Raw genomic sequence first — 72,089 nt, forward strand, 5'->3', positions numbered from 1 at the left:
AATCCATTTGAAAAAAATAATGACCAAAACCTTACCTAACCTGGTGAAAGAAAAAGACACACAAATCCAGAAAGTGCAGAGGGTCCCAAACAAGATGGACTCAAAGAGGCCCACAACAAGACACATAATTAAACTGGCAAAGGTTAAAGACAATGAGAGAATCTTAAAAGCCACAAGGGGAAAAGCAGTTAGTTACCTACAAGGGAGCTCCCAGTAGACTGTCATCTGATTTCTAAAGAGACATTTCAGGCCAGAAGAGATTGGCATGAAATATTCAAGGTGATGAAAAGCCCTGACTTACAACCAAGATTACTTTATCTGGCAAAAATTGAAGGAGAAATAAAGAGCTTCCCAGACAAGAAAAAGCTAAAGGAATTCGTTACCACCAAAACAGTATTGCAACAAATGTTAAAGGGCTTGCTTTAAGAAGAAGAAAAAGAAAAAGAGGAAAATAGTTAAAAAAGTAAAATGGCAATAAATACATATGTATCAATAATTACTTTAAGTGTAAATAGCTTGAATGCTCCAAGCAAAAGACATAGGGTAGCTGAATGTATAAGAACACAAGACCCATATATATGCTGCATCTGAGAGACCCATCTCAGACTGAAAGATACACACAGACTAAAAGTGAAGGGATGGAAACAGATATTTCATGCAAATGGAAAGGAAAAACAGTTGGGGAAGCAATATTTGTATCTGACAAAATAGACTTTAAAACCAAGGCTATAGTAAGAGGCAAAGAAGGACACTACATAATGATAAAGGGAACAATCCAACAAGAGGATATAATCCTAGAAAACATTTACACACCCAACATAGGAGCACCTAAATATGTAAAGCAAATCTTGATTGACATAAAGAAGAGATCAACAGAAATACAGTTATAGTAGGGGATTTTAACACCCCATTGACTTTAATGAGTAGATTTTCCAGACAGAAAACAAACAAGGAGACAATGGCCTTAAATGGCACAACAGATCAAATGGACTTAATTAACATCTACAGAGCATTTCATCCTAAAGCAGCAGAATATATGTTCTTTTCAAGTGCACATGAAATGCTTTCTAGGATAGACTAAATATTAGGACACAAAACAAGTCTCAATACATTTAAGAAGATTTAAATCATATCAAGCATCTTCTCTGAACATAATGCTATGAAACTAGAAATCAATCATAAGGACACTGAAAAATATGCAAAGACACAGAAACTTAGTAACATGTTATTAAACAATGAATGGATCAACAATGCAATCAAGGAAGAATTCAAAAGATACCTCAAAACAAATGAATGTGAGTAAACAAGAACCCAAAATCTGTGGGATACAGAGAAAGCAATACTAAGAGGGAAATTCATTTCAAGAAATAAGAAAAAACTCAATCTAGGCATACTTTTGATAGAAACAAGTTTACCCACACTGAGATTAGGAGAAAGTTGGAACAAAACCCAAATAAAAGTAAGTTTAAAAAAAGACAAAAAAAAAAAAAAGAAAGATGGAAGGAAGGAAGGAAGGAAGGAAGGGAAGAAAGGAAAGAAGAAAGAAAGAGAGAATGAAGGGATAGAGGGAGAGAGGAACAAGAGAAGGAAACCATTCATCTACTTATGGTTCCCTGTAAAAATATCTTTGAAAATCCAACATCATGGTTGGTAATAGATTTGTGAATGGTTTTTCTAATGTCTTATCACCTTTGAAGATCAACAACATTTAACTAAAATAGAATAAAACAAAACAAAAACTTTAAAAGGTCTGGTCATATGCAGGACAAAGATTACTTTTTTTTTTTACCACTACAGTAAGTTTTTGTTTTATTATTTTTTGAAATTATAACATTAATTTAGTGTTAGTGACTCCTTAGTGTTCACTTGTAAAATTTTAATTAAAACTTTTAAATTAAAAATTCTCTAAATATAGGGAGTTCTAGCAAATATGGGTCCAAGTTCTTATAGGGCACAATTATCTGGGGAGCCTAAGAAGCTGAACTTGCAATGCAGTGCATTCTCTGCTGTGCACCAATCCTTACCATCCTTTAGTGTTATAGCCTAATGTTGCCCTCACTTCACTTACTTGCCCAGTCACTGTATGCATTTGAATATAAACAATGTTTTTTAAATGTTTCCCGGGCCAACATGGGAATATATTTTCTTCAGTCAGAAAAGTTTTATAATAAAGTTCTAGAATAAAAATCATTATCTACCCTATGATAAAAGCCTTCACTTTTATGAAGACCTTATTCCACAGAGAAGCTGTTTCTTTTCTGGGCAAACTAAGAGTATTTCTCTTTAATAATTATTTTCTCAGGTTTTAATCACTTTCACTATTTTTCAGTGAAACTTCAGTGAATTTCAAAATCTACAGAGAACTGAATTTATAAAGTTTAAAAATCACATAAATAAAACTGGTCTCAGTTTATGTTAAGAAAAGGATTGGGAGAAGAGTATCTGTTAGTGACTCCTTAGTGTTCAATGGCTCTAGCACGTCTCTGAGTGGTGTTAAGTTTTTTATATAAGATGTTTTGGCATTTTTGTATTTGACTAAAATTCATAGTTGCTTTCAGTTCTCTTTGGAGTCTACCTGCACCCATCCATTTACCCACTGCATCTATCTGTCTATGAATGTATGAATGCATGCATGTATGTATGTATGAATGTATGTATGTATGAATGTATGTATATATGTATGAATGTATGTATGTATGTATGTATGTGCATACCTACTTAACTACCTGTATATGGCCACAGGGAGCAATTAAGATAGTTAATTTCAATAGATGGGGAAGCAGGTTCCTTTTCCTCCTCCTTCTCATAATTAGGTTCATTCTTTCACTTACCCATTTAACAAATATTTGCTTATGGAGTCTCTACTGTATTTTGCCATGGATAATGCATTATGTGTATAATATACACCCATGTTTTTGGTCCATACTTTCAGGAAAAAAATCTTTTGTTTTAACTTTTAATTCAATTTTTAATTCACTTATATATAGATATTTGTTTTTGTATTATAAAGGAATTTTAGCATTTATTTTTGAACATATTATGGTGCAAAAATATTGTAGAACAAATAATTACATAACACGAGAACAGATACAAGGCATTTCGCGTACTACCCATGTATAATGCACATCCTTATTTTTCCCTCAAAAGTTTGGGCAAAAAATGCACATTATACATGGCAAAATATGGCATTTTATACATACACTATACTAAAAGTACTAAAGAAATAATTAAGCATGAGTTGTAATTTCAGATTTCATGATTCAGCATTTTACAGAAAAGTAAAAGCTGAAGCTAACTAGTTTGTCTAAAGTTGTATATTGAATTAAGGTAGAAAAAGGGTTTGAGTGTTAGTCTATTGGATCTGGAAGTCCTTGTTTTTTCCGTTATGCTGCATCACTTTCTGTGCATCAGGAAATCTCAGGTAATTAGCCATCAATCAGCATGACTTATAAGGTGTAATTGGAACATTATTTTTGACTTCTCTCACAGTCTCAGGTCTTGGATATGAACTATGACAGATTCTGTGACTTTTTGGTCACTTGTTTTATTGGAGGATATGTTTATTGATTTTAGAAAGAGGAAGCAAGAGGGAGGGGGAGAGAGGTTGGGGGGGGAGAGAGATGTGAGATACATTGATTGGTTGCCTCTAGTATGTGTCCCAACTGGGGATCCAGCCCACAACCTAAGTATGTGCCCCAACCAGGAATTGAACATTCAACATTTTGGCATGCAGGACAATGCTCCAACCAACTGAGCCACCTGACCAGGGATTTTTGGTCACTCTTAAATAAAAGTAAGTACAATGGTCACTTTAATGCACAAGCACAATCTAACTCAGAAATCAGAATTCCAGATGGATATACCCAGTAAGCATTTCTGTTCCCCCAGGGACATAATATTAAAAAGCAAATAAAAAACACCTTGACAAATTGAAAGAAGGAGACCATAGGAAAAATAACAAAATTATATTTTTGTATCTCCGATGGTACTCTTTTCAGCTTTAAACAAGGGGCTCTACATTTCTATTTTTCACTGGTTCTTACAGAGGAAGAAGTTTGCCTTGTGTGGAGACAAGACAGAGGGGCCAGGGTAGATGCTGTGAGACTGTTAGCAGGCACGGTATTAAGTCAGGCCCTGGATGGGAGTGCCTTGGACCCAGGTGAAAGCAGCAGAATTATTGACAATAGGATATGATTATTTCTGAAAAAAATTCATATGCACGCACACAAATGCAAACACACACAGTAAGTCCTCCCTCATCATCACCTGTAGGTTCTATGATGAAATAAAACAAAATATAAAAGAACCAATTTTATCACAGGTTAATTGACATAAACAAGAGTTAAGTTCCCACAGGATCTTATTACCAACACTATAACAACATGGCGGTTGAATGAAACAATATCATTCAAAATGGGTGTGTATATTTATACATATTTATTTATTCTGAAAAAATAAATCTATATAGGGTGTATTGGCAACAATTTCTTGCCTCCTCACATCTACACATATGGCAATTTAGATAATTCCTAATTTGTAGAAGATTTTAAAAAACGTTTCGGATAAATTCGATAGAACAGTCATAGCCAGTTTACATGTAAAAATATTCCCTAAAAACAATTTTCTAAATCAAAGTAAAAATTACAGTGAGTGGATGCCCCTTATTGAGCAAATTATTAATGTCATACTTTGTTATGCTTGGTGGTGGCATCTCTTTATCACGAATGGGAGAGTCATATAAATATGTAAATGAATTGGACACACATGTGAATAACTCTCCCAAGCACAACACAAACGGTCACAAACCAAATGTTAGGTGTACATTTTTCTCGTTACTTTAGTTGCATCATAAAGAAGATCCGAAATATTTACAATCTTTAGAGAAGCTGATTATTCGACTGGAAAGGAACCAAATTGCCACCATTTTATGTCCACTGCTGTGATTCTAAACGCCATTAACTCTTAAAAAGCTAGAAAGAAACACTTTGGGTTTCTTTCTCTTATTCCTGATAAGTCACCACCAGCCCGGACTGGGTTAGCTCATGGGCTCAGGAGCTCCTCACCTGGGTGTTCCCACGGGATTCCTTCCCTGGGGCAGCAGGTCAGTTTTAAGCATTAGGAGATAACTGTTGTTGAAGGGGAGGGAACGTGCTGAAGAGGTAGAGAAATACAGCAGGGGTTAAGCAGGGACTGCCCTGGAATACAGTAACTGTGTACCTGCATTTTGGCTGGACCAAGAATTACAGCTGCGGCAATTAGCAGTGCATTTTTGTATCGTGACATGCCAGGCCCATGATTTTCTTTTTTCTTTTTCATTTTCTTTTCTTTTTTTTTTTCTTCTCTGAGACTTGTCCCAAGGAGAAAGCCACGGGGTGAAAATGATGTGAGCATTAGATTAAAGCTGCCTTGCACTGCCGAACGCTGAGCCTACATGAGCTGCTGGATCAAGGGCCAGCCCTGGAGAAGCTTTACTACAGTTGCTAAAAGTAAGCACAGCATCAGAATTTTGTCCTTTTCCAATGCGTTTAGTAAGGGTCAGTGGTGGTGGTGGGGCCTCCTTGAAAAATCAGGGATAAAGAATAAATAACTGTAAGCTTTAGTGGCTCAAACAAATTAGTTTCCGGTTGGCAGACAGAGTGCTAAGCGAGAGGCAGGGGGCTTGTACGTGAGAGTCTAGGTGGCGACCAGTGCCTGCCCCTCTCTGTGTCTGAAAGCTTCCAACTAAAAGACACGTGACCAAGTTTGGTGACACTCCTTGAGCACACTGAAAGGCACACAGGAAAGATGTTTAAGCACCAAAGGGTGGGGGAGAACAAAACATTTTGTTGTCCAATTTTCTTTGTGTTCTTTGTGTGGGACTTAAATGATGCATCTTGGGTGACTTTGTTGCTTTATATTCTGAAGGAATATTTTATACAACTCAGATATTAAATCAAGAGTTTCTTCTCATTAGTGGTGTAGGATTTGATATGTCTTTTATTTACCACACATTTTTTAAAGTTGGCAAGTTTTAGACAGTCAACCTCAGAAAACATTTCTTTCTTTTTTTGCTGGAATTTCTTTTATTACACTTGTCATGCAAATATTTGAACCATTTTATTGAAATGCTGCATGTTCTACCAAGGGCTTGATATATTCAAAGTGGCTACTATCCTTAAACAAATGAAATTCAAGGACAAGAAAGAACAGCCCTCCAGCTGAATTTCCGTTTGCTGGATGGCAACTCGTGTAAACAGAATGTCTGTTCCTGGGGCTGCTGGCAGCCACAGCCAGCCCATCAAGCAGGCACTTGGACTATTTCTGGTTTTCTAGTGGGAGTGCTGAAAACTTGCAGTCTCTTCGGGAATCTTCCCTTTTCTTCATGAAGATGTAAGGGAAGACATTTTATGTGTAAGTTATTTTGAATGTTGAAAGTCCTTTCCAGAACATAAAATTAGAGGAGACTCTGAAAAAATCTCTAGCTGCTCTAAACGATGGTGAGTAATTACACTGGAATTTTATTTGCTAAAAATGGCAAGTGAAAACTGAGCTACTTAAAATGTTGTAGTAACAGCATCAATAATACTAATATCACTTACTTATTGAATGTTTAAATTAGGGTCATATTCTGTACTGTATGTGTATTAAAATTACATTTAACTTTCTCTCTACCACCCCATGAGAAAAATAATACTGTCATCCTCAATCTGAAGCATAGACAGTTTAAGAAATTGGACCAAGGTCATATTGCTGGTGTCTTAGTGTGCTCAGACTTCTATAACAAAATACATAAACTTCATAGCATATAAACAGCAGAAATTTATTTTTCTTGGTACCAGAGCCAGAGAGTCCAAGTTCAAGGTACAGGTGGATTCTATGTCTGAGGAAGGCCAACTTCCTGCTTCATACACAGTTATCTTACTATAACCTCCCATAGAATAAGGGGCCAGGAGCCCTCTAAGATCTCTTTTGTAAGGGCACTAATAAAGCACATCCCAAAGACCTTCCCCCAAACTTCATTTCCTAATACTATTTCACTGGGCACTAGCTTTTAGTCTATGAATTTTGGAGGAACACAACATTCATTCTACAGCAGCTAGTATGTGACAAAACAGACACATGAAACCTAGATCCGCATACTGCCACATTAGGCAATACGTTATTATATACTTCATTACAAATGATTAATTTTCTTCCTGAAACTTAACAAATCTGAAAAACAGTAGAATAATAAGTGCTACATTTGCAAAAAGTAAAGACACTTCACTTCCTCTACAACTCTATGGAGAATGTTATAATTTATCAAGACTAATTTAGATTCTGAATTCAACATTGCCTTTAAAAATAATAATGAATGAGAACATTAATAAGCCATAAATGGGGCATCATATATTCAAGGTGATAAAAGTCTAAAAATTAAGACAATGCCTATAAACTGAGAAATGGTTGAAAAACAGTGCCACACTAATACTGTGAAATATTATGCAAGCATTAAAATGAGTTGATTTGGAGGAATCTCCAAACTACATTAACTTTGAAAGCAAAATTCATAGAAACACTCATAATATGATCTCACTTTGTAAACCTAACAGTCTTAAAATCTCTAATATATATACAGGTGTGGTTGGGTGAGTGAGTGGGCGCATGCACACAGTCATTGGTTTTTATATCAGCATGGTGAAATTTGTGGAAAGATACACTGTTATATATGATTAAAATTATGTAAAGAGATTAATGGTAATGGAAAACACAATAAAAATTTTTAAAAATTATTTCACCAGAAATAGTGAGTGGGTATAAAATTGTGCTTATGTGTATGCAGGTGTGTGTATGTGAACAGGATGAGAAGAAAGCAAAGAAAAAAGAAAAAAGAAAAAATTATATGCATATAGCATACATACATAAATAGTAATTGTATTAATAATAGTAATAACAAAGGCATAGTCCTAACTATTAAAAGCCATGAGTCCTTGCAGACAACTGTACTTGAACAACAATAAAATAATTTTTTTTAAAAAAGCAACCATGAGTCTTGATGCTTATTTTGACCATGGCTCATTGTGACATTATAAATACTCTTTATATGGCTCAGTTTTAAACATGAGTTTTCTCATATATAAAATAGAGGTAGCTCTTTGACCTATTTTACAGGGTTATTATGATGATAAATGATATGTATCAGGGTGTTTTGAAAAATCTAAAGGGCTATGCATATATATATATTTCTAACACTGAGTGCTTTATAGATATAGCATTGATATCTATGTTTATGGTATCAAAAATAGACAAAACATGTTTTCATTACCTAATATTTCCAACTATTGCCTTTTTACAATGAATCCACTTTAAAAAATAAATTTTATGCTTGCATCCAAATAATGAAATAAAGGAGAAAGTTTTAGGATATTTTCAAGCACCAGTCAGAAAAAAAAAAGTGAAGTTTGGTCATCTTAATTCCCAATAAACGGAGGTCAATCTGATATAATCCTCACAAGATTTTCTGTTTTAGAAACACCAGAGCCATCTTGATCAGATGAATGCAACATATGGATCTGGTGGAAGTCATCCTGATGCAAATTTGAAATAGTATCTCTTTCTCTCTGGTCAGTTTGTTTCTGATTAACTTACATTTCAACATCAATATTTCTTATGCTGCTTATATTTAACTAATGGTCCATTATAGATATACATTAAAATATAGATGACAAAGAATAAGTATAATTTAAGACTTTATAATGTTCAAAATCAGCACAGTGGCTGGCAGGGTTCTGCTGAGTGATAAACTGAGTGAGTAAACCTTTAACAAATTCATCTGGTCTTCCAGTGTCTGCACTTGCATAGTCTCTCAATGCTTTCCATTTTGAAGGCATAAAATACTTAAGTGACTATTTAATTTATTTAGGAAAAAATAGAAATTAAATAGATATCATACTTTCCCGTAATGGTGTGAATCCTATGGAAACATACCTGTCAACTGCTCGGGTTGTTTTATCACTGTAACTGCACCATGGTCTAGGTCCTTTAACCTGATATTCCTAGTCTTGGAAATTTTTCAAGGATAGAATCTAAAACAGAGAGACATTAAATTGAAGACTTTCTTCCAAATTTTAAAAAAATGGGTAGAAAGTGAAAACTCATCTAAGTCTAATTATGGTACAATAGTCTAATTATACCAATCAACATTTGGACATCCTTACATATAAAAGTTATAGTAATAATGTAGCAACTTTTGATACTGGGGTATAAACATTCATGGTTGATTGTAAGTATATGAGTGAATGTATAAGAAAGTAAAGAAAAACAGATATGGAAATAGTTGATTCCTAATATGGTGAGATTCTGTGTGATTTCTATTATAGAAAAGGGGAAGAGGGAGAATGGGGGAAAAGGTACAGGGAATAAGAAGCATAAATTGTAGGTACAAAATAGACAGGGGTAGGTTAAGAATAGTATGGGAAATGGAGAAGCCAAGGAACTTATATGTATGACACATGGACATGAACTAAGGTAGGGGGAGAATGCTGGTGGGAGGGGGGTGCAGGATGGAGGGGATTAAAGGGGGGGAAATGGGACAACTATAATAGCATAGTCAATAAAATATATTTTAAAATAAATAAAAGGTATGTCAACAAAAAATTAAGTGTGTTGGTTTGGAAAAAAAAGAAAAGGCTATTTGATTTGGAAATTACAAGAAATTATTAAAATTTGAGACTATTGTTTTACACATTATGGAAAAGACAGCAAAGCTTAAAGGACTATGCTGTGAATGGATGGAGAAAAAAAGAAACTTTAGTAAAATGCCATTTGTTGTAGAAACATGGCTTGAAAGAAGTGTTCTTCTTACAAGTGGTACCTGGTAATAAAGGCAAGAGTCAGACTATAATAAAGGACTGGTAAAGTGGAGGACACTACATGCTGGAAAGCTGAGAAGGAAAGTCCAGTGCAGAAAGATTGAAGATGAAAGAGAGAGAGAAAGAGAGAGAGAGAGAGAGAAGGAGGGAGAGAGAGCGAGCACTCACACTTACAGAAAAAAGATGTGGTCAAGACAAGGCATTCATTCATTGAGTTATTCAACACATGTATTCAGTATGCTAAGTACTAAAAATGTAGGGGCAAAGAAAGCAGATAGATATATTTCCTGCTTTCACTAACATATAGTGTAGTGTAGAAGACTGGGGTTGTCCAAATGAACACAAAATCACAAATTAGATGAAGGGATATGTAGGAAATGTATAGGTAATAAAAAAGTAGGGAAGTGATGGTCAAGGAAGACCTCTCTAAGTCAGGATATATAAGCTGAGACATAAAGGATATGTAGAAGTTAACTCAGTCAGTAGAAGGGGAAGAGGGTAAAAAGCATGCCCTAGGAAGAAGCAGCAGCAGGTTCAAAGGCCCTGGGGAAGGGAAGAATTTGATGTCTCATGGAGCTGAAAAAACAGAATGTGGCATGTTGGAATTAGGGGAAAGGAATATCAATGAGGTATTACTCTGAGATAGAACCAAATCATATGAAATTTACAGGTTATAGTAAAAAGTGGATGTTTTTTCTAACAGCAACAACAAGGCACTGATGTGTTCAAGCAGAGTATGATGTGATAACGTTTGCAATTTTAACATCTCATTCTTACAGCTAGCAGTGTTGAATATGAAATGGATGGGATAAGAGCAGAAATCAGTACATCTATTTTCAAGTTATTGAAATGGTTCAGTTGAGAGTTGACTTGGGCTAGGCCTGGAGATGATGTTTAAGACAGTGTTGCTTTTCATTAGTCAGGGTTTGAGACTGGAGTTCCTAGCTCTAAGAGGTCTGCTGCTATGTTGCATTTTTTTCCCCATCAGGACCTTTGCTTTATGAAAACATTGCACTTGAGGACATATCTAATTTATTGTTTTAATTGCTATTGACAGCTTACCAAATACTAGCCTGTAATAAATGTATCACAATGTAGAAAATTATCTTTTAGGTTATTCTTCAGAATAACAATCATTTAAATATTCCAATGGTTAGATTTTTTTTCCCTCCTCAAACATTCTTATGTAATGGGAAGAAGATTCCATTGCTTTAATGTGAATATTGGAGTAGTTCATTGCTCTTGAGATTTCCAACACGTTAAGGTCTAGAGTTGAGTATTCCAATATGGTAACCTCTAATTACATGTGACTATTTAGTCACAAATTAGTGACTAAACTAGTTTAAATTGAATAAAAATTAAAAATTAGTTCCTTTGTTGCACTAGCCAAATTTCAAGTGCTCACTAGCTACGAGTGGTTATGGTGTGGGCAGTAGAGGTGTAGACCATTTCCTGTATCCATAACATCCTATCAGACAGAGCTGAGCTGGAGAATGTTCATTGTTTCTTTACACACATAAGCTTGCTATCATCTGATTAACTATAGTGATTAGTCTCCATTATTGAATAATATTTTTGCAAGTTCTTCTTATATTCATAATAAAGGTTCTATATATTTATGACAATGTCCCATTATGTTGTTAAAAATAGTTTACCTAAGCCATCAAATATTTTAATAATATAATGACCAGTGTGTTTTCAATCACATATTTGAAAGCAAAGAAAACCCTACAACTAACAATGATAATTAAACAACAATTGACATCTATTGCCAGGCATTGTTCTGAATATTTTACATGAATTAACTTATTAGATCCCCAAACCAACTCTACATCTAACTTTAAGAGATAAGAATTCCTTTCTTTTTTAGATGAGAAAACCAAGGCACAGATATTCTTTCTTAAAAGGATTTTCACTTGTTAACTCTGAACTTCAATTTTTTTCAAGAAATTGCTTAACCATTAATTTTATACAGTGTGTATATAAGTCAGCTCTTGTTAGGCTATACTGCATAACAAAGAATCCCTAAGTCTCAATGACTTGCAATAGAGGTTCATTTGTCATTGTCTTTGCCTGTTGACTCTCATATTTTCTCATTCTGGAGTCTAGGTGAAAGGAGCTGCCCCTATCTGGGATGTCTTCATTGCAGAGGAAAAGAGAGCTGGCATAAACATACAATGTTCCCGAAAGCTTTTTAGAACTGATGCATTATCACACTGTTCATATGTTACTGGCCATACCAAGCCACATGGCCAATCTTGATGTCACTGTGACAAGACAGTGTATGACATCTTGCAAGAAAACACCTGAAGTGGCGTGGCAATAGACTGGGTGAAGAATCCTCTTATGGGAAAGAGGGAGCTATGCTTGGGACCAACATTACAATCTACCACAACATGGACTAAATACAGTAATATAGAAAAATTTTAATTTAGCGTTTGGTACGTAGTTCACCACAATTAATGGTTATGGCTTTCTTTTTTCTTTCCTTTAATGCCTTTATATAAATCTTAGAGCTTTGAGATAAAGTGCTGATCATAAACAGACTACTGATATTTATTCTTTCCTTTTGCCCCAGAAAATGTTTAGTCATCACTTTGCATCATTAGCATATATTAAAAAATGTTAGGACTTACATAAGGAAGACTGAGAAAAAAAATCAGATTTCAGATTATTTTTACAATTGTTTTCATTGACCTGATGTTATGTATTTTAGAAGATTATCTCACAGAAAGTTATATTCTAAATAGATGGTGACCAAGAGTTAAGTTGATTAGATATTGATGCATAAAGGGAGACATTACCTAGTTACCTAGGAAAACAAGACAATTTTTCCTTCTTTTTTCTTACCAAGGGAAGGAAGGAAGAAAGGAAGGGAGGAAGGAAAGAAAGAAAAAAAAGAAAGAAATAAAGAAAGAGAGAAAGAAAGAAAGAAAGAAAGAAAGAAAGAAAGAAAGAAAGAAAGAAAGAAAGAAAGAAAGAAAGAAAAGAGAGTTTTAGGATCAGTTAAATATCATTTCTAAATTGAACAACAATAAAATAATTTAAAAATTGAAAAAAATAAATATCATTTCTAAAAATTTAACATGCATTTATGTATGTGTTTGAAATTATGAAATACATTTAAAAAAACTGAGTAGCAAGAAACTATCTCGCTGAGTTTCATGCCCTGTAAAAGGGTTTGTTTAAAAATGCTCTCTATTATGGTTGCTTTAAATTACATTTTGTTGTTGGGACTTCAAAGAATGGTTTCATATGCAGGGACTCTAGTTTTTATTTTGCATATTTCACAATAATGTGGTTCATATCAATATAAACATCATGTGGTTCTCAAAGTCAATAGTTAATTTATTCATACCAATTTGTAACTTCAGAAAAAAATACATACATGAAATTTAATGTATACACAAGACTTTAGTCCTAAAATATATGCATAATGCTTCATATAAAAAGACTATTTCCCCCAATATCAGTAAGGAAAGAGTTCAATGGAAAAAACAGAACTGTTTAAAAAATGAGCACAGTATTCATTTACTAGAAATAATATGTCTTTTGTTACATAAATTCAAATATTTGTGTTTGATAATTTTAACTACATTGATTCCATAGACACTATATGAGGATCACCAAGGTAGTAATTCATCAACCTCTAGGTAATTACTTCTTTATACTTTGTTTTAACATGTTTGCCTTATTTCAAGACAATCTTATATTTCTGAAATTATTGATGGATGTTATTATTACTGTCATTAAATGGACTGCAGATATTTCTTGGTTAAGAAATATAGTGACAGGTTTTTGTAGTGTAGCCTGTTCTTTAAAAAATAAAGATGTTTATGTGTTATTTTCTGCCAACACCACCTTTTCTATACTGTGCCGTGTTGTATCCCTTTACAAGTTCATTCAAAAGGAAGAGAAGCCCGGCAAACCTGCCTGTAAGAGTATTTGTTGGCTATAGGAATTTTTTGCACCAAAATGAAATTGAGGCTTTAATTGATCTTCTTCAATAAAGAATACTTTGATGAGAAGAAAAATCTGTACTTCAGAACAGAAAAAAGGAAACAAACATTTATATACAAGACACTTAGTTTTTTCTGAAGATAATTAAGATGATTATAAGGGCTGCTTTGTTGCAAGCAAGAAGAAAATGGTCATACGCAGGAAACAAGGACATTTCTTGAAGTTTGACAGTGTTTTGGAAAAAATTTTAAATGACTTGAGGATTCTGTCTCATCAATTTCTTTGTTTAAGTGTTCAAGTTAGTAGGAGACATTTGATGGTGCTGTAGATTTTATGATTATTGTTTAAAAACATTCCTCACTGCAATGAAAAATTACAGTTAAAATTAATTTTTATGACTATAAGTGTATGACAAATATGTTCCCTTGGGATATTACTGCTAAATTGATTATTTTATATTTTAGTTAAGTAATTGAATAAGAACATATAAACAAATGAAATGTATACAAAGTGAAAATTGGCCAAATGATTTATTATTATCAGATTATTATTTGTGAAGAAAATAAACTTTTCATTATTTCATTTCTTATCTTTATACTTATTTGCCATTTAAAAATGATAGGGTATAATATTTGGAATAATATTATTACCACAGGGCATTTGGAAGATTATACATAATAATCCAGGTAAATCCAGACGCTTGACACAGTGTCTGGCGTATTGTTAGCGCTCAGTTAGTGTTAGCAACAATTTATTTGTAGTAAAACACCTTTTCTGTCACCAATTCATTGAGTTTTCTTGGGTCCATCATTTATCATTTAGGCCCTTGTTTTCTTCACCTGGTGAATATTAGGAAGGTTCGAAGTAGGTGATCTCTTTGCTTCTTTAAGCTATAATAATTAAATAATTCTATTTTGTGGTGTCCCAAGGGTGGATGACTTCCAGGGTCTTGGAGCATGGTTTAAATGGTATAGCACTTGTTATGTAAATATATAGGCTATTCTTCACATAGTTACAATTAAAAAAATATCTAGAAATATAATTGACTTCCATTAACTAATTTTTCTACAGAGCTTCAAAGATGAAAGCTGGTACATGTGGTGATTCATCAAGCATGAGGAGTGCAAACTCAACACTGTCGTAATATACATTTAAACTTTGAAAATAAGATTAAATTGTGATTTTTATGACACCCAAGAAAAGCACAAATTTCTTTCCTGAAGGAAAACATTGCATAAAATTACACATATGCAATAAATCCTTAAACATTACATTAAATATTTTATAATAGTAAAAATTCTATATATGAGACCATTTTTAATTCAAAGATTTTGGAATCAATATCAAGTATAACTTACTGAAACATAGGGAACATGGTACTTGAAAGTTTTTTTTAAATAAATTGTTACTTATAATGTGCATATTGGTAATTATAAGTAAAATCTTTTGGCTAACTAAGGATGTCACGGTTTCTATGTAGCTTCATTTCAAGGGCTAATTTGGTTTATAGTGTCACTCTATTTGTGGAACAATGCACCATGCAAAGATGTAATGCAATCATGCTATGTGACATAGAAGTGTTAAGATATTTAAGCACACACTAAAGTTCGACTCTATAATTTATTAATTAAGCATATATCAAATGTGCTTTCATTTTAGCTTTTATTTATTTGGTATATTATCAACTTTTAGAAGTTTATTGCTATAACATACTTCTAATACAAAAGTTACTTATACAATTTCTAAGTCCTAAAATACTTACTCGGGAGAATAGAGAAGCAAGGGAAAGAATACCCACAACTCTAAGCTATATATATTGTATTTAATATAGTCTCATATATTGAGAGACTGGATAATATAATTAAAATATTCTATAGTGTTTGCTCATCTTTGTCCTAAGAATAACTGATACTTATGTTAGTGTGCCATGATTTAAATATGTGTACATATAATATGTAATCTAGAATAAATTTTAATTGAATTATTAGATCTAAATTATTTCATATATTCATTTTATCTAAAGCAACAGATATTTAGTGGCATTTTATGTCTCTAATCCTCCATTTTGGTAGATAAAGGAAAAGCAATTTAGTTTTACCTTGTAGGTGATACATATTTTCTGATATAAAGTTGGTACTAATTTTAACCATTTTTCATGGCTCTATTTAGAAAAATATTCATCATCAATTCCAAGTGTTTCTTATTCTTGAATGTTTAAAAATATTGGCAAAAGGACATATCTCCTAGGGCAAGGGAAAAAGAAGAAACAATAAACACACGGGACTACATCAAACTAAAAAGCTTCTGCACAGCTAAAGAAACCCTCACCAACATGAACAGGGAGCCGACCGTATTGGCCAATGATACATCAGACAACGGTTTGATCTCCAAAATCTATAAAGAACTCACACAGCTCCACAGCAGGAAGACAAACAATCCAATTTAAAAATGGGCAAAGGACCTGAACAGACACTTCTCCAAGGAGGACATGCAGAGGGACCAGGTATATGAAAGGAAGCTCAGCATCACTAGCCATCAGAGAGATGCAAATTAAAACCACGATGACATACCACTTCACACCAGTCAGAATGACCATCATTAATAAATCAACAAACCACAAGCACTGGTGAAGTTGTGGAGGAAAGGAAACCTTACCACACTGTTGGTGGGAATGCAGACTGGTGTAGCCATTGTGGAATTTTCCTCAAAAAACTAAAAATGGAACTGTCTTTCGACCCAGAGATTCCACTGCTGGCAATATACCCTAAGAATCCCAAAACACCAATCCAAAAGAATTCATGTATCCCCATGTTCACAGCAGCACTGTTTACAATAGCCAAGTGCTGGAAACAGCTTAAGTGACCATCAATAAATGAGTGGATCAAAAACCTGACACATTTATACAATGGAATACTAGGCAGCAGAAAGAAAAAAGGAGCTCCTATTTTGTGACAGCATGGATGGATTTGGGGAGCATTATGATAAGTGAAACAGGCCAGTTGGTTAAAAACAAATACCATATGATCTCACTGATAAGAGGAACCTAATGAACAAAAATAAACTAATCAGTAAAATAGAACCAGAGGTATGGAAACAGGCTGACAGTGACCAGAGGGGAGGGGAAGGGGGATAATAGTAGAAAGGGGAAGGGACTAGTCAAAGAACATATATGAATGACCCATGGACTTGGACAACAGTGTGGGAATGATTGTGGGAGTGGGGGTGGGCTGGGCAGAGGAGGGCAAAAGGAGAAAAACAGGACAACTGTAATAGAATAACAATAAAAAATTTAAAAAAATAAAAATATTGGCAAAAGAACCATCATCATTTTACAGTAAAAACATACAAAATGAATATATGATTTATGTAAATATTTCACCATTTCGTATGGCCAGTCTTACTTTCTCATAGTACATGTTTTCCCTCCACAAGAATCCAGTGTTTTTACATTTAACAAAATAAAGCTGAGATATTTTGAGTCTCATAAACTTTTTAGCAGAATCCTTTGGCATCATAATTTGTCTGTTAACTTGTAATTGGTTCACTTATTTGAAGATGACAAAACAAAAATGTTATAATTTGCTAATATTTTGCCTTTAATTATTATTGTTCTTTCTTAAACATTAAATATAGTGTTCAAGAATATTTTTTGCAAGCCTGTCTCTGAAGTTATTTCCCCATGGCAATATTCAGTTTTAAATTACAGTGATGATTTTTATGAAGAAAACCCTGATATTATAAGATTGTCAGTCAATGGGTCATTCTGTGAATAGCATTTGTTTCTCTCTGCCTTAGTAGTTCTGTGATAAAAGTAAATGGAAAAAAGGATAGGTAAGCTAGAGGCAACATTATTAGTGTACCAATTTGTAGTATATTTTAAGTTTTTTTCCATATAATTTGATATTTGAGATAAAAAAGAATAGTTTCTGTAACTGAGTAAATTTCTGAATGCTTTATAAAGATCCATTTCCATAAAACATTTATAATCTTAAGTACAGTAATATTATTCTTGAGAATTGAGATGTGTGAAGGAAGAGTTTGGTGAGAGGATCCCACAATAACTAGTTAAAAAGTAAAAATTCTGTGGATCCACTATTTGTGTTAGATGTAGCCTTAGTCATGGCTCAAATCTCCCTGAGACCTCTTACCAAAAACTAGGAACCTCTTCCTTTGGTTTTGAGTGTTAGCAGTCCATTATTTCAGATGCCCAGCTGTAGGCTCCATCCAGTTTCCTCTCTTCACCTTATCAGCAAAACTCTTGGAGAGCTGGAATGATGAGGAGACCAACGGAAGAGAAAGAAAATGAAGGCCATTGAAGACAAGAACACAATGACTTGACATATTACAGAACTCTGAACATATTTTTCATATCTGTCATCTATCATCTAGCTATCTAATCATTTATGTGTCAATCATTCTTCAAAAGCTTATCTTTTAATTCTGCTTCGTTTGGAACGATTTTGCCTCCAGTTGCTAGATGGAAGTGGTTCACGGCTTGTAGTCATAACCACGCCCAGTCACAGTGAATATTGTGATTTCTTCTATTTGGTACTGATTGGGTTCACTAACTCTCTCTCTCCTACTACATCATTTTCTGAAAAGATTTTTTAAAAAGACTCTAAGTTAACACATGGAATTGCAATAATTTTAAAGCACTTAAGTTATTTATACCTTTCCATTCTAGCCATTATTTTAAATCTAAAATAATTTTGCTAACACCTCTTTAAATATTGAAACAGTGGACATCAATGTATCCTTAATGTTCATTGAGGGCCAATTTTCTCAGATACTGAATAGTCCTTTAAATTGCCTAGTAGATGTTTGCCTAAGAAGAACACAAGGTTCAATATTCAAAATATCCATGAAGGAAGGTATTTTCATTAAAATATTGGATATATTGAATAAAAACAGGTAATATTATTAGGAATGAATTAAATCATAATGATGTTAGATAAATTTCTTAGCTAATCAAATATATCCTTTACATCTTATAAAAATTATATTATCATCTGGGTTAAAAACTAGTGGTTTAATTAGTTAAGATTTAGAGTTATTCATTTTAATCATTTTTTGATCCACTGAAATTTTGACTTTAAATCAAGACTAGCATCCCTCTGAAAGTTTTTCTACATCTAAATTTCTTAAATCAGTTGAAGTAATCATCTACTAATTTTGTTTCTTTCAAAATAAATATCAATATTTACCTGAAACTTGACATATTGATTAAAAAACAAATAATGCTATCTTTTTTTCTTCTTCTGTAAAGTGTGTTTTTCCTCCCTTTGCTTGTACCGAATAGGCAAGAAAACAGGCATATTTTAAAGATAAAATGTAAAGTAGTCTTTAGAAAAACCTGGTATAGTTGCTCATTTAATTGTCACTGAATTGTTGCCCAATTTCTCACTGCCAGTGTTCACTGTACAGAGACATGCAAATTTTACCATATCTTTAACAGCCTACGTCACTTTTAACGAGTGGTTCAGAACAACACTTAACAGTTTTGATATGGCGTAGAATGAAACTTGCACTAAAATGACAGTTTCCTCTGTTGATAAAGGATGTATTATCACTTTTTAAAGTTATGAAAAACATGGAAAGTATACTTAATAACATGGTTTATTTTGTACAATTTAATGAAGCTGGTTCAAATAAGGGTGTTTGAAATAAATTTTCTGAGAAATAAGTTTTTATGAATTTTATGTTTATTTTTTTAAATTTTGAAAGCTATTTGAAAATGTTTTATTTTGACACCCTTCAATGAGTCCTATTTCAGACATGTGCATTGTATAATTACAAACTATTTGAAATGGCTTTGTTTTGTAAACAGCAAATGCATCTTTTCAAAATAACAATTTTTAAATACTTTTAAATAGGGTGCTATGTATTTGAGACCAGTGGTTTTTTTAATCATAAAATTAATAAAGTCTTTATATCTTTAGAGCTGCTTTTTAAAAAATTTTCTTTGCTACTATGCCAAGGAATAAATAACTTCTTCACCAAATTATTATAGTGTTTTTGAACACTATATCTGGCATACTCAATCTTTGCAGGTTCTGACAGGAAGGCAGGAACGCAAGGAGATACCTGCTTGCAAGTTCTAGAAATTTTATTTTTCCCATAGGTGCATGTATGCGTGTCTTGAAATTCAGAGCATTCTCAGGAACAAAGCTCTTTGGAGAACCTGGGACCTTCAGAATTAATTTTGAGCATTCTAGAATGCTGTATTGTGTAAAGCAGTCATAGCAAATATATACTGAAACAAAGAGCAAAGTTAAAATACACCAAAATTGGTTGTGTCCTAATGTATTATTTGTTTTTATATTTTTATTTTAATTTCTGGGTATTTTATTTTATTATTTTTCTTTTTTTTATTGTTGTTCAAGTACAGTTGTCTCCATTTTATATTGTTTATTTTTTTAAATGAACACTAAAGTCTTCAGTTTTCTTTCACATGCAATGTAATCAGACTTTTTAAGACCTATGTCTTAAAAAGGAAATTCCTTGTATGGTGATTAATGCACTGGCCAAATTTGTTTTATGACACTTATCATATCACTTTAAGCATTTTCCTAATATTTAATATGTTTCTAAATATTCAAATATTGAAGATAGTCTGCATGTGTATGCCTAAATATTAGGATGAGAAATAAATGTATTTAGAGGCTGTAAATTGTTGATTTATGTGTCTAAAATTGATTTGATTTATTATTGTAAAATTAATGTATAAGATAAGACTTCCTCCAAAAATTCACATTTTAATACTTATAGAATTAGAGAGCTTGTGATTTCTTAGCAGTTAAATATATAATGCTCATTTTAAATTCAGTAACATGCTCTTTACTTCTATGGAATGCTGGGATTGTGATGGATTGTTGAGATGGGTTGGTGTTGAAATAAAGAAAACTATTCCAAAAGAATAGTAAGAATGATTTAGAATGTTTTGCATTTTTTTTCAGCTTTGAAATGTGCCACCTTCAATACCTGTGTTAGTCTTATATTGTCTTTATAGGGTATTATACTTGGACTAAGTGGTTACTGCCAAATCCATCTCTCTTTTTTTCTGAAATGATTTAACTGTAATAAGAGACTTGTTTTTCTTTTCTCCCTTTTACACTTTTCTGCACAATTTTGCTTTATTCTTTAACTTCTCCTACCCAAATCCAAATAAAGTATCACAACTTCAAAGCAATTTTTTAAAGTTCAGTTACTTGAAAGAAGGGGTAACTCACTTCTATGCTATATATGATTTTTTTCTTCTAAAATAAGTTAGCATTTTTAATTTATTTCTAAAATGTGGGTGAAAATTGATTTAAAATACTTTAAGATGAAGTCTGTATTACAAGTTTATTTTATTCTCATTTATCTAGATGGTATAAGAGCCCTAAAAAAAACTTGGATGCCAAGATTCAAATTTGTTATAAAAATAAAGCACTAAAAGTTTTTGGACTTACTTCTGAAATATAACAAGTTTTCTAAGTTTGCTATCAGAATATTATTTAAAGAACTAATAATTAGAGGGTATACAGTTTAGGTTTGTAAGGTAAAATGTGAGCTATTGTGGGTAAACTCCTGGAAAACACAATTTGTGAAGGTTTTCTTGCCCACCGGTTTAGCCCAGTATTCGGCAGCAGGAGGCCGTCAATATGTACTTCTGAAGACCGAAGATGGTACAGCAAGGTCTCAATCACTGCCGAAAATTCTCACATCTTTAGACTTGTTTTTCTTATATTAAAGAACCCACCGAGAACCTAAAGTTTGAAATTTATTTGTCATTAATATTTCAATAAAATTTTATTTTTTATTCAACAATCCTCAAGAAATTGTCATTAACTGTTAATAAATAATACACAATGCTTGCTTTGACAATAAACTAAGAAGATGTTTAGTATGATTTGGATATTGTTATCTTAATTTCTCTCTTCCCAATGTGTAGTTTCTTTCAAAATTTAGTAGGAGGAGAAACATGAGTTGACGACAAAGCTTTCTACAGGTCTTTTTATACTTATCACCTGATTAACAGGGACATCTCTTTACTTGTTTGGAACTCACCTATGATCTTCAAAATCAAAATAAAGATATTTTTGCAAATAACTTTATAATTTAGTCCTTTCTAATAGCAACTTTATAAACATATTAATGATGACATTATTAAAAATCACTTAAAATTGTATTTTGTCTCTCTATATAGTGACTAATCCTTGTTTTATCTTTACGGTTAACAAACAACCTTGTACAAGTAAGAACTGAATGTTTGTTGTGGTAAGAAGAATACAAATGAATTTGTACTAGACGTTTAGGTGCGGGGCAATTACTCCACTGTAAAGCCTGAAAGAAATTTCATATATCCCTTCACTGGAGGTACTTTAACAGAACATACATTAAAAAACCTGTGAGTCATTTAAACATTTCCAAAATAAACTAAGAAAATCCAGCTGGTTTGTAAGTGTTCTTATTTACGTTGAAGTTGCCTCTTCAGGTATGTGTATGTGTGTGTGTTTGTATACATACACTTAACACATACACATAAACACACGCACACTTTGTGTGTGTACAGAAGTAAATTCAAGCATGAAGTACATACATGCATATGAAGTTAATCATTTTCTGTTTCACATGCTGGTTCCATGGATGCTTTATTTGTATTATATTTGATTGGTCTCCAATTGGCAATGTCTCCCAGCACTGAAGATCTACGTCTTTCTGCCCCCAAAGCTTCTTTGTCAAGTAGCTAATGATCTGTAAACAAACACTTAAATAGGGAACTCCCTACATACAGGAAGCCATCTGTGAATTCTTTTGTGATGTGAATAATTACATCCTAATTTATCTGTTTTCCAAGTTATCTGGCTTTGACATTAGTTGATCTCTTAGGTACTCCCAGTCTTTAAAAACCTTGAAGAAATTTCTACAAGATATAAAAACACATTTGATAAAGTAAGGAATATGTAGTTAATAGAAACACAATCCTCACTTAGGACCATACAGATCAAGGCCAATGAGGAAATCCAAAGCTAAGCACCGGTTACTATGCACTAATGTACAGCAATTCTTATGATTCATGATAATTTGTTATGGAGATGCAGATAAAGGGTGACACTCCGTATTAATTAGTAAAACCAAATCGGTATTATTTGAGGAATTTATTTCTCTTCTTTCTCCCCATGTCCCTTTGTATTTATATAAATATGTTTATTCTTAAAAATGATGTTCAATTAAACCATAAGTATATGTATTCAGTGTTTTAGGGGGGAAAAAACACCAGTCTGGTTTATGAAAGCCTTTATAAATACCAATGGTTAGAGTAATTGCGGTTTAGAAATACCTGAGGTGGTTTCTATGGGAACCATGAAAATTAAGCAATAAGATAATTTTAGATACTATTAAATACTTTATTTACTTCCTCTATAATAAAAATAGCAACCTAAACTCTTCAGGTAATTATAATTTTTTCCAAAATTACTATATACTTAAATCTTTTTAATTATACAGATAAAAATATGAATCAAAATGACAAGCACACCTTATTTCTTTATACATATATAGACAATTTTGTTCAGGGACTGTATGAACTTGAAAACCAAAGTACACTGCCTAAACGTTGTAGTGAAATTTGGAAGAAAAATGCAGAATTTTGTTAAAATGCTAAATTATTGATCATTGAATAAAAACTATTATATAAGTCCAATATGGTATGTAATTAAAGTGAATAATTTTATTTATTTGTATTTGACTATAGTTTTATTTTTTTGGTAGGGGTTTTGGTTGTAGAATGTAGCTCCTTAATTTTTGAAAGTGATAGTAAATCTTATAAACTAAAATTAATATTCTGTTTTCAAAGAATGAAACTATGCTTATTTAGCTAGATATTTTGATACACAGTAGATCCATGTTCTGTGATGGCTATATGGGGCTCTAAGTATAAATTCTTGTCAGAGCTTCCACTAAAAGCTTAAATGTAGATTTTAAAATAAGATTTTTAAAAAACTTTTCTCAGGGCATTTGTTTTTGTATGTGTGGTTCTTAGAGCTTTCCTGAAAACAAATTTTTTATAACTCCACTTTTTATTTTATAAAGTCTTAAGATATTTAAAAATGTGAAATTAGTCAAAGCATGTTTGAGCTAGCATCTCCAAATTTGGTTTATAATTGAAAACAAATACTTTACCAAAACAGTCAACTGTCCTTAAATTGCTATAAGAATCCTTAAAGTGGGAAATATAAGATATATTTAATGCGGTAGCACTGTTTTAGTGATGTGTGCTTTCCCCCATCTTTTCTGCACACTCAAAAATTTCATAAACAGGTGTTTGGATCTTAGATATGATCTCAGAACTTTGCTCTCCTATCCGTGCAACATCAAGGGTCCTACAAGGACCTGAAAAATAGGATTTGGTTGGAGGTAATCCACTGTAATCCCAATACAGAAATCAAGAGGAAAAAATGTGACAACAATAAATTATTCTTTAATTTATTCTTGTTACCTTAATTCCACCAATTTTCCCCCCAAATCCCCTGATTAAGGTTACTGCCCCTTGCTTCATTCAAAAAATGTCTTTTAACCAAAAAATTTTTTGATTTGGTTCTAAATTTGTATGTCATTAACAATTGTTATGTAGTAGGATTATAAATATGGCATATATGGCATGAACCTACAGCTGTCAATTTCATATTATAAACTGTACAAAAGGACCAGCAAGGTTAAAATATGGCTCAATATTCCAACCTTACAATACCCAGTAATAAAGGGGGTAGTGTTTTACTTTCTTCATTTCAGTGCATAATAAATTTTATGTTTTCAAAAGTGAATATTTTGTTTAGGGATATAATGCAGACTGTGCTTTGTAGTTACAGTTTGCATGCCCCACTGTATTAGTGTAACTACTTTTGATTGAAAAGTCTATCAAAACTTAAAAAGTGGTAATGTATTGCACATGGTGTGTGGTATTAAACCATCTTCCTTAGCAGTAAAAAAGTTTCAGAAACAATGACAGGGACATTATTACTAGGGAACTCGGTGCTACACTAGAAAGCAGTGCATTAATGGTAGTAATGTCCATTCATACACTTTAAGGATTAAAACGGAATCTGTTGTTTGTGTTTGGCATATTGGAAGTTACGAAGACTTCCCACTTCACAGTTGCTGCAGGTTTCATCAGCAAGTTAATGTTTTGTTCTGATCCCCTATAAATACCTTGTTTCTATTTATTGTGAGCGTAGAGGGCATAGGCTTACTGTCTCATGACTTTATTTTCTAGGTGGTTTGGTCACGGTGCACAAGCATGTGTGGGGAAGTGTACCAATGCAGGTCACCGCATGCGAGACCCTTCGTTTAGTATTGTTTTCCTTTATAGAAAGACTCTTTAGAAGTTTGCAGTTCCTGGATCCAATTAAGTTTCATTTCATCATACTTAATATATTTATTTTCTCTCGTGAAAATTAATGTTTTAAAATTTCACATAATTTCTCAAATACAGAAAAACACAGTAATTTCATGAAACCTATTATTTCTTAGCATGATGGGTTCATAGATTATCAAAGGCTTTGATGTGTGTTAGCAGTGTTTCAACTTGTTTAAAAATGCAGTTATTTAATAATATGAATTCTTACTGCTAACAATGCAATGTGATAATCTTTGGGTCTAATCCAATATGCAAAACAAAAGCTTTGGTTATTTATTTGATTAAATTGCAAAAGTTCAAGTGCATACAGGTTTGTGTTGTATAGAATAGAACTTATTTTATTAGTCACCTTCATAACCTTTAAAGAGCCTTAAATAGTACATATGAAAAAACACATTCATATCAAGTTCCCCTTGGGGATTTTTTCTTTGGTTTACAAAAACTTTATTAAAAATTGGCATTGCAAATAACATTTTTCATAACTATATGTAGACCTGTTAAAATTTTTATTAAAACTGGAGTTCGGCCTGTTCTTTTTCATCATTCTATCAGATATTAAACTCCTGCAGCAGCTGTAGGAAATAGAGAAAGGGATTTTCAAAGGGATTTGAGTCTCCCTGTCTCTGTGCCTTTGGTGATCATATTATCATAACTATCACACATAACAAAGCTCTAAATCTGTAATTCAGATAAAATAGCCAGGACTCTGAAATACAAAAATCCAAACATATGCCGTAACTTTTTTTTTCAATGCTGACTCCTTTAACATGGATTTTGTAAACTTGGAGAGGCATTCAGGAGATTTTGTATATGAAGACAAACTAAACAACATTGTTAGTACTATGTTTGACAGAGATTTAATTAAAGATATTTTCATACATCCAAGCATTTCCATTAAAAGACCGTGCCTGCATATTCTAGCAAATTATGATCAAACCTCTAAAGGTCAATAAGAATGAAACTAGAAGCTTGTTTTAAAGCACGATTTGTACAATGAATGTGAGTCTAACTCTTCAACAGGATCTGAGTTCTCTCTCAAGAGAGCATCACTCCTTAAACGCAGTGTTAAAAATGGTGCGCAACCTCATAATTCTTTTATGCATTGAGTTAAAAATGAGGGCAATAAGATTGTTAATGGGTCGAAATGTAAATGAAAATTATACAAAAATAATTATAGGAGTTTTTTCTTCACATTTAGAGGACAGATTTATAACAATGTCTATATGAAAAAAGATCTTTGCTATAAAAAGTTAGTAAAGCTAGCATCAGAATTTTCAACCAGTTTGTAAATGAGCAGCTGTATGTATGTATGTATATATTTATTGTAACAGTGCCTTCTGCTGGTCACACCTTATTTATGATGTAAGTGAATGCACTGAATACTAATGAAAATTTGTTTTTATCCTGATGTATTATTGGGTGTATTTTTTGCCATGGTAAAAGTATTTCCGTGAACAACAACTTAACATGCATAATAACTCAGGGGGTTGGAGATTAACACAGTTTCTTTTGTTATAATTTACCAGTGATTAGACCTTTTTAAAGTTTCTCCTAGGGAGAAAATTATTTCTTAAATAATACAACTTGAAATGTGGAATATTTCCATCTGTTTATTTCTATTGTCTTTCTGATTTTTTTTGAAATCGTACTTACTGGCATTTTTCTTTATAGCTTTGCAGACACACTGTACCTAACTAAAACTAGAAAAGTCCTTACATATTATCAATATCTATAAAATTTGTGGATCATGAAACTTATGTGTAAATTGAGCAATACTGCAGAATTTAAAATGTCATTTAACTGACAAAACATTTGACAATATTTAGTAAAAATTCTCTATGGTTCTTTCAGGGGTGGAGTCATGACAAGGTGGTTGGTTTTCATTTTGCTTTAAAAATGAATCAAGTAATCAAAGAGAGACACATGTATAATCGTGAAGAAAAGTTGTATTTTTAGAAAAATATTATGTCTAGTATAATATTAGTACTTAATTAATTTTTAGTATACAATAAATATACCAATAAAATCTATTTGTGAAGCTGCATTGTTTCAGTTTTAATTTTAAGTAATATTTAACAAAGACAACTATAGAATAATTGTTTTTCTACCAAAACTTTAACTAATTTATATAAGAATATCTTACACTGAATGGGCTATCTTGCTGAAATAAGCTTTTAAAGAATTTCTAAACATGAACATTTGACTATAATAAAATTAAAATCTATACTGTGGAAAGAATATTTTACTTTGGTTTCTTAAGTCATCAAATCCTGCTTTTATTGCCTGAAGCTACACCTTAAGAAGCTTTATTACACGCAACGTAACACCCTGCGTATGTGATAAAATTAATTATATTTCATTAGAAAGAATTCCTTCAATAGTGACACCTCTGCCAGAAATACTGTAAACATTGCACGTGAGTGCTCACTTGCGCTAACTCCACTAAAATCCGAGAAACTTCCTGAGGTGGATGCGCCAACAGGGCCACACTGTTAGGCTGTTCAATTCAGAATTTGAAATAACCCACATGACCATAACACTCAATAGAGAAAATGGTTCATTTTTCCCCAAAACTATTTATTTTAAGTAATTATCTTCTCTAGGAGTGACTTACTATTATTATCATTATATGTTCACATGGATAAAAGAAAGTTGAGTATTAGAAACACAAGGTACAACATTTTTAGAATCATGTTCCAGTGAGATTTCAATCAATGCTGAAAAGAATTTACTGGGAAAGAGGGGAAGAAGAGTTGTCAAAGAAGAAAGGGCTCTGTTTCAGGTTTATAGAGCAGCAGCATCATCCCCTCTTTGTGAAGAAATTGCTCATTTTCTTTATATTGCTGGCAACCGTTTTGTTTACCATGTAACATCCATAACAAGGGTAGAAGTCCTCTTTGTAAAATTTTGGATTTTTTGGAATGAAGTACATATGTCTTCACAAACAAGTGTCTACTTGCTATTTATCCATGGGTGACTATTTCCATATTATATGTGCACATTTACACTTGCATAGATGCATCCATGAATAATAAACTGTGGAAATGTGTGCACAAGGACACAGAAAGAGACAATACATGACAGTGGGCAGTTAATGCACTTTCATTTCCATGAGTTCGGGGTAATTGCATAATTCATGAATGGCAGAGAAAAGTCACAAGTGTGAATTGCATCTGGGCGACTTAATACACGTTGGATGGTGTCCCGACCATGCTAGTTAAAGAACATGTTTAAACGTACACCAATTGCAGTTTGCAATTAAACATTTTAAGTAGCATATCAATAGGAATAAAAAATCTGTTCAGCATAATATAATTCTTCTCTAATAGGGATAGAATATTTATAATCAGTATTTTCTGTTTTTGCTTAATTTGCCATCACACTGGGTTTTTATATCTTTGTGTTAACAATGATTCACTTATATTTTATTTTGTGCAAGGCATTAATATAAACAAAATTGTGTTCCCCTCTTTCTTGAGACTATCTATTACCATTTCTTAAATTGTTAAATTCGCCGGAGACATTTAGACCATATTTATACCGTCTTTAATGTGTACATTGTAGTGACAATGTGTATTCCACGGAGAATAATGCTCATTACCTAGAACTTCAGGCATCTCAGTATTTTTTGAGGCACATAACAAATATGATTTCCTATGCTTTTGTTTTTCTTGGTTGGAACATTTAAACATAGTACTCAGTAATTAAATATCACTAAGAAATACTTTCTAGTATTATTTACATAGAACAAACAAATGAAGCAAAGATGCTTCCATGAGAAGAGCAGTGGATTAGCAATTTAAAAAGATTGTGGAAACAGAGTGCTAACTTGTCCAATAATAACACAGTGTTGCTAAGGGAAATTGGTACTTGTATATTTGCACACTTTCGTACATTATATATGAATATTAAATCCATATGCCAGCTGATCGACCTAAAACTTTCCTGGACTGTTACAAATTTTCATCACCAGTCTGAGGAGTCAAATTTATAATTAAATTTGCTTTACGCTTTATAATTAAACTCCAATATGCAAGAAGGTTTCAATGCACTGCTCTATGACCCCCGTTTCTGGGCTGCTTCATAAACACAGACTCATTTAGTTGTTCACTGCATCCTGCATGTCACTGTGCACCTGGATGGGAGCAAAAACATCGAACCCAGTATCTCAGACAGAAGCATTCAGTATTAGATAGAAACCACTAGATATTGGTTTTCTAAGATCCGTGAAACTTAATGAAATAACATATTTCCTCATATAGGAAAAAAAAGTACTTGAGATTCAAATTTATGTTAACTTCCATTACATAATTGTAAAATGTACTAATATAAAGTATTATGAGAATAATACTTTAAGTACACAATGAACACAATACTGTGCCATTCATGAAATACAGCACCAATTTTCTGTCTATCATTAAAATGCCTACAATTTGTCAACATCGTCAAGCATACTTTTCCTCTTCTATTAACTGGAACTGACTAATTGTACATTTGCAGGGTGTCTGTTGGAGATTCCATAGTCAATAATATTATAATCATTCTTGGGCAGCAGATGGGTATTTAACAGTTTGGTTCAGGTTGTCTAGGACAACAGGAATGTTGCTATGCTGCATCTCCAAGCCTCTGGGGTGAAATCAGTTGTGACAAAGCAGTGAAGATTCAATTTGTAACAGATACAACACCTTTGAAGTACTAGCTTATGATTTCACAGTGGCATTATAAGTCTCACTGCAGTATTTAAGCAGTTAGAAAGAATGTTGGTTATTAGCAGTTGAGTTTTGTAAAATAGGATTTTTATTTTCTTTAAATAGCCATGGCAGCAGTTTGTGTTAGCCCAGTACAGCACTTCTATTGCTATGTGTTAGAGCTGGCATTTTTTCACGCTCCTCTTCCTCCAGGTAAATTCTTTTGTCCACAAGACCCTGTGTTATGTAACCATATTAACATATACTTATAAACAGAAGCACACATAAGTAATATATATAACATTTAAAAAAATAAAATTTTGTTATTTTAATAAAGTTTAAAATAACATATATTTAAAAAATTTAATAGTATTTTACAGAAGACCAAAGGAAGAAACCCTTTGTTTTATTTGTTCCAAATAACATTTTAATGGTCAGATATCAAAGTAATGGAGACCTCACAGAATACTATATGTAAGGTAATTAAAAATATATAATACCATAAAGCTCAACCATTTCCTTAATAATCTTGAAAGTACAGCATTAGCAATACATAAAGCAATTTTGCTGTGTTACTAAATCTGATCACATCTAAATTTCCTGTCTTATCATATATCAGAAAGGGTCTGGTTCCTAAAAATAATGTCTAGAAATGTTGAGGTATGCAATAAACTGCTTCTTGATGGGGAAATGTGATCCCACAGATGTTTTATTAGGGAAGCAACTAAGATTCGGGCATACAAATTTGAATACCAAAATTTTATGTAAGTTACTTAATATTAAACTTGTGCAATACGGCTTTGCTTTAATGACTCTATAGGCTTCAATGGGTTAACTTTGTAGAGGGTCAGGTTTTATATGTTTATATTTTCTTAGCCTTGGTCAGGAGAAGTGGCTTTGCTTGCCCTTGTGCGGTGCTGGAGTGGTAGGGTTTCACTCCGTTTGAAAACCTAGCACATCCCAAGAGGTTACCTTGGTGTAGATTTCTTTCTTTCTATATTAAATCGCTCATTGTTGCAAAGTGACTGGTGCTGCTGGGCTTTGAAAAGAACTTCTAAGAGGTTAAAAAAAGCTTCTATATGAAAGGATTTTTTACTTCTGCAGACAGAATACAGTTTGCAGCTGTTTGACATGCGACAGTGATATGGATCTGATTGTATACAGTATAGCAGGAGCTGTGGATGCAGCTGGAACAGAGGTTATAAATTTTAAAAGCAATGCAGGTTTTTGCCATTAATTGGCTGCTAATAAAAGCAAACTCAATGGTTTCTAACTGTGGGAGCCTGTGGCTCTGTATCTGATATCAGGAATTCATACACATTACACAGTTTTAGTGATTCAGACCACGACTAATTGAAATATAAGGCATACTGATCAAATTTAGCATTACCAGCCTGCACTATGGTTCGGGACTGTATGGCGACAAGGTAGCATTTATTACTTATTCTCCATAACACTGCTTGATTGAAATATCTAGCTATGTTGTCAGCAGAGGCCCAGCTGGGCTTTAGTGCAGCTAATTAAGTCATTAAAAGAGGGGTCAAGCAATTTAATTCTTGCATACTAAAGTACAAAAACGTCTTTTATTGTATTTTTTAATAACTTGAGATTTGAATTTTTAGAGAAATTTCTTTTTAATAATAAATGCTTTGACAAGCTTATTTATTGTAGTCTTAATTTAAATATATATAGAGAGGTCAGAAATTATGAACTTGTTTATATGGTTATGTTTTTTAATAAATACATTGTGCATGTGATTTCTGAAAGTTGTTTGATAAATTAAATACTGATTCAAGGAGTGCAGGGTCTGATACTTTTCAACTGATGATTTCAGTATGCTGGTCTCTTTTGGGGAAAATTTCGAAGATAAACATGTTGGCTACATTAGCCATCCTGCAAATCTAAGTAAATATATACTATGATGTTCCTTGTCTTGGGGGCTTTTGGGTAAAAGTATGAGGTTCCAATTGTAATTTATTTCTTTGTAATTTATCAAGTGCCTCATAACATTCCTATTTCTCTATCTGAGGGAGCACGTGAACTTATTTTGGCTGAATGCATCAGTGGAGCATGGAAGCATTAATTTATTGAAGCGGAATGTGTTAACACTGTTCAGAAATACTTACAGAGTTGTGGGGATTACTGACACATTACCAAAAACGCTGCTTATTTCAAAGTGCGTGAATGGTATAATGATAACCGAATATAATATTGTAACGATGACTATGTTGCTATTCTTTATTATTTTAATAATCACGAGCATTCCAATTTACATTTTCTCATAATAGTCTCCTAAGGTAAACACTGAATGTAGTAGGTGCTCCAGAAATGATCACACAACAACGGTTGAATGGCTTGGATGATCAACTTCCTTAACATTTTGAAGAACGATTTATACAGTTTGTGTCTTTTTTTTTTTCTTGCACATTAACTCTCAGTCAATCATAGTCTCCAAAGCTAGGTTAGAAGATAGAGCACGAAGCTCAAATATGTTCACGTATTAGTACCGTATAGGAATGAATCTGGGAACACTTTTGGGGAAGAAATATGTTTAAATTGTATGTTGAATTAAATTAACAATAAATTTAATTTCTATTTGTTTTGATTTCTCATTTGGCATGCATTTAATAATTAGTAGAATCAGTAAATACCACTGGTTTTGATCTTTTAGAGTATTTATTGTACTATTAAGAAAATTCAAAAATCAAGTAAGTAATAAGAGTAGAGTGATTGGAGAAGCTTAAAACATATGGGGAAAATTATACAAAATAGTTCATATTACAGGTGCTGTCTTAGAAATGCCTTGAAATGCTAAATGAGGTCTGCTTTCTACAAATCATAGAAGAGACCCATAAAGAGATGTAGGTTTTATTCTAGTTTCCATATCTGCTGAGGATCCATTTTCAGCATGAGATTGACACGGGACAACTGTTACTAATTTTTACACTTTTGTTAGAGTACTGATCTAAATGAGCTACTGATATTTTGGCAGGAACTGTACATTTTCAAGTACAATCGGTACTGGCATCAAATATTTTTATGAAAATGGCTTTCCAGAGATTGAGAAATGTTGGCCTATGAAATATAGTTAGTTGTTCTCTAGCTGTTTTGGCTTAAAAATTTTTGGAATTAAAATTGTGTACATGATAAATTGTATATTTGTTATTAAGGTCTAAGACACAACTCTCCTTGCTAATGTCTTTAATTGTGATGGAGGATCATTGTTACTCCTACTAGAGAGCCTCATGTAATAAACATAGTAGGGACTGGACACTGGAGTTCCTGTTGTGGATGTAGAATATAGGAAACCACATATTCATAAACCAAGTCACGAAAACAGCCCTGTCTGCGATTGCTGTGTGAGTTCTGTTAAAAAGAATTTGTTGTGGTGACTACACTAAAAACCATTCTTTGTCTACTTTATTACTAGTTATTCAGTTTATATCTCAGTTCTTCTTCTCTAGGGAAGACGAAAACCATGCCCTATTCAGAATCATACTAACGAACCCAGGTGTAATCTAGTGTGGTTCAAAGCCAACGTCAGACATGTATTCTTTGTACCAAAATATAATTTTTGATCTTTTGGAAAAGCAACTTTTTGTCATAGTTGCTAGTAGTAATAATTCTTACATACACCATTTGAAAGGCATATTTAATTAGACCAAAGAACGATTATATTCTTTGAAGGGTAACTCTCACTGTGCTCAGTCAAAAGGAGTTCCTGCAAATTAGAGTGACAGATATGTCCCTTGTCAACTCTTCCAGGCGAGCTCTTCAGTACACCAGACCTCTGCCTGTCTCTCCCCGGGAGTCACAGGAGGGCTCCCACTGACGGAAGACCTGCTCTCAATCTGCACAGACAAGTCGGAACACACATGAAGGCTTCACCTGGCCCCTGAAATGCATTCAAAAGCTATATTGTGAACTGGATTCAAATAAGAAATTTCTGTCTCCTCAAAAACATACTGTTTACAGTTTTTCTTCAAAACTTTAAAGCACACTATTTTTGCTACCAATTTAAAATATGTATCTCATTTTTCTGAGTCCCAAAAGTTTACAATTTCTTATCATGCATTGAGTGTAAGGGATAGGAGTATGGAATATGACTGAAGACCAAAAGTCTGGTCTCAAAGGAATTTAGCTCAATTTTAAAATCAGAAGTTATGGAAGGTTTTGGGTAAGCCTGCGAATCTCTGGGCACCTGTCCAAAATGAACCTCTAAGTCTTTTGAAGTCTACCCATCACTAATATACACAGTACAGCCTAATCCAGCTGTCTGCCCCTTTTCCTGTTTCCCTTTCTTAAATCTGTCCTGAGGTACCAGTAGCTACATACTGCGGGAAATGTTTGGTAGAAGGAATATTGCCACTTGGAAATGTTCCCACACAGTGTATCTAGGCTTTTGTTTGGGGGAGTCAGGGGGGGGAACAGGTAATACTTTAGTCATTTATCTTTCTGGCTGACATACATTTACACCATAATAATTCCTACCCAACTTTCAAATTACAAACTATTTTAGTTATCAGTAATAACAATAATATCTTTGCAAGATATGTTTTCCATTTCAACAAAAGATCATACAATTTTAAAGAGCAGTACAGATTCACAGATGAAAGTAAACAAATATAATTTTAAAAATTAAATTAACGCCTTTGAACATCACAAGAATTTGTTATATACTATTAAAATATTTACATGGCTTAAATCAGTGAAATTTTTAATTTTTAAAAACATTTACAGCTGATGGTTTGGTTACTGGCCTTCTTATTTTAATATATATTTATTTCAAATACTTTTCATTAAAATAATTTCTGGATAGGAATAAATTTTGGATAAAGATAAACATTAAATTACAACAAACTAAAATATGAGCATAGTTTCTAAGAAATCGTTGTCATATATACATTGAAAAATTTAGATTGTGGTTAGAAGATATTTGAACTCACCAATATACTTAAAATAGTCTGTCTTTTGAGAATATCACTTTCTTGGTCATTTTAAGTATATAAGTTCATAATTGGATATTTAATTTTGGGGACTTATCTTATTGAACTGTTTCTGAAATGGAAATTCTTTAAATATTTCTGCATATATCTTCCAAAAACAGTGGCGGAGTCAGTATAAAGTATTTTATGTTATCACAGAACCCACGGAAGTTCACTACAGACACAGAGTGACAACAGCGAAGCCAGTTTCATCACTGCTCTGACCTTTTAATAACACCCCGTTGTATGTAAATAAAAGATTGATGACTTGGAAGGAAGAAGGATCATGACTGGGGAATAGACTGCAAGTCCAGGTAAAGAAAATACTGGAGTCTATAGTCTCTTTTTTTTCTCAGTTCACACAATGTGTTTCTTCTTGTTTTCCTTTTCCTGTTTGAGATCAAACTCCTAAAACCCTGTGAAGTCTTTAGGGCAGATCGCCATACCAAGCATTATAAAGTGATGTCCATGGAAAAAAAACATATTTACAGTCTTAAAAAATAAATGAATAAATCAAACAGACACACACGAAAGCACTATTTAGATATCTGGGTTAGGAAACTTAGTTAATAATCGTGTAGTAGTTATGTATGTTGCCATTTGGGTCCTGGAAATATCAAGGGGAACACTTTGTAAAGTATATTATTGTCTAACCACTATGCTGTACACTGGGAACTAATACAAAATAATATTGCATATAAACTGTAATTAAGAAAAAAGTTTTAAAAATTAGAAAAAACAAATCTAGGTTATAATCTCAGTTCTACCCTATAGTATTAAGCAAGTTACACAATCTTCTAATATATATATTTTATCTCTAAGGTAGAATATTAGCCCAAATAGCTTTTGGGTTCATTAGGAGATTTAGATGGTAAAATGTCTGCTAAGGAACTCTGAAGATTCAATTTCATTTAAAATTGCCACAGGGGTTTGTGGAAAACGACAAGCCGATTCTAAAATGCATATGGAAAAGAAAAGACAAAGAAAAACCAAGACACTTTCTGAAGATTATAAATAAGGAAATACTGGTGCCACTGGGTATAGTAGTCAAGATGAAGTGTTACTGAAATAGGGTAGACAAACAGACCAGGATGGAGGGCCTGGGCCCACACCCCGTCCAAGTGCAGACTTGGGGTAGAACAGAGGCTGCTTCATGAGTCAGTGGGGAAATGAAACATTACTCAAAAAAATAAAATGACACTAGGTCAAGAGGCTCAGCCACATGGAAAAATAGAGAAACATAAAATTTTAGATAATTTAAATATCTTAAGGTAAAAAGCAAAAGTTTAAAGCTTTTATAAGAAACTATTTGAAAAAATATAATATCAGGAAAGAAAGGCATTTCTTAAGAACTAAAAAACAAATCATAAATCATAAGGAAAAAGATCGGTATATTTGAATTTGTATTGATAATAAAAATTTCTATATACCAAAGGATTCTATAAAAATAGGAAAAGATAAAGCAAATCTGGGAGAAGATATTTGTGATGTATATGTGATGAATAATTAACATACAGCAAAGATGAAGAATTTCTACAAATCAAGAATAAAATGACATACAGCTCAATTAAAAATGGGTAAAGAACATGAACAAGAACTTTTCAACAGACTAATATCGTGAAAAAAAAACAACAACAGACGAGAAGATGCTTAGAACCATGCAATGTAGATTATAAGAAATATAAGATACTGTTAACACCAGCTGGGCTGACAGAAATTAACAATTTGCAAAATAGCGAGTGTTGATGAGGATGTGGACAAGTCGAAACTTAAATACTGCTTAAGTGCTTAATATAATTTTGAACCTCTCAGGATATTTGGTATTCTAGCATATTGGACAATGTACATACTCTCAGGAGAGTTTAGTAAATGGATATGTTGATAAGAAGATAAAAGAAATACTTTTCCACTTGTATACAAGGCAATATGAAAAGATGTTTATTCCAGCATGCTTTGTAATAAAAAATAAAACATCTTAAATTTCTATGTGGCCATTGGCTAAGTAAATCATTGTGTAATCAGGTGATAGAAAACTGTAGATCAGTTCAGATAAGTTAATTTGAGGTAGATGTATCAAATGGGATAAAACTAGAAAATCTAATAATAAGTGAAAATGTAGTTTGCAGAATCATACACAGTAAATATTTTACAAAGTTTAAAAAACAAAAGCATTATGTATAGTTCATGAATAGATATATATGTAGTAAAAAAAACATAAATGTAAAATATATACACCAACTTCAGGGTATTTATTGCCTAACTCCATAGAGGGAGAATAAGAGGGAAATGTGATATGAGATTTGGTGAAATGGATTACAACTCTGTAGTATTTTGTCTTTTAAAAATGCAAATAGCCGTGACTGGTGTGGCTCAGTGGGTTGGGTGTCATCCAGCAAACCGAAAGCTCACCTGTTTGATTCCCAGCCAGGGCAGGTGCCTTCATTGTGGGCCAGGTCCCCAGTGGGGAACACGTGAGAAGCAATCAGTCGATGTTTCTCCCACATATCAATGCTTCACTCCCTCTGGCTCTCCCTCCTTTCCCCTCTCTCTAAAAATACATAAATAAGATCTTTAAAAAATGCAAATATTGCAGTATGTTAAGAATTATTTATACTCATATATTCTATATGCAAAAATACAGAATATAATGAGTGTAAATAATTCTTCACATAGAATTATTTTTCTGTTTGATCAAAATATTTAAATTTGCAGTAAATTTTTGAGGCAATTGTTATGTATTGCCTGCTTATTTAAAATAATTACTAAAAATTAAGTGAATCATATTAAGAAGTTGGCATTATCACAACTTAGAATCTTGGAGGAAGAGCCATGCCAAGCTGGAACCAGACCTCAAGGGAGAGGGCTGGCCAGCTGCAGGTGGTGTCTCTTAGGGATGCTGGCCCGGGAGGGTGAGAGGACTACAAACTGGAGATACCTTTTGATACTGTGAGGCAGAAGAATCATTCCTGAGGTCATGCTAGTGTGACAAGGTCTAGTCCTGTCCCCCTTTTCCAGCCTCCCAGTTTCCCTCTGATGCCCTCTTATGTCAGCTCTTAACAGGGAACAACTTCAAAGCTGAGCTGTATTTTGCAGTCCCAGCCCCCAGAATTACAAAACAGAGCAGAGAAGAGTGGTTTTAAAACTGAGAGACAATATGTTGATAACAGTCATATTTCTCAACCTACTTCCTGTCTTCATTCAAAACTCTAGACTATCACTTTATTTATAATATTAAAAGTAGGGGCTACTTATTCTTTCACGGTCCATCTGATATAGCCCTGAGACAACATAATTCCAGACTGCCCCTGTGGCTTCCTTTCTGGAGATCCCATTTCCACCCTCCTGCAAACCCACATCCATTAAAAAGTCCTGTATTTCCCCCATTTTGGGCCTTTTGCTGGTTTCATTCCCACACACAAAATCTTTGGAAAGTGACTCAGCCTTCCTCTGTACCTGAACTCTTGTCACAATCTTGAAAGACAACAGTGTTTATGTGAAAACTGATGAGAGACCGACACCTCAGAGTGCTACCATCTCGTGGAGGTTAAACCCTCCATTTGACTTCACTTGAAGCGCCCAGCCCCACTTTCCACCTAGATTTTGTGATTTCCTGAATATTCTCTCATTGTCAAATCTTCATTCCTAGTTCTTTATGCTTTTAGAATAACCACATAATCATCTCTCTCAACCAGAATCTTCCTTCCATTTTGCTTGTTTTCTGACTTTGTGAAATCACACTTTCTTCCTTTAACACTTTACTTTCCTCCTTGTCGCTAAGTACCTCTTCGGGTTTACCCTTTATCTTATTCGCCTTAGACCTTGAGAATAACACTTTAACAATATTTTTAAATCACTTTTTACTATCTTCTCCAGCCTTACTCTCTGAGTGTAGGCATCTTGCAGACACCCAGTCCTGCATTAATGCAGGATCTGGGCTCTTCATTCCTGTACCAGGAATGTCATCGGGGTCCCTCCAGATTCCTCCTTTTCAGCCAAGATTCTCGAAAGTATAGTCTACTCTTTCTGCCTCTATGTCTTTACCTCTACCCACTGCAGTATTTTGATGAGTCTTCTCTTGTTTAAGGTAAGAATTACATTATAATTTTATAATCAATGAAGACTTTTCAACCATTAATATACTTGACCTCTCAATCTATTTAACACTATTGATTTTTCCTCTTTTAAACTCTGTGCACCTTTGGTTTCTGTGCTATTGTTTTCTTTTAGGTCTTCTACCATTTTGCTCTTCTTTCTCTGTGCACTTTTCAAACTTTCATTTTTTACCCTGAATCATGAACTTGGGTGTTCTACAGCTTTTTCTCATTTTATAGGTTTTCCTGCCAAGTGATGCCTTTTATTCCTCTAGTTTCTATCAACACAAACATGCAATTGACACCTTATCTCTTCTAGCTGCAACCATGCACATTTACATTTTTCCTGGTGTTCTATATCGACCTTGACCTATGCCACCCTGTTTCTCATTCTGCCCACTCAGTTTATCAAGCCAGGAATATGGATGTTGGATTAAATCCCTTTCTTTCCTTCTTTTTTAGTCTGCATATTTAAATAATACAAAGTCTTAAAAGAGCCTGCTTTCTGAAAACCTTTCAAATAAGGTCCTTTATTTAAAGCCAATGGACCTTCCTTTTAAGTCATCTCCCCTCCTCATCCTAGTCTCTTCTAATCCATTCTCCATACCACTATGAAAGTAATATTTTAAAATATAAATTTTAATCTTTTTGCCTAATGTCTTCTTACAGTCCTTCACCACCTACAGAATATCTTGTAAGGTATACAAGATATATACTCTTTGGAGTCTGGCCCCTGCCTCATTGCCTTTCTCCCCCATTCAGGGTCCATGTTGCAGCTATTCTGGACTTCTTGCCTATCCCCAGGTACATACTGCATTTCCATATTTCTCTGTTTGCAATGTTGTTCCCCTCAAAGTTATTCCCCTGGAATAACTTTTCCTTCCTCCCTCTGAATCCTTGCTTAGTCTTGGAAACTTTTAACATTCCTTCTTAGCTTTTAAGTCTTGAATTTTCTCCTCTGAAGCCCATGGACACATCATATTTAACCACAAGAACATGAGACTTGGTATCATCCATATATGGCTTTTAAGGCTGGATCTGCCCTGATATAGTTCATGAGTAAACTTGATGAGCCTTTAAAGTTCAACGATGATATGAACTTCACCAATTTATTAGGTAGGATTATGTATGATAAATGATAATAGAGGTGAATGAGATAAAAACCCAGAAGATACCCAGTACTGGGTATCTAGAAGACACTTAATCAGTAGTTGTTATCATTACTGTGATTGTGACTATTAATGATAAGAGTGACATTTTTAGCAGTAACACTCCAGATATCATCATGCAGCATTACTCCATCTTGTAGACTCTATATAGACCTATATAGCTCAATTAAATTTTGTCTGTCTCCTTTATTCAAAAACAGGGGTCTCCTTGATCTGAGTTAATTTAATTATAGCAAACTTCATTGCTGAGAAGATTTGAAGGCGTTTACAAAAAGAGATATATATCAATGGCATAAAATGTATAGGTATAAGAGTTATGAAACAAAGGAAAATATAGGTAGGAAAGTAAGGTAAAACCAGAGTAAAGCAGTTCGTAAAAATGTGTGCCATATACTCATGTGCAGTTCTCAGGATACAGAACAGATTTATCTCTTGAGTTTCCTAGTGGCCAAAGCAAAGAGGGAAACAAAATTCACAATATCTGTCAGGGAAAAATAAAAAATACTGAGGATAAGCATAGTTTTTCTTGGAACTGAAGTATTTCTTTGATGCATTCATATAATGCGACACTGTGGTGTACGTGAACACTTGCTAGTCAAATTGTTGTTGTTCTTGGTGCAACATCACTTAGGAGCTTGTTAGACGTGTGGCGTATAAGGCCCCACCCAAACCTACCAAAGTTAAATCAACATTTTAACAAGATCCCCAGGACATTTATCTGCACATTAAAGCTGGCGAGGTACTGCTTCTGTGGACAATATTTTCAACAACTTACCTTAAATAAATTAGGGAGTTTGGTGTTGTGGTTGCTTTACATCTTTAAGCTTTAGATTCCAAATACATAGAAAAATACTGTAGAACATGCAATCCAGTTCACAGATTTGAACTATCTTTAATATATTTTCTAATACATGATTGATCTCTCTTTAATGAAGAAATAAAACATATTCTTTTTATTCACTTTCTCCTGCCTTCCTCCTCGAAGGTAATCACTGTTGTGAGTTTGGGGAGCATTAGTCCCAGACAGACTTTTATAGTTTACCAGTTTGTATGTCTCCATAAAATATCACTATTAAAGTAACTACTTCTTTTGAAGATTTTCAAAGCAAACCCAGGACAGAGCATGAAAACATAATTCAGTAACAGCAATTAGCACAAAATACAGAATCTGTGTGGGAAGTGCTTTCTGGCTCAATTCAAGGCGATAATTTAGATTTTGCAACTAAGAATGGGTGGGAAAAAAGAATCACTGGGCAAAACATTGTTTCGGTGATGGAGAAGACTTGGACACAGAGAATTCAACTTAGGGCTGCAATACTGGAGCAAAATGATAGTACCAATGTGGCAAATTCCAGTGCTTCTTATCCTTCCATTTTAAGAAAGATGTATTTATCAGCTTTTACTATATATCTTTTTATCTTTAGATGCTTCTCCACCTGAGAGGCAAGTGCTAAGTGTGAGGGACCATTGGCTGGGGGAAAAGTTTCTGATTAAAATATATCATCCTAGGGGAACGTGGCAAGAGCCTGAGGGAGTGGAGTTGGTGGAAAAGGGAGATAAGGGAATCCAGATCAGGGGAGTGTAGGGAATTGGCCTGGCTAACACCCTGCTCATTCTTTCTTCCACTCTCATCCTTGAATTGTCCTACCCTGCTTTGTTCCCATTCTCTGGAAAATTCTTCCTCCTTCCCTCTAATTCTATGATGATTACAACATGATCTTCTTCTGGAAGTCACCTAAAGCAATTCTGGAGAAAATACAAAAGATTAGTTAATGCTGAAATGTAGTAAATATACAAAATAAGTTCAAATTGACTAGTAAGCCAAGAAAAGAAAGGTAAAATGACCACCAAACACCTTGGGAGTTTTAAACCTAAGGGGAAGTGGCCACAACTTCATTCAACTCTAAGCAGCTTTAATTCTCTAGGTTTATCTTAAGTATAAATTGTTCTGAGGGCAAGAATTTTTAAACGCCCATAGTAGCACTACCGCACACACACACACACACAAACAAACATTTTGGCAGTTCAAAACAAAACAGAATCCCAACTTCTGAAAACTGGTGATGCAATCCCTAATTACATTCTCTGGAAGAAAATGGAATGACATTTGGAGTACATCCAAAGGCAGAATCAGTAGTCCATATTCAACAATTCAAAGAGCCTCATGAATATTGTGCATTTACTCATCATAAAACTGTGCAGGATAACAAAAATATAAACATTAAAAATTGAGTGGCTAAGATAATCTACATCATGTGTTACGTTATTGTTTGCTAATCTCCATGTGCTATCTTTTGCTAATCAAGGCTGAATAGCTGTGGAGGGCTACATAGGGAATTTGGTGACCGTGGTGGTAGGAGAGTGAATGAAACGATATCTTAGACACAAGAATGTCCTGGACCACTAGACCAGATGTTCACTAGGGTCCTGCCTCACTTGAACATGCTCTGGTCTGGTGGTAAGGCTGTCCATCTCTCTTCTAAGAAAACTGTCTTACATGGAGTCACAGTGGGAGGCTGTCCACCCCTGTGTCCAGATGAAATATAAATTGCACTGACATGTGAGGTTTATTATTATTAATTAACTTAGTTTTCTGAATCTTTATTTTGACATAGTCTGAATCCCCAAAGATAAAGGTAGACATTTCCGGATTTCACTATATTCTCTTTTTCTCCCTCTTTTAAACTACTGTTCCATAGAACCTCCCTAGAAAAGTGAAACTAAATACAATAAAGTGAACACGATACAGAAAATGCTTAGGATTTTTATGCTTGGAGAAACGATGTTAAATTTCTCACTTAAAATATATTTCTTAAAGAAAGATGATTCTTTCAATGTGGCACCGATGAAGTTCCCTTGCCATCCATTTGGTAGACCGTCATCATTTTTGATGTAATGCCTGTGTGATACTGAAAAGTCACAACTTGTCCTAAGCCGCATTTAGGCTTTAAATCTCTCTTTCAAAGCTCTGTTTATTTTCATTAAGCCCCTTCTTTTTAACTCAGGTGATGCATTTGTGTTTAGAAATGTATAACTTTGGCTGCCTTGGCTATTTTTCCCTCATGCAGATTTTATGCTGGTAAATGTGCACTAAAGGGCATTTTTATAATTACTTGTTTAATCTGGGAGCTCTGTACACTTTGTATGCACCTCAGCACAGTTCCTAGCTCAGGTATTAATAGTGTTTTTGATGAGTTGATGAGGTTGATATTGGTGGCGATGAAAAGAAAATGAGAATAAAATCAGCATTGAGAGTCTTAGGAACAGAGCAGAAGTGTGTTTTCATCTTTACATAAAGTGCTTTGCAGGAAAAGATAAGTTTTAGGCTTTGTGAATATCTGTGGCATTCATGCAGCGAACACACCCATGGCGACTTGCTTGCTGACTTAAAACAGGCAGAGACTGGATTCTAGATGCTACTTCTGCAGACATTTGTTCTTATAAGCCTTGAAAGAAAACCATCTTTCTGTATAATTTTATAATTTAAAAATTAAACTATTTCTTCTGATTCAGAGTTTACAAGGAGCCACTAGAGATTATCCAGCTCTGTTTTTAGATGGACCAGTATATACTATTCCAAACAGAAGAGAATATATTATGTTTTTTAAAAACTTATAATAAAAATTAGTTTCAGCTATTCCAGGGTACAAATGTCATCAAACAAATTCCTTGATTTTACTGTATAGAAGTTATCATATGTATTTGTGCTGTTCTTTTTCTCCATATGTTTCTTAAAGTACTATAATATTGCTCCTTTTTATTGTGCAAAAGTGCACAATAAAAACTTTAATTGTTACTGCTATCAAGGTCTGACCAGAAAAAGTCCAGCCATTTCTAACAGAATGAGAATTGCTCCGGCAACATCAATGTAAAACAACAGCCAAGGACAGTGGACTGGAATGCACATGCGTGAAAAATGATGACTTCTCTATACTAGTCAGTGGGGGTGGTGACAACATTAAGTGAGCATGTGCACTGTGTGGCCATGGCTTTCAAAATGACTGAGTGAGTAGAGCAACGAATCTGCATCAAATTTTGCATGAAGCTTGACTATTCCTCCATGAAAACTATTGGGATGATTCAGAAACCTGCAGCTATGGGCAACTGGTGATTGGCAGCTGCATCACAATGATGCACCCACTCATGCATCACATCTCATGCATAGTTTTTTGGTGAAACTTCAAATCATCCAGGTGACTCAGACCCTCTACAGCCCAGATTTGGTGCCCTGCGACTTCTGGCTTTTCCCAAAACTAACATGACCTTTGAAAGAGAAGAGATTTCAGACCATCGATGAAATTCAGGAAAATACAACAAGGCAGCTGATGGCAATTGGGAGAACTGTGTGAGGTCCCAAGGTTTCCACTTTGAAGGCGACTGAGGCATCTTTGTCCTATGTACAGTGTTTCTTGTATCTAGTACCTTCTTCAATAAATGTCTTTGTTGTTCATATTACATGGCTGGGATACCTTCTAGACAGACCTCATATATTGTAGGTTAGTTCTTACTTTTCTTAACTTGCCATAATTACCGGTCTATTGGCCCTGCTACTCAAGCCCACAGAATCCATGTTGTTCCCTCTAGCTCTCCACTTTGTGAACTACACTTAATCTAGGATCTAGACAGGTGGGCTAAGTATTTGTATGATTGGCCTGGTTTCTTTCCACCTTTTACTAGACCTTGCCGAAAAGTGCAACATCTTTCTGAATCACATGGGGTGCCTGTAAACAGCAAGATTATCAGGACCTGCCATAGGTGTGTGCTAGCAAGACCAGAGAATACACATTTTACCAAATTTCTAAGAGACTCCTGTATATTCATGTGGAGAACTGCTCAACTGGTAATATCTTGCACTGTTTTCACAGCCTTCTACTTTGACCACAAAACTATACCTGATCATTACTACAGCCCCCTAGACTCCAGCCAGTCCCTGGATAGGAAAAGTTGAATAGTAATATTGTGATAAAGTGGACTGAAGTTTGCTAAGCTGCCTTCTGTTTTGAGGTTCATGCTAACTGACATGTGAGGTCTTTCTGGAGTGATGGAGGCTTGAAGCCAGCGGGGCAGCCTCTCCACTACAGTTCCTTTGCCCAGCCTTTGGATGTAACCTGGCTCATTCTTTACTTGTTTTTTCTAGCTCTAATAGAAAGGCATCAGAACGTTTTGGGTCTACTCACTAGCAGTCTTGGAATGGAATGCAATACTTTCTCTGAAAAATGAGACTGAAGATATTAAAGTAGTGATAATGTAAATAATATGCAATTTCTTCAACTCCCTTCCAGCCAAACTACACATTTATGTGCATTTACATTCACTCTTTTCTTTTTCCCATTTCTTAAAATGGAAGTGGCACTACCCACTCCATCCCAGCCAGGGCTTTTTCCTCCATCCATGCCCTAGATCCCATTTCTGCCAATCTCTAAGTGACTTTGACTGATTATCTGCATTTCCTAGATCATCAATAACTTCTTCTTATTGGCTCCTTCCTTTCAGGTTTTTATCATGCTCAAATCTTCCTCATCTTTTCAAATACAACTTTCTCCCTTAACATTTCCTTTATTTCTCTTTTCCCATTAATGGCCTAACTTAGTGAAAGCATTATTGACAATCTCATTTTACTTCCTCGTTCTTGACTTTTTCCCCTGACCCTCTATAATTGGATTTTGGGGCCATCACACCACTAAAACTGCTTTGCCAGCTACCAAAGCTTCTATGCTAAATTCAATAAACACTTCTCAGTGTTTTTCTTGTTATCTTGGCAGCATGTGACGTCACTGACCATTTCACCTGTCCTGGAATACTTCCTTCCTACTTAAGTGACATCCTCAGCCCTCCCTCATCTGCCACTCCACGTTTCATTCTGGCCACACTACACACATTCCAGTGATTTGAGTGGCACAGACTCTCTTTTAGCTGAGTCTTCTCATCTGCACTTCCCTCTACCTGGAACTGTTTCTTTCCTCTTCACTTTGCTGTCTCCAACCTGTCCTCTAATTCCCCTTGCATATGGCTTTCTCTGTTTCTTCAAGTGTGCATTAGTTGTTTCTCCCATTCACTCCCATATAACTCCTCACACGGAATTATTTCCACTGAACATTAATTACCCATTTGTCTACATACCTCACTAGAGTATTAACTACCTAAGGCTAAGAACTGTGTCAATTGTTTCCACTGACTTTTCTCTTATCCCAGTAGCCTGCCGTGGTGACTGACACAGGGGCCAGATAGAAGCATAATCAATATAAAGGGTCTAAATTCATAGAACTACGCATGCACATAGACAGACTCTTACACGCACACATCTACGGTTCTGTAGATCTGTGGGAAATGTGTCAACATTTCATCTCCAGGCCTCATTTTTCAATCGGTAAGATATACTCACAGATGAATGCAATAAGAACAGTAAATGGCCTTGGCAAATGTGGCTTGGTTGGAGTGTCATCCCATAAAGTGAAGGGTAGTGGGTTCGATTCCTGGGCAGGGCACATACCTAGGTTGTGAATTCAGTCCCCAGTCAGAGTATGTATGAAAGGCCACTTATTGATGTTTCTCTCTTGCATTGATGTTTCTCTCCCTCTTTCTTCTCCTCCATTCCCCTCTCTCTAAAATCAGTAATCATGTCCTCTGGTGAAGACAGAAAAAAAGAACAGTGAATGCTTGGAGAAAAATGTATAATACAAACAGTATATATGTTAAGAAAAAGGCAATTGCATGTTTAGCTGAGGTGAGCAGTATATAGAAAAAAATTCTTTTGAAACTTAACCTTAAAGGGTGACATGAGTTTTAATAGGGAGATATAGGAAGAAGGTGATTCCTGAGAGAGGCAACACTGAAATAGAAAAGTACAGAGCAAAATTAGAGTGGGGAGAGAGAGAGAGAGAGAGAGAGAGAGAGAGAGAGAGAGAGAGAGGCAGAGAGACGGAGAGACGGAGAGATGAAAGACAGAGAGACAGAGAGAGAGAAAGTGCGCCGAGGTATTCAGTTAGAGCAAATAGGTTATAGGCAAAAATAAAACACTGGGATGTTTGGCAGGTTGGGGAAGTTTGTAAAAGAAAAATAAAGAGTGTGGAGAACCAAGATGGCGGCGTAGGTAGACACACTGCGCCTCCTCGCACAACCAGAACTGACAGAGAATCGAACAGCAAGGGGGACCAACACCAAGGAAACAGAAAATAATCATTCATCCAGACTGGTAGGAGGGGCGGAGACGGCACTGGGGTGGAGAGGACTCGCGTGGCTGTGGCGGGACTGAGACTGGCGGAGTGTGGGACAAATGGCGCAGGCAGTCCGAGCACTAGCAGACCCTGCAGTCCCACATTTGCACAGATAAACCCAGAGGGCCGGACTCAGAGTGGCGGAGAGTGGGGCAGGCAGAGTGGCGGATAGCACATTGCGGCACCACATTCGCCCACAGATAAACTGGACGAACGGCGGGCAGAGAAGCAGACCGCTGCGCAACCCAGGGCTCCAGCTTGGGGAAATAAAGCCTCAAACCTCTGATTGAAAGCGCCCCTGGGGGTTGGGGCGGCAGGAGAGACTCCCAGCCTCACAGGAGAGGTTGTTGGAGAGACCCACAGGGGCCTAGAGTGTGCACAGGCCCACTTACTCGGGAACCAGCACCAGAGGGGCCCAGTTTGATTGTGGGTAGCGGAGTGAAAGACTGAAATCCGGAGGAGAGTGAAGCGGGCGCCATTGCTCCCTCTCGGCCCCACCCCCACGTACAGCATCACAGCGCAGCGACCAGCATTACCCCGCCCCGGTGAACACCTAAGGCTCCGCCCCTTAAAGTAACAGACGCGCCAAGACAAACAAACAAAAAAATGGCCCAAATGACAGAACACTTCAAAGCTCCAGAAAAAATACAACTAAGCGACGAAGAGATAGCCAACCTATCGGATGCACAGTTCAAAGCACTGGTTATCAATATGCTCACAGACTTGGTTGAATCTATTCGAAAAACAGATGAAAAAATGAAGCCTATGCTAACAGAAACAAAGGAAAATGTACAGGGAACCAATAGTGATGAGAAGGAAACTGGGACTCAAATCAATGGTATGGACCAGAAGGAAGAAACAAACATTCAACCAGAAAAGAATGAAGAAACAAGAACTTGGAAAAATGAGGAGAGGCTTAGGAACCTCCAGGACACCTTGAAACGTTCCAACATCCGAATTATAGGGGTGCCAGAAGGAGAAAAGGAAGAACAAAAAATTGAAAACCTATTTGAACAAATAATGGAGAACTTCCCCAATCTGGCAAAGGAAATAGACTTCCGGGAAGTCCAGGAAGCTCAGAGAGTCCCAAAGAAGCTGGACCCAAGGAGGAACACAACAAGACACATCATAATTACATTACCGAAGATTAAACGCAAGGACCTACGTCCAAGATTACTATATCCAGCAAAGCTATCATTTAGAATGGAAGGGAGGATAAAGTGCTTCTCAGATAAGGTCAAGTTGAAGAGGCTCATCATCACCAAGCCCTTATTATACGAAATGTTAAAGGGAGTTACCTAAGAAAAAGATCAAAAATAGGAACAGTAAAAATGACAGCAAACTCACAGTTATTAACGACCACACATAAAACAAAAACGAGAGCAAACTAGGCAAACAACTAGAACATGAGGGTTGTCAATAAGGGAGTGGGAGGGGGAGAGGGGGGTAAAGGTACAGAGAATAAGTAGCATAGATGATAGGTGGAAAATAGACAGGGGGAGGGTAAAAATAGTGTAGGAAATGTAGAAGCCAAAGAACTTATAAGTATGACCCATGGACATGAACTATGGGGGGGGAATGTGGGAGGGAGGGGGGTGGGCAGGATGGAGTGGAGTGGGGGGGGAAATGGGACAACTGTAATAGCATAATCAATAAATATATTTAAAAAAAAAAAAAAAAGAAAAATAAAGAGTGTAACCTGTAAGTGGGAGACAAAATGTAGAAATTCACAGTTTTGCCCACATGCTAACCTAAAATATATCATTATTAATTATATTTGCATCCCCCTCTAAACAGCAGTCATCACTGCAGCCAGCCTCAGCTGGCGTCTGAGCCCCGACTCTAACAGATCATGTATCTCAGGGTTCTCTCCCTATGTTGCTGATTGCGTGCTGTCTCAGTATGGGAAGTAATTATCCTGGTCAATTTATTATTTAGCTGTTTTAAAATTTATGTTAAAAATTTTTTTAAAATCTTGCCCAAATGTCCAACCACTGCAGGTATTCCTGCCATAGTTTCTCTGCTGTCACTGACAACTCGGTATGATGAGAATCGAATTGACACAAACCGTATCATTTCAGATAATTAGGGAATTGTCAAATAAGTAATGATCTAGTTTCAATTCCTGTAACATGTACATTCTCCATAGTGACCTTGATCATGAATTTTTGCTGTTCCTCCATAGGCTTCCAGTTCATATTCAAGACTATTGGAATTCATTTCAGAATATTATTTATATATCAAGTGAGTTATTTGCTAAACTTAGATATACCCTTAAACATTATCTTCCCATGATTAATTTCTATGTGGTTTAAAAACACAAGATAAATTATTTTGCATGTTTTTACTATATGCTCTGATGGTGCAATGCAGCCCGAATACTTTTATTCCTTTTATGTTAGTCTACAATTTACTTCCAAGAATAGTTGATTAAAGGCATCTCCTTAGTCTTTGGGCTTTCAATCCCATAATCACTTTTTTGCATGCTTACAAAATGTACTTCTACGCTTTGGAGAAATTCAATGCAAATGTTTTCAGGGGCTTCCCAAGGAAATCCACACGTGCTTCTTGAAAGACCAGCGTTCAGATACTACCATGGCTGTGCTGCCAGTACCAGGAAAGGAAGGTCTACGGGCTGTACCAACTGAGTGAAAATACTTTGTTCCCACTTTCTTAGAAGCTCCGCTCCTCTTGCTGCAGCCCTGGAATACTCTCCAGTGGGAAAAGGGAAGGCAAGGAAACGCCAAAGAATAGGTGCCCTTTTCTTTTCTCAGAACTGTTGCTCAGGTCCGGGCTGGGGGAGGGGAGATGACTGATGGTTGGGATTAGACGTTAAATTAAAGTTTTAAGTTAAGTCATTTGAAATTTTAAATATTTAAAATGAGTCAATTTCCAAATGCCTACTGTGTTAGCTGGAAATGCCTGGATGGTGAGAAATATAGTCCCAGTAAGAGAGATTTGAAGGAGCATTTTGAAGACAATGGGGGCAGGAAAATAAAGCTGTTCCCTATTTGTATACTGTGCAGTTCAGCCATTTAGTTTATCTGCAATATATCCATTTTGGTGTATATTTAAGTTATCTTTGGAATTATATAGCTGAAAAAAATCAGCCTCCAAATCATCTTAATATTTCCCTCCCTCTTCTAGTGCCTCCCTGTTTTCTTTCCTTCTTTTTTTCATTTCTTTCTCCTTCCTTCTTCCTTTCCTTCCTCTCTCCTTTTATTCTTCCAAAAATATGGAGAACATAATCTTTGCCAGGCACTGAGCAATGTGTTAAGAATACACAAGGGAAAAAGAAATAATTCTTGTCCTTTTGAAGTTCATATTCTAGTATCAGAAAGTAAATATTAATAATGGCTTTGTGCCAAAACTGAATGAATTAAGGGTGCATGCCATAGGAATATCTGATAGAGAAACAGAAGAAAAATTGGGACAACTATAATTGAACAACAGTAAAAAAAAAAAAAAGAATGTTCAAGGTAAACAGAAAAGCAAATATAAAGACCTTTATGTAAGGGTGTGATCAGCATCCTTGAGGAAGAACAGAAGGCCAAAGACATATAGGAAACATGATAGGAAATAAAATTAAGAAACTTGGGATGGGGACAGATGACACAGGACCTGGGGCCTTAGGCTTTATTCTGTGTGATGGAAAGCCATTTAACGGTTCCTATAGTGATGTAATTCCATTTAGGTGCTAAATACAGAAAAACTATAGGGAGACAAGAGTGGAAGACATATGACTAGTTAGGAAGCTATCCTAGTAATCCAGGGATAAGTTGATAGATGCTTTTGATAAGGAAGTAGAGGTAGATTTGATGAGACATAGTTAGATTTTGGTTATAATTTGAAGATGCAGTTGATAGAATTTGCTGATGGACTAGATGTAAGATATGCAAAAATGAAGTAGAAGATAATTCGCAGGTTTGTTTGTTTATGTGTTTGTTTTCTCAAGTAATTGTCAGTGTCCTGGTTTCATTTACGATGACAGAAAACACCACAGAAAGAGCAGATTTGGGGGGAAATCGAGAGTTTAATTTTAATTTTTGTTATATTAAGTATGAGATGCCTATCATACTTGCTGCTTCAGATTTGTAGGTCTGGAATTCAGAGGAGAGGTAGGGTAGGAGATTTGAATATGGAAGTCACTAGTTTATAGCTGGTATTTAAAGCCAAGATAGCAGTTGGCCACCTAGGAAGCAGGAGACTGTAACAAAGAGAAGAGAAGAGGTTGAAGAATAGGGCCTGGCTTACTCTATCAGTTAGAGAATGGGAAGGAGAAGTGTCCATCAACGGAGTTTGAAAAGGTGTATCCAGAGATTTTCTAAAAGCCAAATAAAGAAAATGTCTCACAAAAGGTCCATGTGATCAGTTCTTAAATGGCACAAGAGAGTAAGTTAGATGGATGCTAACTGGTTAACATTGGATTTGTAAATGTGGACATCATTGGTGACTTTGATGAAAGAGATTTCAGTGGAACGGTCGAGTTGAAAAATTGACTGAAGTTGGTTTAAGAGGGAATGGAAAGCTAGAAAGTAGGGAGTGTGAGTAGGTGATTCTTCAGAGTAGGTTTTCTGGAAAGAAGAGCAGAGAAATGGGATCGTAGCTGCAGCTAATGAAGGATCAAAAGAGTTTTGTTTTTTTTTTGATGGGTAATATTACAAAAGATTTGGGCACTAGTGGGAATAATCCAAGGGAGTGGGGAAAATATGATGTAGGAGAGGAAGACACAATTACAGGAACAATGTGGGCAGAACAGTGAAAGGGGGAGGTATACAACGGTTAGTCTGGCCTTCAATCTGAGCAAGGGTACCAGTTGTGTCTTGCATAAAAAGAAAGAATAATACCGACTCTATACACATGCTCTTGAGAGTATTACATCCTGTAGGCCATGGAAAAACCCTTTGTAAGTGGAACAGTACTTATGAAAATAAAGGTTGATATTTATTTGAGTCATTTTTAATGAATCAGATGGCTGTATCACTTAGCCCCGACAGATCCATCGGTAAAAGGAGCTTAAACACTGCTGAGAGAGGGTGGCAGGGGCACCTGTATTCCTACATATTTATCTGAACACATAAATTTTATATAATTAGACTGGCAACAAATATTGAAGCATCTTTAAGGGTATAGTGATGAAAAAGACAACGTTGCTGCCCCAAAGGATCTTCAATTCTAGAAAAAGAATAGAAAGATGAGTAAATCAATAAGACGTTTTCTGGTGACACTTGTCAAAAAATCATAGGGAAATGCGATAGAGAGACAGTGACCTAATTCCTTTGAAACTGAATTTATTAAATACGGGGCCTGTGTGCTCCAGAAACACAAAATGTATTCTGATCACTGTGACCATAATTATCTCTCATGCCTGTAAGCTTGTGAGACAGGGTGTGTTAGAAATAACTACCACTTTTCAGATGAAAAAGTGTAGATTCTGGGAATTGGGTACAAGTTATTTTAAAAAGACTCAAATACAGATATTTTGGTTTTAAGCTGATTGCTCTTTTTATGATAGCGGGAAAATGCGTGAATGATAAGTTGAATATGCTAATTACTTCAAAAACCATCCTATATATTAAAAAAATACGATTATAAACATACAAGAATTACCATCCTTTAGATTTCAAAATGATCCAGGAAGTTTAAATTTGTACTTTCTGAGAAAAAAAAAGTAAAACATTTTATTTGTGATTAGTCTTCTGTAGCAACACTCTTTTAGGTTGTGAGAAATTTGTCTTTTAATGTCATATTTTAAATTACTTTAATTTACTACTGCTATTCTTTATTTTGTATGTTAAACGTTAATGTTTACTGAGGGTAAAGTCATTTATAAAGTGCTTTTTTTGGTCACTACAGAGAGATTTTCTTAAATAAAGAGATAAATATTTTAAACTAATACCCTTTAAAATTTCACGTTGGAAACATGAAACCATCTGAGGAATATAAATGTGCTGTACAAGGCTGTTGGCTAAGCAACTGTAAAGCCACAGATTCCTTGTTAACTAAATGCTAAAGCAATGGATAGAAAAAGTATGATTGCTTTAATACCCTCTTTTCCCCTGTACTTAAACTAGGCAAAAATTTGGATCTGAAAGACAATTTTATCTTTTAAGCTCCTGAAAATTTTGAGTTATTGGTATTTGTACCATTAATTAGATTCAATAGAATTTTGAAATTGATTTTTCAACCTCTGATCATGGTAAAATTGAATAAAACCTTAACTATGAAAAATGTATTGTTTCTAAAAAGAACACTGTGTCATATTGCAGGCTGCTTTTCTTTATTCCAGTGTCACAGATGTAAGCTCTGGGTTTTTGAATGCTCTGATAGATGTTAAAATGTACAGTGTTTATGACAACAGAGCAGTATAGTAATTTTATGAACATAAAACAACTGAGAATCAAGCAAATTGCTTTATATTGACTTTTATTTTGGAGGTTCCAGACCTTTGGTAATGTTATGCATAAAATTTCGAGAAGTCGAATATCACAGAGAGTGCCTAAAGTCTTTGTCTGAAAGTCTTTTTGTTCTTAACTGTCAGAGGATACAAGAAATCATCTGTGATATTTTCAGAACTATCCAATTTCAAATGCCCTTTTATTCAGAGCTTTTATGGCCAGTTGCTTGACAACACATAGATGTGGTTACTTTGTGTGAACGTTCCTGTGCCGTTGGCTTTGGCCTGGGTTTCTCGACATGTACTCGGACAGGGTCGTTCCCAACCTACATCAAACTGGCTCTACTCTTGCATTTTCACAAATTTTAGAGATTTTTGTTACTAAAAACACGTCCAGTGCATGTGCTTTGAAATGTATTTGAGACAAGTCATAGTTACTAGATGTGTAATGTTTTGGGTGTGCTTAAACCGGGATTTGGAATTTATTAGACATTAAACATGCTATATGCAAACTTAAGCTTTAAAAAAAAATCTGTTTTTGTATTAATCTGAATACTTGAAAGAACTTTTGTTGCTATAAATAAACTGAAAGCTTCTAAATGTAGGCATTCTAAAATAGATTTTTAAAATAAAAAATGTATAATTTAGAAATATACATGTATTTCAATAATTGTGACCTTTAATTTCTCTCCTGGCTTTTACATCCATTTGTTAGCTTAGGCTGTTAGGGTTGTATATACACACATTTGAGTTATTCTCTGCATTTATAAATTTCTGTAAAATAAAATCATCCTTATAATATGCTCATATAATATGCCCAATATTTGAAGCGCATTAGAGAAAAATGCCTATATAACATTTTTTATTATATTTTGTCTGTCATTTTAATTATTATAGAAGAAAATAGATTCATAAAACAGATTAAGAGTAGAAGAAGTATGTAGGATTAATTCGACACAAAATTTTATGTAAATAATTGAATTTGAAATAACCACTTACTAGATCTTCTAGGCTTAACAAATACCTTACAGCCCAATGTTTAGACTGCTAGCTTGGCGGAGAGGGTGACTGAAAAGACGGTTCCACGTTAAAGCCATTGTATATTTGAACTAAAAACAATGTGCAGTGGGGTCCTAAGCAATTCTAAGGGATTATTTTTTTCCTTTTAAGAAAAATACTGCCTTGCGGATCACCAAGTCCAGATTTGTACAAAGAAAAACTAGTTCAGGGCTGAGACTGAGAGCTGATACATTTCAAGGAGGACCGGCCGGCTGCACTTGTGAGCGGTGACAGATCCCTGTGAAATATAATCCTGATTAAAAATGCATGTGTGAAACCTCTTCGAATAAAGTGCTGTGTCCAACAGCATTTTTTGAGCTTCTGCATGTGAGAAGGGAAGGCTAATGTAGCTATTCTTGTACTATTTACCCTTTCATTTGCTGGCAGTGTTACATTTCTGAAATTGTCTTTATCTATGACTTTGAATGAGGTAGAACTGTGTGTTTTTCTCTGTGTGTAAAAAAAATCATCGATACTAGTGAATTTAATTAAACACATACATATAGACACAACATTTTTATAAATATATCTGAATCAAACTAATGCACTAAGTGATGGGAAAATGTGATTTAGATGAACACCAACAACCATGATATTTAGGCCTCTACTATGGCTAAATCATGTAAAATAAAACGAGGCATATGCATGCAACTACTTCACAGAGATTAGCAACTCTGTTGTTGCGACTGCATTACTCTTGCAGTGCCAAAGCTTTAATCAGCTATTGAACAACTTTGAGTGTGTATATAAACCAGTTCTCTTCATTTGGGGTCCAGATTTGAGGGAATTCAGGTATAAAGCTTGAGAGGTTTCTAAAATAGAGATGAGGTAAATCTGTCTAGTAAAAAAGTAAAACAACTCATTAAATGTGGAGGGGCCTGGTGAGATCCCAGCAAGCCAAGGTGCATTTGTGCCCACGTGCTCCGGCTTCTACAACCCTGTGATTTCGATCCTATGATTCTGGCCTAGAATGGTTCATTGTGGCCATGCCCTTTGTTGGGATCTAAAGAATGGGCATGAAAAACCATGCAGATATTCACTTTTTAAAAATAAAGGATTGGGGAGAAAATCAATAGAAGGATCCAGGAGAGTAGCATGAAGTGGGATAGATAGATGTGTTTCTGCAATTGCGCGTGTCTCTAGTTAGTTGTCTTAATTGTGATACACACTGACAGGGGCTGATGTACACAAATGTGCATACAGACATATGCAAGCACACCACATAAATTATGTGTACATGAACATATATATGAATATACATGTAACAAATATACCAGAAACAAATATTTATGGAGCTTCTTCTATGGGCTCCATAGCTTTGTAATAGGTACAGCTTTCTAGAATCCCCTGAATGTTTCTTTGTAATGGCTATTCAAAAAAATACAGTGCTATATTCGATATCATTTAGGAAAAAATAATAATTTGAAGTTTTCTGTATTATAATCACTCCACACTCAAGACACTATAATGTAATTTGTCCATATAAAATGTAGTTTTCTGAATCCGCATTCCACCATGTGTGTCGAAGTGCTGGCCTGGGTCTTTCTTTGTCTTGCCTCCCCTGCCATGCCTCCGTCTAGTGTGTACACTCTTCCTGTTTGAAGTTTACAGGAAACTCTTCACAGGAAATAATAAAAAAAGCTCAGAAATGCAGCGTCTTTAACATATTGGTACTGTGTTTCTTTTTAATCGTGTAATTATGTAAAGTATTCAAGATTTCAAGAGTTCTAATTTTGTACAAACAAGTGAGCAGGTAAGAGGAATATATTCGCCTTCTTCTAGGCCTCAGAACGGGAAACGCGCAGTGCGCAGTTGCCGCTCTTTTTTACTCATTCAGTGAATGTGTATCGGACACTCACCAGTAACGCAATTGCATTTGCGGGGACTCAATTGTAACTGGGATATTAAAATGAGTATAGTTAGAAGGATAAGTAACAACACATATTTGCCTTAAATTTGAGATTTAAACTTATGTTTTAAATGTTATATGTTTTTTCTTAATATTTGCGTATATTTTCGATTATATCTATTCTTACTTATACAAGTAATCCTATAAAAAGACTTTTTAAAAGTGCATATACTTAATTACATATAGTTATGGAGTTATTATACATTGTAATTAAAAATAAATGTAATTACTTTTTGAGGGGTACAGTATATCTAGTTTCATGTCAGTAAATTGAACATGACATAGTGGACAAAGTTCCATAACAAACATGATGCAAGGACAAACCAATGAATAAAAATTACTATCACTGAGGACAACAATAAAAAGCTTTCTAAAACCTTTAAGACCTTGATTCTTTTTTTTTCTAATCCCTTGGTGCCTTTTAACAAGTGAAACTATTTTTTTTAATAAAATTGTCAATGGCTTTCTTTAGATTTACTGGGGGCCCTTCTTAAATGGGATATCTGTCCTTTGTGTCTCAACAATATACAAAGCTTTCTTGTGTATTATTTTCTTGGTACACATGCACACACATGAAAACGCTGGCAGAGAAGTTCGTCAAAGTGACAGCTGATCACCGTCATGTAAAATGCGACCCTCTATGTCTGGTGCAAATATAAAATGAGTAAAGCATGCATGCATCCTTTTCTTTGAAGATATTCTCTTAGTAATGAGTGCTTAGATGTTAGGAGTGAAATGCAATTTATTCTTCATTCTGTATATTTTACTTTATTTGCAATTAATTCTCTTGCTATATTACATCTGTGTTAATATATGTTTTCTTAGAATTCTAAGGAGAGTACCGCCTAGAGCACTGCCTCTAATTTATTTTCCATCTTGCAGTTGATTTAAACAGGGCTTTAATACCAGGGATCTCCTTTCTTAGTAACAAGTATACACAGTGAGTGTTCTGAGATTTATGTAGGAACCTAGAATTCAGAAAAGGGTTTTTATGACTTCTTTTGGTTTAAAATTAATTACCAATTATTAATTTAAAAACTCACAATGAGAATTGGCAGTCTCAGGTTGCTATTTAGTTCATTCCTGTTATTTTAAAACTTTAAGTTGCCATTGGTGCTAACAGCAATGTTTTTGAGACACTATTTCTAGTATAGAAAGGTTATCTAATGTTCATAATTAGTTTGAAATGACTACGTATATATGTGTGTGTAAAAAATTTATTTTTTATTTTTATTTTTTTGATATAGAGAAATTAAGGAAAACATGCTGTGCTGTCTAAATGTTGATAAAAATATTTGTTTTTTCATGATGTCAATTCCAGACTTCTATAAAGACAGTCACAATAAATATATCTATTTACAATGCAGTTGCTTTTAATTACAGTTCCAAAAATAAAAATTATTAGGATAAAAATTAGTCAATGAAGTCATTGATAACAACTGTCATTAAAAATTATTAAATGTCTGATATTTCAAGTGTCAATTTTTATCCTCTTGAAAAAGACAATCTGTAAAACAAATATGTTTAGAAAACAAAAAGCCCTAACTTTTCATGCAATTCTAGCTCAATAGAAATACAAATTTATCATAATTGTTAAACAGTTATAGGGATGACAGGGAGACAGAAGAGGTAAGCAGAAGAGACAATGTTTTAAACCTTAGAAACCGTTTCAGTACTTATACTCAGACACTCTCCCTCTCGTAGACCTGGCCAGAGCACGGATGACCTTTCTTAAGTATGGTTTTTACACAATACATGAAACTACAGGTCTTTCCAAGGAAGAGTTTGAGGTTTCCTTTTTAAATATTCATCCAGTGATGTTTTCCTTACCATACAGCACACTGACATAATAATGTCTTCAGCAAACAGAATGTAAAGAATTCAAGAAGCCCTAACTACGGATGTGAGTGACCCTTGTTTCTGATTGACCTGGTTGGTATATTTCCAGATAAGCAGCCATGAGCCTTACAAGGCTTTCAGTGACCATAAACAAATTTAGAATCTAAAAAAAATATGTTTCTTCTTAGCATTAACACACAGGTGCAGCGACAGGAATGCCTTCCTGGCCCAGAGTCCTTAGTTAAATCATCAGTTTGTTAACGGCTGTTTGCAGGGTAAACCCTCCCTCTGGAATGAACTTCTTTAAAGCAAAATGAAATAAAATAAAGGTAAGTAAAAGTAAATAGATTTTCCTATTGAAAGTTATTACTTCAGGAATGAAGAAGATAGATATTGATCGGCGCCATGCTTTGCCATTATTGTCAGGCCCACGTAGATGACTAAGACACTTTATTCTAAGCAAACAGCCATTTTCTCTTCTGACATGGGATTCCAGTGAGAATTGAAAAAAGTAAAAGGTTTGTAAAAACATTTTTCTGTCCTTCTTACAGGGACAATTTATGTTGAAGTAACAGTTTCTGAGATACTTGCACCTGTTATTGATTTATTTCTTCTTTGTCGTGAACAACCTCCTGTTTTATAATGGTTACCCTTGCATGCTACTCTTAGGCAGTAATTTAGAAATAATTTTCATGGCAACAATGTCCCAAGGGGCTCAAAATATAGGAAGCAAATGAATAAAATACTAAATATGTATATACACTTTCTAGATGGTCTCTGGTACATATGGATAGTTGTGATATTTGCTTTTAGCAGTCATAAAGTCAGGATACCATAATGAGCTATTGTCATAACATTGCAAATGGAATTCTCAATCTGCGAAGTCCCCATGGTTTCCAGTCAAATAACTGTTCTATATGACCTTGTGAATCTATGGAGAAGAAAACAGAAGGAGTGTGAATAACGTAAACCTAGCACAATCAGGATATAATATGTTATCTCCCAAGACAGGCCAAGTTTTTATTGATAAGAAAGCAAATCTGAGTTTAAAAACCCAGTAAATCTGAAGAAAAACTTTGTTTAAATCACTGAGCACCTTTGATGTGCAACTATAAATTTGCACACCAGTACATGTATAAACAACCACTTTATCTATGTGTCCACCAATGCCTTATACAATTGTTTCCTCGTAAAAAATCAATATGGCTGTGATTTCTCTATGGCTCACTCAGTGTTTATGGTTAGGGATTAATGTTTGACCTTTCTTTGCCTTCTTGGCTTGAACCAATTACTTTAGAATAATTTTTCTGGTTTAACTTTTTATCACATCTTCTGACATTTTAGTGAATAATATTGGACAGCTATGAACATCTGCAAAAGCTATTGTTATCATAACTTGAGCTCCATGGAACTACTATCATGGATGCTCTGGAGATCAGCTTGCACGACAGAGTAGGAGCGCACTTATATAAAAAGTTTGATTTCTTAGGAGAAATCTTTGCTTAGTTTGCTTTAACAAACACAGATTGTTTCAAATAAAAAAAATGACACCTGGAGGTGGAAAGGACATTTGCATTCTATACAGGGGAAGCCTCAAAATATTTATTTTTATTTGGCATTTAATCTTTTCTGTATGTATAGATTTTTCTTGAATGAATAAAACAAAAATCTTTGGAAATGTTAGAACTGCAAACCAGTTTTGTGCATCATAGGTTTGCAAGTCATTCCTGCTAGAAGTGTTTCATTTCAGTGTACTGATTTCCTATTCAGTGTGCACTCAGGGAAACTGGTATATTGCATTCTCCTTGAAGAAAGACATGTATAGAGAAAATGCAGTTAGTCACTTATGTGCATATAACAATATAAATCACAAAGATTAAGGGAAATCATTTTGGGGAGCACCACAATTTTGCAACAAAAGGCACTTAAATAATTACCTTTTTAAGCAACTTTTATTGACTATGCAGAAGGATAAAAAGTAATCTCACTTGTTTTAAATGGCATAAAGCAACCAAATACCATTAGCAGAGTGTTACATTTCTTATTTCACTAAGATTGTTGAAGCTTACCAGCAAGAGATAAAAAATGTATAAATTCAGGAACAGTGGCTAGTAAGATCCCAAACCATTGTCAGTGGACTCCTACTTTTTCCTGCCAAAATATGTGGAAGCATGCATGGATTGTACTAGATTAGTAAGAGGGGCTCGTTTCCGGGGCATTAGCCAGGTATCTTAGCAACAAGACCATACCAGATTCTAGCAGTGCTCTGTGGTGGTGCATGTAATATCCTGGACATAATCTGTCTTTTAATTTTCTTTGGATTGTAGTGATATTACGGATACATGTGTTCAGTGATAGATCTTTATTTAATAAGAAGAATGCCTTAGTTGAAGATTTGTACTATACCAGGAGTGGGCAACTCACAATAATGTTGCTGGAGGTTTAGCCCTGGTACTGCCTTGTCTCACATTTCAGATTGACAGGAAAACTTACTCCTTCATTAAGATGTGCCTCATAGTTCATATCTTTATGCTGTGAAGATGAGGATGCTGCCGGAATTCATAATACTAAAGAACGTTATTTAATGTCAGCTGGAATGCAAATTGCTCGTACAATTGAAATGTCATCTAAAACATGCCACCGTATGCAACACCACTTTATTATAAGTCACTGAGAGCAATATCTTAAATTTGGAATTGCACTAATCCTTCATCTGCTTTGTTTACCTTTCATCTATAATAGAGATGTCGAATTTCCTCCAAACTGGATTTGCATGTTTTAACTGCTTGCTCACACAGCTCAAGATGTGTGGGAGGACTATATAGGGGTACTTCCTTTGATTTTCTTGTCTTTTTGTTGTTTGTTTAATGCAAATTAACAGCAAAAGATAGCTTTCAAATACAAGACAAAATGCCATGTCAACCCTTTTGGGGAAATAAGCTGCTGCTTGTGGAAGAGCATTTGATTATTTAAAGTACAAATTATAGTACAAACACGCTGTCAGTTTATTGGTAATTGATTTTCTTGGTAATTTAGAGTCATGCAGTATTTTCTTGCATTTAATTTAAACAACAATAGTATTATTTTGTTCACAGTAAAAATACATATAATCTGTTTAAGACTTTTGTCATCCTTGCTTCGAGAGAGTGTCCAGGACAAATGGCTTTCAACATAAAGCTATCCTGACATAAAAAATTTTGTTTGTCATGAGTTTTTAAAATTAGTTTCTAAATATTCATTTAAGGCAGATGGCTTATTTTTTATAGATCAGTTTTCAGTACCAAAGAAGGCCCAGGATACCTCTTGAATTAGTACATTATAAACTTTTCCATAAAGAATACATTTTTACAGAGACAGGACTTATGTGAAGGAATATGGGAAGAAGAGAGTTCTCTTACCATTAATATTTAGTGTTTTACTATTTCCAAGTGCGTTTCATGACTCATTGCTCTTATCCTCTCCAACTCAATATTGCCCACACAACTCAGCCTTTCTCAAAAAATTTCACCTCTTAAGTAGTGTTTAATATCTTTTTGACAGGCAGCATTTGCAATTCTGTTTTGTTTTGGTTGGTATTACATCACATTTTCATTGTTCACAACAGAGTACTGTTCAATGTGTACTCTCATACTAGAACTTAAGAACTCTACCACATAAATTATTTCTTCATGAGTTATTGATATAAAACTTACACAAGTACAAGGAGTCCCCAAATTAAAACTCTTTAATTTAGATACATATCTATATATGATTTGGTGTAAGGATATGTATACAACTTTTATAAAATTTGTTTATATTTATGAAGACATTCTTTGATTAATTCTAAAGAATGGCTCAGAGTAGTCCCCTTAATATGAGTAATACCATGGTGTTATATCACTCACCCTGGTTTTTAAAGATCTCTGGAACCATTTAAAAAAGCTTCTCAAAAGGTTGTCTGAAGATTTCACGCTTTAGAATTACTTGGTATATTTTTGGAAAATTCAGATTCCTGAATTTTTGCCCAGGCTCATTGTTTAAGGCTTTTTAAGGATTTAGAAATATCTCCTTTTTGTTCCATCACATTAGGGTTTGAGAACCATTGAATCAAAATAATGAATGACAATCAAAGGAAAGCTTAATTTTTATAATAAGGGTTAGTTTCATCGAACTGGGCCATGATATACCACAGAGAAAAAGATGTGCCCATAAAATAATATATATTCATGTATATATTATGTATTAATATATACATAACTTAAGACTTTATTAAAAATAATTTAAAACAAAGGGCCTGGAATATTTTTAAGTTTGTTAAAATTATGCAATTTGTCATTGAGGGTTATTTTGCTCAGGTCTTTTGAGTGAGAATATTAACTTAAGGATCCTGATATCTTTTAAAATTATGTGGGAAAGAGGACATATGTTTTTTCATAGCTGTGGGTTTTGTCTTCAAATGTGAATACTCAGAAATATCTTTTTGAAAATACATAATATAAAATATGATTTGTTGTATTTTTGATATAAAAAAGGGAATCAAGTCAAAATAAAAAACTAATACCTTTCAATATAATGGCAGCTTTTTTTCCTATTTCTTTTAATGTTTTTTTCTACCTTTGGTCTAAAAACTGGTTTTGAATTTGAGTTACATTTTTGTTCCTCCTTGAAAAATTCTTGGTGACCAAAAATAATCTTGCATTTACCAACATCTTGATGGTCTAGAAGCATCCCTGAGTTTTGTCTAAACTGAATACAAAAGTCAGTCGAGCTAGCTGTGAAGTGTAATCATTCATTGGACCTATAGTGATATCTGGTTAATGGTGAACTACATTGTATAGCAAACTAGAGACAGTGAGACATAGAAAAGCAAATTAAAGGGCCTTCTAGAGCCCGTGTGAACATAAGGAACTTCTGAGGTCTACGATATATGACTGAATTCCACCTGGACCACCAGCGAATGGTTCTGTACCAGATGTGTAGGTTTCCAGAGACTGACAAACTGGGAGCTAGTCTCAGGCCCAGAGATGTAGGAGCGTTCATTCTCTGATTCCTCTTTGCTCCTCTTTGAGTCCGTGGTATGCCCAAACCTAATCAAATGAGGGAATGTCTCTAACACGCACTCCTTGTTGGTAAACATTATAAACATTACTGAGAATAATGTATCTGAAGTGCAGCTTGGTAGTCTACTATGAAAAGTCTTTTCAGAATTGGGGCAATTACAATTTTATGACTCCCAAGTGTTCATTTACAACTTTGACATTTTTCTTATACAGTAATTGCATCTCTAATTATCCTATCCTTAGATACTCTGTCATCATCTCAAATTCAGCCTTTCTAAAATAAAAATTAATGTTCTCCTTTGATCTCAAATCTTATTCCTGTTTTCTCAATTTCTGTACTTGGACCACTGTTTCCCTTGTTACTTGTATTTGAAGTCTCTCAGTAATCTGTATTAGGTTCAAAGCATATACGAACATTTCTAGTCAGTTTGCACAATTCTAGTCAGTTTTGTTGTCACCGTGAAGTAGATTTCTTTTGAAAATAGCCCACACATAGATTGAAAAATATCTTTAATTCAAGATCTCAAACCAGAATTTTTAAATATTATGTAATACAGATGTTTTCTCTTTTTAAAAAATTGTTGTTCAAGTACAGTTGTCTTCATTTTCCTGCCACCGCTTTCCCCCACCTCCCACCCTCAATCCTTTCTCCCTTTGGCTTTGTCCCTGGGCCCTTTATACATGTTCCTTGATGACCCTTCCTCTTCTTTCCCCTGTTATCACCCTCCCTCCCTCTGGTTATTGTCAATTTGTTCTTTATTTCAATGTCTCTGGTTATATTTTCCTTGATTGTTTGTTTTGTTGATTAGTTTCCACTTATAGATAAGATCATATGGTATTTGTCTTTCACCACCTGGCTTATTTCATTAGCATAATGCTCTCCAGCCCTACTGGAGAAATGACACACCTAACTTCTAATCAGGTAAAATAAGAGAATATGAAACTTTAAGGATGACGTTTGAACACATAAATAAAACTAGCAAAAGATTAAGAACAAGTAATAGAATTTTAACCTGGAACAATCAAGAGCCAATTTTTCTTTTCATGAAGAAAAAGTTGCTAATTTTATTAAAATCATTTGTTTATTCACAAAGAAAATCAAGGTTAACTGAATATTTTTTTAAATGTGTTATGATGATCTTTTTGCTCTTCTTCCTTTCTCTCTGGTGCTTTTCTTAGGCATAGCCCACACCAAAAATCAGATAGCAAAACTAGGGACTGGAGATGCAGACTATGGTGGAGACAGAGCCTGATGGCACACGGGACATGAGTTAGGAGACTGAGAAGAAAGAATCTGAGGGATTCGGGTGAGGGGACCAAGAGGATAAGAGTGCCATCTTCCTAATTTCAAGGACCTTTGTCATATGAGCAGGGGAGGAGGGGTGGGAGAATTTGGAGACTAAAAAACCCATATAATCTATTCTTTGTGGACCATCTCACACACTGTATGGGCTGGAAAACACAGTTAAGTCCAAATAATATAGGCTGTTTCATCTATGTTTCTGGATCCTGGCAAACAGTAGTTTGGTATAAAAATGAACTATACTACCTTTCTCTTCTACAACGAAGGACATGACATTGGAGATACAATATTCTTCAGGACGGAGTCCTGGGGGGCATTATTTCTCTGTGGCAATGTCACATTTTACTATAAGTTATGCCCATTATAGATATGTTGACACAAAAGCTCATGAAGGACACATTTCAGAGATATGAAGTAAGGAAGATCCAACCTTTGACAGGACTGATATTTACCTACAGTGTCATAATAATTTGAATATTGCTACTCTACCTTTCTCAACTATAATTACAAATACTGTGTTTTTACAAGTTGGGAGGGCCAGAGTATTTGAAATCAGTGAAGCAGGATAAAAATAGACATATCTACCTTTTCAGAGGCTGCTCCAACTGGAGAGGTTCTTTCATATATATCTGCTTGTACTTTGCAGAGTGGTTTGGTTCTTTCTAGCTTATTATTCCTCCCACACATAGGTGGAGAAGAGAGAGCCAGAGATAATTTAAAAATTAGTGAGAGTCCTGCCACAAGAGAATTCATTATAGTCCTTCTACCAGAGAACTCAGAAATCCCAGAAGCCAACTGCTGAAACTCCCTGTGGATCCTGAGCACTTCCGACACGCCGTGAAGTTGCTACAGGTTTGACATGACTTGTGTTTTTCAATCCTCATCGTAACTTTATGAAGTAAGGCTATTACTATCCCATTTTAAGGATAAAGAAGTAGATTTGATGAGGTCCAATAACTTTGACGAAATTCAGTCAGCTATTAATAATCATGATAATAATAATACTTAAAATGATAAAGCAAAACCACTTGCATAGCACTTACTATGAGCCTGGTACTACTAAGTGCTTAAGATTTAGTAACAAATATTAACCCACACAAACCCTATGAGGCAGGCACTCTAATCATTCTTCTATTTACAGATAATAAAATCAAGGCCCCAAAATGCCAAGTTACTTTTCCAGAACCAGGCTTCAAGACCAGGTGTTCTGTGCCTAGAATCTGTTCTATTATTAAGCTACTCCAACACATTATAGAGCCAAAGTATAATCTTTGCCCCCAAAATCCAAGCTTTTACCACCAATATCGAAGTGCCATTCCTTGAAACATAGCTATTTATATGAATATATTATAGTTTTACATTTTTAGTTTTATATATGAATTTAGATATTAGGTATATTCCATTGATAGGATAAAAGTCTTTTCAACAGCAAAGGATTGTAACTGAACAATCAAAAATAAGAGAAGATATATTGGACCTAATAAGCATTTTGAGATGGTCGTCTCTTCATAATTTTTAACTTTCAGGTAAACTTAATTTGAATATGTTTTTATAGATTAGTCAATTAAATGAACAGAAGAAAATTACACTGTTAGCATCTTTTTGTGGTTTTTCTGCTTAGCAAGTAAGTTATCACAAAGAAAAGCAGTGTTATGTCAAAACATATGGTATTGAGTGAATTAATGCGTATTTACTATTAGTGGGCAATAATGAATATTTGGCTAATCTTTAGAAATTACTTGTACCTCATTCCAATCAGCACTCAGCACAACACCACAGACTTCCTTCATAATTTGCCCCTTACTTTTAATCTAAAATTGATTTTACATTTGTAATTATTGGTCTACTGTGTGGTTTTATGCCTTTAGTAGCTATGCAAACAATAGCTTGAGACTAGTAGACACTTTAATATTACTATTTCACCATTATTGAAGGGTAAAAATTATGTCACTACTTTTATGATGTCATTTTAAACTTGAATAAGCTTGGACCACTTATTGTAAAATCCTGAGTAATTTTAAATTGATGTTGACATTAAAGAGGATTGCCTGTAATGATGGTGTCTTGTAGCTTTAAGTGGCAGTCTGAAATAAATCTAGTAATAATTATGGCTACATCTTGATCACTTGCCTTTTCCTGTTTATTAATCTTATAAAGAAACATATTGCCAAAGTCATCTTTAATTCATATGAAAAATTAATCCTCTTTTCCTTTACGTCCAGACTTGTGAATAAGAATGAGAATGGAAGTTCAGTGCTTAAAGGTTTTTCCTGGAAAGATTCCCACATGGAAAACCGAAGTAATGCTACTAAAAGCTAAATACTTTAATCACACATTAGCTTTAGTGACTGCTGTCACTGTGTCTTCGTGAAGGAGCCCAAACATGTACAACCAGTGTTATCCCAGGGCCTGCTGGAACCAGCTAGTGGCCGGGCTCTCAAGACCAGCCCGTTTGAAAAGAACAAAGAACAGAAACTCACCAGCTAACCTGAATTGCTGATCCCTGGAGGGTACTCTAAGAAAAGTTGGAAAAGATTATGTAAAATGGCTCTCATATGTTAGGCAGGAAAAATTACTTACTGCCTCTAAACAGGAAGATTGTAAACAATGCCTCCCATTTTTGCAAAAGCAGAAAGACCAGCCTGCACAAGACTCTGCTGTGAAACACAGCTTTCATGAAGTGCCATCGGGTTTAGAGTCGTCCACTTACATCTAAGAGAGAGGTGGAGAAATGGGAGAGATTTTCCTCTTTTATTTCTGAGCTCCCTTCTGTGTGGGGCAGACCATGAAGGGTACAGAGGTAGGATCCTTTATCTAAAATCCGCACTTCTGGCTTTTCATCCTAAACCTGTAACAAAACAGTCGGGCAGTTCAATAATCAAATAAACAGTATCATATTTTGTAAAGATTTGACACTGGAATTGTAAATAAAAATGTTTACTGACTGTCTTTACTTATTATTAAGAATTTGCTTTATATGCATAAGTTTAATTTGTGTTCTGTGTACTTGACATTTTTTGTAACCTAGGAATAAATAAGGTTCACAGTTATGCCAATGCTTGTGTGAATTTTAACTATGTTATAAATTGATACTTTGGATATCTAAATGTTATGGAGAAAACTAATGAAATTTCAAGTCTCTGTGATCTCTGTGTGGTAATTATGTACATTTTCATTACATATTTTAAAATCTGCCACTTAGCATGGTACTTTGCGCTTCTGTTTCATTCTTCCAAACCCCACCTAGCTCAAGCACACGTGTTTCTTGTCACGCACCCTGTCCCGACAACTCCAATCAGTCAAGGCCTCCTGTTTTTAATCAACTCAAAGAACAGTTATTTCTACACTTATTACTACACAGGGAGTTAGTTTTTATCCCTCCGGACCCCCTGTTTCCAAACTTTATTTACCAAAGATATATTTGCTTAATAATCTGTTTCTTTACATTCTATTTATAGGTACTCTTAACCAGCAGCAGACAACAGCGGCCTCGATCTGCCGGATTTGAAGAGAGGCACCAGGTCTGGGATTTGGATTGAGCGAATGTGGTACAGGTGCTTGGAGGATGCAGAAGCTGCAGGCCTGGGAGTCCTTACAGAGAGCAGAGTGGTGTGGATTAAAGGACTTGGACAGAATTGGCGAGAGAGCCAATGACTGGAAATGTGTGGTTGCCAGACTACCGCACTAAGCCAGAAGTGGGTCAGGAGTTGGATGACCTAATGTCAGCATAGGATCTGGTTGCAAATGAGAGGCAAATAGCCCAAGTGTCAGTAAATAGAGAGAAATGAAGGGGCATCACATACACACTGTATATCCATATGTCTCGAACAGGATTCCATTCTCTGAGAGAGCCACAGTTGCTCTCTCCCTGCTTTACACCCTGAGCAGCAGTCCTCCTGGGTCTCTAAGGGCTCCTGTATATTTCTGAAACAATTGCTGCTAAGTGTCTGGTAAATGAACATTAGCTTTTTTTAATATTAAAAATATTTAACAGTTCTGGAGAATCACTGTACTGCCCCTCCCTGCAGGAAGACTATAATTCCCAGTCCCAATTTGCCTTGGCTAAGGAAAATGTAAGTGAAATGACAGAGGATGTATCTAAAGAAAGGTGGTAAGAGCTCTCACTGGTTCCTCCATGCTGCCTTTTCCCTTTGCCATAAGACAAACCCTGCAGGTAGGGAATGAGGACATGGAACAGGTGCCATTCCTGACCTCAAATAGGCACGTGATGTGAGAAAAGTAAACCCCTATTTCGTAAGTCACTGAGATTTTTGAGGTTGTTTGTTATCACGGCACTAATGAGCCAGACTTGACTGATACACGCTGTCGTTGACACAATTGTCTGTACTGGGAGTCGGTAAACATTTGAATGCCCTTTGATATTTCTTATATAACTATTTTTTAAATTTACCTCCATTACATGTCCCTGGAGAATAACCTCAGTGTCTTTATTTGTTTATTTGTTTGATCCACCATATAAACTGCATGCCTCTAAAATAAAATATTTAAAAATATGTCAAAATGAATCAATGACTAAATGCTTAACATATGTTCTCTTGTAGTAACTGTGAGGGATACACTCAGGTCAAAGAAAGTGAAATTAAGATAAATATTTCCATATTGAGAAGTCCATGATAAATATCAATTGATTCAAGTGTTTCTGGTAGTAAATCAAATGATCCTTCACTTTTCTTAATGGGGTATCTGAAAGCACAGTGCACAGTAACAAAACTCTTTATGACTACATTGTCAAAGTTATATCCTAAAAGTGAAGTGCCACACACTTAATGTACATGACCGAGGGCTGTGTTACGTGGCACTTACTGCACACATGGTCATGAAAGAAAGAAAAAGTCACTCTGAAAGGAAAGCATGGAGAGTTCCAAATGGGAGCTTTACCTTTAACCTCAGAATATTTACTGCACTTCTGAGATCCTCATTCTTACGGTTAGAAAATTAGGTTTCATCATGTGTTGGCTAATAGACTGAAGAGTTATAATAACTAATTGAGTTATGGTTGAGCATGTTCATTCATTTATATATAGGAGAGGACAGCTATTTCCCAGGACCTAACTGCTAGTACCTCTATTTAGGACAAGCTTGGAACTTGAAAGTACAGTTGACCCTTGAACAATAAGGTTTAATCTGCATGGGTTCATTTATACGTGGGTTTTTTTCATAAATATACAGTGGGCCCTCCATATCCTCACTTTCGTGACCACTGATTCAAGTAACCGTGAGTGGAAAATAGTATTTTTCATCTGTTGGTGGAAATCTGTAGATGCAGGGGGCTGAACGAATGCATTGCTCTAAGTTATTTTACATAAAGGACTTGAGCATCCTCACATTTTGGTATCTGGGGAGAGTGCTAGGCCCCCTCCTTAGGAAGGGAAGAATGTGGTTATGTTTTTGAGAGGTCAAAAGTTATATGTGGCATTTCAACTTCATGGGTGTTGGTACAGCTAATCCCCACGTTGCTCAAGGGGAACTGTCCCTAAGTTTGAACTCACTGTGTCACATATGCTTGGTGAGAAGTACATAATCACCTGAGCACTTTATCCAGGCTTCAATTCAAAGTGATAAAATGTATTTGGCCATAATTAGAGAATATGTCTCTATTTTCTAGAATTCATCACTGTTTTTCTCTTTTCCACCAACATTGTTAACCAAAATTTATGCTCAAAATAGCGCACTTTCTCCTGTTTATATGTGCATTTTTTCTGCATATGTATTCCTGTTTCTTATAAGTTATAAAGTATGTTTTTAAGAGTCAGATGATAAGGTTGATTAACCAGATGTTTTGATGTAGGAAATTGAGGTCTCAGAGGCCCCCTTTTTTCATGGTTTCTCGTTTGTAGGAAGTGCTCCCCATTTGCTAACGTGCACCATTTCTGACTGCATAGTCTTGAAACTACATTTGGCTGTGAGAGAAAAGTACTTGGCTCAATAGTTAGAAGACCTAGATTTTAGATCAGGCTTTGGCTTCTATTACCTGTATGACCTTAGTCAAATCACTTAATTGTTTTCTCATCTGTGAAATGTGAGTTATGATACCTTCCTCACAGAATTTTAATAATTAAATCAGAAACAAATATGAGGTAGCCAAACACAGACTTGGGGCATCATTAGGAAACACGCCAAGTTTCATGTGTTCTCAAACTTCTCCGACGCCAGCCAAGGCATCAGAGCAGTGCCAGAGCCTGAGACCAAAGATTTCTGCCTGGTTTTGCAAAGTCTCTCACTTCTTTTTACCTCGATTTACAATTTTTTTGTTATGTCATCAAAGAGGAATACGTTGCAAATCCAATCGTCACTTTTTAGGTCCTTATTTTACTTAGAAGCAGATTTTTGGCACAGATTATGACTTCCCCCTTCTTGAAACACATCTGACCTCTGCACACCATTCTTTCTTGGGGATCCTTCCACCTCACTAGATGCTTCTTCTCACCTGCTCCCCTTTGTCTTCCGCACAACTGAACATGGAGTGTTTCAGGACTCATTCTGTGGACTTTTCTTTCTTTTTTTTTAATTAAAAAATTACGATTTTAGAGGGTGAGAGGAAGGGAGAGAGAGAAGCATCAATGTGTTCCACTTATTTATGCATTTATTGGTTGATTCTTGTATGTGTCCTGACCGTGGATTGAACCCACAACCTTAGTGTATTGGGAGGATGCTCTAATCAACTGACTAACTGAGCTACTGGCCACGGTTTTGTTTTTTGTGGGTTTTTTTTTTTTTTTGCTTAATCCCTTCACCTTGTTCACCCAACTTGGCCACCCACCTCCCCTCTGACAGCTATCAGTCTGTTCTTAATCTATGAATCTGTTTCTATTTTGTTTGTCAGTTTATTTTGTTCATTAGTTTCCCCATATGAGTGAAATCATGTTGTGGACTTTTCTATTTGCTCTGTGTTCTTGCCTTTGGTGGATTCGTCCAGTGCCTTAGCTTTAAATGTCACACACAGTTGCCTCCCTAGCATTTCAGACTCTAGTATCTCACTATGTATTCAACATATCCAATTGGGTGTTTGATATAAACTTTGTATCTCATGTACCCAATTCAAATTATGGATTTATTCCCAAATTCCACCTCCAAACCCTGTGCCTTCTGCAGTACTATCTATCTCAGTAAATTAGAATTCCATTTATCCAGTTGCTTGGGTGAAAATTTTGAGTCTTTCTTTGATGTCTCTTTCTCTAATTTCCCAT

The sequence above is a fragment of the Desmodus rotundus genome, chromosome 4 (genome assembly GCF_022682495.2).
Source record: "Desmodus rotundus isolate HL8 chromosome 4, HLdesRot8A.1, whole genome shotgun sequence".
NCBI lineage: Eukaryota > Metazoa > Chordata > Mammalia > Chiroptera > Phyllostomidae > Desmodus > Desmodus rotundus.